This window comes from Hyperolius riggenbachi, chromosome 4 (assembly GCF_040937935.1).
Source record: "Hyperolius riggenbachi isolate aHypRig1 chromosome 4, aHypRig1.pri, whole genome shotgun sequence".
In the NCBI taxonomy this organism is placed as follows: domain Eukaryota; kingdom Metazoa; phylum Chordata; class Amphibia; order Anura; family Hyperoliidae; genus Hyperolius; species Hyperolius riggenbachi.
The window spans coordinates 282,648,981-282,706,193 of record NC_090649.1 but is presented as its reverse complement, the minus strand read 5'-3'; the positions used below and the strand labels follow the sequence as shown (position 1 = coordinate 282,706,193).

Sequence of the window (57,213 nt, the reverse complement as noted above, 5' to 3'; positions counted from 1 at the left end):
TCTTCTATATCGTCTTCTTCTTCTTCACTTATTTCTCTTTTATATATTTTTTTTTAAAGAAATGCAGCTATTTTTGAGCGTAATAAATAGCTGGTGGCGCACGCATGTTGGAAGCGCCATTGTATGTGCTCCCTGGCAGTGGAAACACACAGACAGCATGAGGTAAATTCAGCAGCAGCAGCAGGAGGAGGAGGATGATTGTGTGGCAGCAGGCAGTCAATGAGGCAGGCAGCGAGACATAATAGGCTGTGTGGTACCTAGCGGTGGTACCAGGCCGTAAATACACAGCATGAGGTTCCAGACAGCGGTCGTGAAGCCCACATCATGTCCAATACACAACTGGGACAACACAGTTTTCAACCCGGACACCTCTAAAAATAATATCACAAAGTATTAATAAAAGAATTGTCACGGACGGTTGCAGGACCGCAGGCGCGTCCTGTAACCGCCCGTGAAGAAAAAGCGATCGCACTCGATTCCTGCGTCGATTGCGCTTCAAATCGATACAATCTGGGTTGAGTGTGTAGGGGGAGCTGAAGTCCTTTTCTTAGCAGAGAGAGCACCATCCTAAAGGCTGGATGGCTCTTTTGATATGCTAATGAGCCTGGGCCCAGAGAGTCCCTGGCTTCAAGCTGTGCGGATGGCCCATCCATCAGGTATAAGGTGACACCTAGCTGATCTCATGTAGATGTTAATTAACCAAGGGGTGATCAGGATGCCTAGGTGCAGCCAGGCAGGCTACAAATCTCCGGGAGGTCTTGACACCTTGCTCACTGGTAAAGATCAAAGGGAAGTCAGCTGTTAGCAGCTAGAACACATCCTGAATAAACCTGAGTCTCATAGCATAATCCATAACTTCCCAGATCTGTCATATTTCTAGGGTTCCTGAGATGGCAGCTTTGCCAACGTGGGGGAAGTGTAGCATGAGCCCCGGTGCTGGTTCTGAGGAAGTTTCAGAACATTCTGAGGTAAGGACTGCCAGTTAGGCAGTTTGAAAATGCCCTGATGATACCACAGGGGTCCCACCCCTCATGTCTGGTATCAGGGCGCTGGTTAAATCGAGACAGACCTGAAAATGTTAATAAATCTGCCCTGACCTGTACGGTTCTGTGAGATAGAGCCCATATATGGGTAGATATGATTTCTAGCCCCAGGACAAGGGGGAGGGCTCATCTCATCTTCTAAGGGGGTGTATGGCTCCCCGCCCTCACTCCCTCCTACTGAAGCAGGGGCATAAGAATGGCAGAGGACCCAAACTCAGGGTCCTCCACACTGAAACATCTTGAACTCATCAGATGCCAGCTTGAGGATATGCTGGCATCCACCTGGTCTGAACTCTGAACTCAAATTGAAACCCAGAACTCTGTTTTCCCACAAAAAGGACATCTTTCCAGGAACTAAGTATTTTTCTCCCTTCTTTTATTTTTTATACTGGCTATTACTGTCTTAATAATTGTGATTTTAATAATTGTCTGTATATATTAATTATTTATATTGCGTGAATAAACGACTTTCTCCAAGTCATTCACTGTCCGCTACCCTGCTTATCAGCACACGCAGAACTGATCCCGGGTCTCTGAAGATACGCTACTGTTTGTTTGTTGTTGGCTAGACAGAATACCGTGTGTTTAACCGTTTTATTCGCAGGACTAGTCAGTCAGTTAGTGGTCTCCACGGTCCCATGGTAACCGCGGTGGTGGCAGTTTACTCTGAACCAGTAGGTGACGTTGTAATTACCCGTGTCTCACAGGCTCCCTTCTGAGTTGTCTGCGGCTAATTCTTAACGGTTCCTGCGCATTGACTGCGACCAGAGTTTGCACGATCTGTGCGCTGGCACCGTTTAGAAGGCTAAGTGCGGTCAGCCACTAGGGCTCCTGTGACAGTGTTAGGCAGCGGTTGGGACCTGTGTTGTGCTGAAAGTATCTACGATAGCGCTAGCGCTATCGAGAAACGAACTAATTCGTTGGTGTAGCTGGAAGGCAATATATTTTTTATATATACAGAGAGACTGTGTAGCCAGTACCCCTCCCCAAAAGTTTTATTTTATTTGGCATGGAAATGTCCGGGAACTACAAGAAAATGTGCCTGGCGGACCTGCAAAATCTTTGCCAAGAGAGAGGCATTGATGTCGGCCGCAAGACACAACGGGACCTGGTAACGGAATTGTTTCAATGGGATACCCAGCAACTGCGGGAGCCGGGGGTGTCCGCTGAAGTGGATACCAACCCATCTGACCCAAGTCAAGGGGAACCAGAGACTGAAGATTCTGCGCATACGGAGGTTGAGCATCCTGCGGGCCCTGCTGCAACAGTTACGCAGGAGAATGTCAGTGTGAACCCCAATCCCAGAGTTTCTGAAAGTACTCGCCTGGAACTGGCCAGTACTGGACTGTCCGTTTGTACTGATCCGCTAATGCAGCAGGCATTACAAAAGCTGATGGACACTGACCTGGACAAGTACCTGCAGTACATGCGTGAGGAGCGCCAAGTGCGGGAGGAACGGGAGCGGCAAGCCGCTGCTGCTGCTGAACGCCACGCAGAGAGGGATGCCGCTGAGCGAGAACGGGAGCGCCAATCTGCAGAGGCGCGGGAGAGACGACAGCATGAGCTCAACATGGCAAAGGTTCAACAGGCCAGCCGGAGTTCACCGCCCAGCCTCCCTGCTGAAGGAGCTGCACCACCCGTAAGTGCAAAATTTAAATTTGCTAATATTGAAAAAGACACAGACATTGACTTGTTTTTGCGGTCTTTTGAAAAAGCATGCCGTCAGTATCGTCTGTCCCAAGACCAGTGGGCCAGACATCTGACATCTTTGCTGCGCTACAAAGCGCTTGATGCCTTCGCAGAATTGCCTGCAGAGAAGGATAATGATTATGCTGCTATAAAAGACGCTATCATTACTAAGTACCAGCTGACGCCAGAAGCCTATCGGAAAAAGTTCAGGGCCTGGCAGAAAAAGTCTTCTGATTCGTACCGAGATGTGGCCAGCAGCTTGCTCACCACACTCCGCCAGTGGACACTAGGCCTCACCAAAGGGTCTTATGGCGTCCTGGAGGACTTGATAGTCCTCGAACAATTTCTGAACATTTGCCCTGCTGATGTACGACAGTTTGTGTTAGAGCGCAGGCCGGCTTCAGCCACTGTCGCTGCAGACCTTGCTGAGACTTTTGCAACTACCCGGGTGGCTGATACCCGCAGAACTGTCCCATCCAGCTGGAGAGGAGGTCAGCCCAATACCTCGGCAGACCCTCCTGCCCCTGTGAGCCGTCCGCCACAGAGGCCACCCAGCGCAGCTACTGCACCCAGGCCTGCAGCGCCTGGAGAGGTCACCTGTCACTACTGCCGCCAGCCCGGACACATGAAATTCGACTGTCCGGAGTGGAGACAGACACCACCAGCACCTGGATCATCTGCATCACCTGCACCTCACCCACAGCAGAGGCAGCCCGCCAGCGAACCACAGCCTGGATCATCAGATTTTGTCCTGTTTGCCCGCGGAAAGGAAATCCGCGACCGAACCGACCAGCAGCAACTTGTTAGAGTGAACGGCAAAGTTGTCACCGGATTTCGAGACACCGGAGCTGACATCACGTTAGTTCACTCACACCTTGTGCCAAAGGAGAGCATCAGCTCCAGCCGATCCCTTGCCCTTACTGGAGTAGAGGGCACCCTTTTTCACATAGCCCACGCAAGAGTTAAGCTGGATTGGGGAGTAGGAGGAATCCAAGAAAGGGTTGTTGGGGTTATGAAGGATCTCCCAGTCCCTGTGTTGCTGGGGACTGATTTGGGCAAGCTTGTGTCCTACTATGAACCTGCCACGACCGCCTTGTCGCTCACGGAAGGAGACGGACTCTCCACCCACCACCAGGTACTTTATACACTTGGGGGAGCACCAGGGGGAGGCGGGTTGAATGTGCCCAGTTCAAGGGTACCAGGTTCAATAGTGCCTGCTTCAAAGGCACCTGAGTTTGATGTACAGACTGTCTGTTGTGATGATGCTGTAACTGTACCTGAGTTTACTGTACAACCTGTCTGTAATGAAAAAATGTCTATACCTGTCAATGTCATTACTGCATGCAATGATGACTTGAGTAATGTCCGTCTGTGCCATTCTGACAGTGTACCTGTGCTAGCAGTACCGCGCCGCTGCACTGCTCAGAACCCGAGCTCAGAACAGGTGGAGGGGGTTCCGGCCTCCTCCCCCTCCTCTGACCGCAGGGATGAGACCTTTCAGCCGCTGGCCTCGTGTGACATGAGCCAATTGGCTGAAACTGACAGCGCCGTATTCTCAGCCGCACTACAAAGTGACCCAAGCCTGGAGGTGCTCAGGCAGCAAGCCGCTGAGCCCCTCGCAGACGGGGCCGCTTTCAAGGTGTACTGGGAAGGTGGGAGACTGTACAGTGAGTCTGTACAGCCCCCTACAGGTAGATCCCACGCGAATACCAAATGGCTTGTGGTCCCGAGTGCGTTCAGGGGACATGTGCTGAAATCCGCACATGGTAATCCTCTGACAGGGCACTCAGGGGTCCGCAAGACACTTGCCGGTATTCGGGAGCTGTCAGGAGCTGGGAAGGTCCAGGGATCCCCGCGGGGTTCCCTTAGGTCCACAGCCACTTAGCAGGGGAACCCTGCGTGGGCTGGCTGTTGACCTAACCAACCCACTGCCCGTTGTCAGCAGTCCCGGCAGACACCACGTCCGACTGCAGTGGCGCAAACGCCCTGTCCAGAATGGTCCATGTCGGGTCAACCCTGAGGGTAGCAGACCGCGACCGGTCCAGGGGAACCGAGCCACAGGCTCCAATAGGTTTTCCCGCCGCACCGGCAACCCGAGACCCGTCAGCCAGGTTGGCGGACACGCAGCGGGCAGCCGACCCCAGAACGCCAACGGGGAACTAGATCAGATCTCGCAGGTTAGCGGCAACGACACACATCTTGCTGATGAATGTCTATCTGCCTTCTCCCCAGGGAGGGCTGTCACGGACGGTTGCGGGACCGCAGGCGCTTCCTGTAACCGCACGTGAAGAAAAAGCGATCGCACTCGATTCCCTGCATCGATTGCGCTTCAAATCGATACAATCTGGGTTGAGTGTGTAGGGGGAGCTGAAGTCCTTTTCTTAGCAGAGAGAGCACCATCCTAAAGGCTGGATGGCTCTTTTGATATGCTAATGAGCCTGGGCCCAGAGAGTCCCTGGCTTCAAGCTGTGCGGATGGCCCATCCATCAGGTATAAGGTGACACCTAGCTGATCTCATGTAGATGTTAATTAACCAAGGGGTGATCAGGATGCCTAGGTGCAGCCAGGCAGGCTACAAATCTCCGGGAGGTCTTGACACATTGCTCACTGGTAAAGATCAAAGGGAAGTCAGCTGTTAGCAGCTAGAACACATCCTGAATAAACCTGAGTCTCATAGCATAATCCATAACTTCCCAGATCTGTCATATTTCTGGGGTTCCTGAGATGGCAGCTTTGCCAAACGTGGGGGAAGTGTAGCATGAGCCCCGGTGCTGGTTCTGAGGAAGTTTCAGAACATTCTGAGGTAAGGACTGCCAGTTAGGCAGTTTGAAAATGCCCTGATGATACCACAGGGGTCCCACCCCTCATGTCTGGTATCAGGGCGCTGGTTAAATCGAGACAGACCTGAAAATGTTAATAAATCTGCCCTGACCTGTACGGTTCTGTGAGATAGAGCCCATATATGGGTAGATATGATTTCTAGCCCCCAGGACAAGGGGAGGGCTCATCTCATCTTCTAAGGGGGTGTATGGCTCCCCGCCCTCACTCCCTCCTACTGAAGCAGGGGCATAAGAATGGCAGAGGACCCAAACTCAGGGTCCTCCACACTGAAACATCTTGAACTCATCAGATGCCAGCTTGAGGATATGCTGGCATCCACCTGGTCTGAACTCTGAACTCAAATTGAAACCCAGAACTCCGTTTTCCCACAAAAAGGACATCTTTCCAGGAACTAAGTATTTTTCTCCCTTCTTTTATTTTTTATACTGGCTATTACTGTCTTAATAATTGTGATTTTAATAATTGTCTGTATATATTAATTATTTATATTGCGTGAATAAACGACTTTCTCCAAGTCATTCACTGTCCGCTACCCTGCTTATCAGCACACGCAGAACTGATCCCGGGTCTCTGAAGATACGCTACTGTTTGTTTGTTGTTGGCTAGACAGAATACCGTGTGTTTAACCATTTTATTCGCAGGACTAGTCAGTCAGTTAGTGGTCTCCACGGTCCCATGGTAACCGCGGTGGTGGCAGTTTACTCTGAACCAGTAGGTGACATTGTAATTACCCATGTCTCACAGGCTCCCTTCTGAGTTGTCTGCGGCTAATTCTTAACGGTTCCTGCGCATTGACAGCGACCAGAGTTCGCACGATCTGTGCGCTGGCACCGTTTAGAAGGCTAAGTGCGGTCAGCCACTAGGGCTCCTGTGACAAGAATATATTTTTTTTTTGTTTTTTTAAAGAAATGCAGCTATTTTTGAGCGTAATAAATAGCTGGTGGCGCACGCATGTTGGAAGCGCCATTGTATGTGCTCCCTGGCAGTGGAAACACACAGACAGCAGGAGGTAAATTCAGCAGCAGGAGGAGGAGGATGAGTGTGTGGCAGCAGGCAGTCAGGTAGGTAGGCAGCGTGACATAATAGCCCTGGTACCTAGCGTTGATACCAGGGCTGTAAATAAACACAACAGGAGGTCCCAGACAGCGGTCGTGCAGCCCACATCGTGTCCAATACACAACTAGGACAACACAGTTTTCAACCCGGGCACCTCAGAAAAATTAAACCTTTTTTTTTTTTTTTTTTTTTTTTTTTTTAAACCACTTCCAGATTCTCGGAGCGTATATACACGCCCCTGAATCCTGAAGTGTATTCCATGGAAACGGCCGCTCGTATGAGCGGCCGTTCCATGTCAGCTCACGGAGGGTGTCTCCGTGAACACCCTGCGAGCCGATCGGCGGCTCGCTGGGTAAATGTAAACACACGGGGAAGACCTTCCCCGGTGTTTACATGTATACGGCGCTGCTGCGCAGCAGCGCCGTAGAGGAGATCGGTGATCCCCGGCCTCTGATTGGCCGGGGATCACCGGCATCTGATAGGCTAAAGCCTATCCCATCAGGCGCAGGACGGAAATCCGTCCTGCGCCACTCACAGGGGGAGGGAGAGGGAGGGAAGGGGAAGGAGGCCAGGAAGCGCTGCGGAGGGGGGCTTTGAAGAGCCCCCGCAAGCGCAAGCAGCCGGCGGCGATCAGCCCCCCCAGCAGGACATCCCCCTAGTGGGGAAAAAAGGGGGGAAGTCTGATCGGCCTGGCTGCTAGCTGATCGGTGCTGCGGGCTGGAGAGCCCACGCAGCACCGATCAGCACAAAATAGCGTGGTAGGGAAGTGGTTAATGGTTTACTTTTTTTTTTTTACAGCAAATTACACAGATATAGCTATTGTTGGACGTAATAGCTGGTGGCAGAGTGGCAGCAGAAGGTAATTCTGTGTACCCTGGCAGTGGGAAACACAGACAGACAGCAGCAGCAGCAGGAGGAATGGAGGAGTAATGAGAGTAGCTATTGTTGGACGTAATAGCTGGTGGCAGAGTGGCAGCAGAAGGTAAATCTGTGTACCCTGGCAGTGGGGAAACACAGACAGGCAGCAGCAGGAGGAATGGAGGAGTAGTGTGAGTGTGGCAGCAGGTAGGTAGGCAGCGTGACATAATAGCCCTGGTACCTAGCGTTGATACCAGGGCTGTAAATAAACACAACAGGAGGTCCCAGACAGCGGTCGTGCAGCCCACATCGTGTCCAATACACAACTGGGACAACACAGTTTTCAACCCGGGTACCTCAGAAAAATTAAACCTTTTTTTTTTTAATGGTTTACTGTTTTGTTTTTTTTACAGCAAATTACACAGATATAGCTATTGTTGGACGTAATAGCTGGTGGCAGAGTGGCAGCAGAAGGTAATTCTGTGTACCCTGGCAGTGGGAAACACAGACAGACAGCAGCAGCAGCAGGAGGAATGGAGGAGTAATGAGAGTAGCTATTGTTGGACGTAATAGCTGGTGGCAGAGTGGCAGCAGAAGGTAAATCTGTGTACCCTGGCAGTGGGGAAACACAGACAGACAGACAGCAGAAGGGCAGTACACAGCAGCCCACTGTAGATGTAAAATGTGTGGCTGCAGGCGACGTAATAGTCAAAGTGAACCAGGCTGGCTTAGTGAGCAGGAGCCAGGAGGTGGTAAAGGGTGGTAAGGCACATTAACGATGGTTCTTCCGGCAGCCAGTTCATGTCCCCCTCTCGCCGACAACAGGGGCCAGGAACTCGCCTTCCACCCACGCCTGGTTCATCTTGAGAAACGTCAGTCGGTCCACAGACTTGTGAGACAGACGTGAGCGTTTCTCGGTGACCACGCCACCAGCTGCACTGAAGCAGCGCTCGGACAGCACGCTGGAAGGGGGGTAGGACAGCACTTCCAGGGCGTACTGCGCCAGCTCGCTCCAGATCTCCAGGCGCTTGACCCAATACTCCATGGGATCAACAGGGGCATCGCTGTCAAGCCCGCTGTAGGACCCCATGTAGTCAGCCACCATTCAGGTCAGGCGCTGGCTGTGACCGGAGGAGGATGCTGCTGCATGCACCTCCTCTCTAGTCACTGCTGCCGGAGCCTCTACAGTCCTGTAGAGCTCGTTGCTGAGAGACAGCAGGTCTGTGGGGCGCTTGCTGCTGGATGCAGGCACCTGCTGCTGCCTCTGTGCTGGCTGGACAGTGGGGGTGGAAGGCTGGGGGAAGGCTTCCTCCAAGCGCTCAACAAGGGCCTGCTGCAAGCTCCTTATTTGTTGCGCTGGGTCTCCTCCTGCAGGTGGCAGGAACTGGCTCAACTTCCCCTTGAGGCGTGGGTCCAACATCATGCTGATCCAGATGTCCTCCCTCTGCTTCATCTGGATCACCCTGGGGTCCTTGCGCAGGCACGTCAGCATGTGCACTGCCATTGGGAAGAGGCGGGCCACGTGTGCTGGCACATCGACGGCAGTGCTGTCCTCATCCTCCTCCTCTGCCGCCTCATCCTCTCTCCACCCCCGCACCAACTCAGCTGCGCTGTGCTGATCCCCCTCATCAGCAGCAAGGTCAGGGACCTCCACCAAGTCCTCCTCCTCCTCCCCCTCAGAGGTGGACTGTGCAGCTGCTTGCCACTCCTGCTGGTCCAAGGCTGCCGCTCCCTGTTCCAGCAAAGCATCGAGGGCCCTGTTCAGCAGACAAACCAGGGGCACCCACTCGCAGACCATAGCATGGTCCCTGCTCACCATGTTAGTGGCCTGCAGAAAGGGAGCCAGCACTAAGCACACCTGCTGCATGTGCCTCCAGTCATCATCGGGGACGATGGACGGGATGTTGCTGGTCTTGTCCCTTCTCTGAGCGGCGGAAACAGTGGCCTGGGCAAGGTACTGGTTGACAGCGTGCTTCTGTTCAACCAGACGCTCCAACATCGCCAGGGTGGAGTTCCAGCGAGTTGGAACGTCAAGGATCAGCCGATGGCGTGGCAGCTCCAGCTCCTTTTGCACGTCTTCCAGGCTCGCACAGGCTGCAGCCGAGCGCCGGAAGTGACGCACAACGTTCCTTGCCGTTTCCAGCAGTTCGCCCAGACAGGGGATGTGGGTCAGGTTTCCCCTGTCTATTGCGGCAACCAGATTGGCCCCATTGTCGGCCACCACCTCTCCGACTCTGAGGCCTCTGGGGGTCAGCCAAATCCTCTCCTGCTCCTGGAGTTTGGCCAACACATGGGTTGCCGTCAGTTTGGTCTTCCCAAGGCTGACCAACTGCAGCAGCGCTTGGCAGTGGCGGGCCTTCACGCTGCTGCTGAGGCGGGGGGTTTGGCCAGGTGTGCCGGAGGATGGCAGAGGATCGGAGGAACCTGCTGCAGTTCCCCTGACCCTGCGGGGTGGCACCACCCACTGTGTTGCTGCTGCTGCTGTGCCCGCTGCTGCTCTCCCATCCTCACCCCCTTCCACCAAGCTGACCCAGTGGACAGTGAAGGACAGGTAGCGGCCTGTCCCGAAGCGGCTGCTCCAGGAGTCCATGGTGACGTGGACCCTTTCACCAACCGCGTGCTCCAGCCCTCGCTCCACATTGGCCATCACAAAGCGGTGCAGTGCAGGAATGGCCTTGCGGGCGAAAAAGTGTCTGCTGGGGAGCTGCCAGTCTGGGGCTGCACAAGCAAGCAGCGCACGCATGTCGCTCCCCTCCTGCACGAGCGTGTACGGCAGGAGTTGGGAGCACATGGCCCGTGCCAGCAAGCCATTCAGCTGACGCACGCGACGGCTGCTGGGAGGAAGAGCCCTAACCACCCCCTGGAAGGACTCACTCAAAAGACTCTGGCGTGGCCTTTTGCTGGCACGGGAATCAGCGGACACAGCAGAGGAGGCCACTGAGGACTGGCTGCCAGAACAGGCCTCAGTGTCGGCGGCAGGAGTTGCAGAGGGGGGAGGAGCAGTGCGTTTCCGCACTCCTGCTGGTGCTGCTGGAGGAGCAGGAGGGCGGGTGGCTGCTGTTGCTGCTGCTGCTGCTGCTGCTGAAGGCTGTGCAGTGATGGGTGTGGTGCCACTGCCAGCACCAGATGCCTTCAGCTTCTGGAACTCCTCATGCTAGTGGAAATGTTTCGCAGCAAGGTGGTTGATGAGCGAGCTGGTGCTGAACTTTAAGGGGTCTGCACCTCTGCTCAACTTCCGCTGACAGTGGTTGCAAGTGGCGTACTTGCTGTACACTGTGGGCATGGTGAAAAATCGCCAGATTGGTGACAAAGACAACCCCCTACGGCCTGGAGCCGCTGCTGCCTGTCTCCCTGTGGTGGTTGGGGCGGGGGCTTGGGTGCGGCTGGTGGTGGTACTGGCAGATGCTGCTGCTGCTGCTGAGCCTGAGACACCAGCAGGCTGTGGGACCTGCCTACTGCTGCCAATGCTTGCAATGATGCGCCTCCTTGCAAGGCCCACAAGTGCATCCTCCTCCTCCTCCTCAGAGCTGCTGATGATGACATCCCCAGGTGCTGGTGGTGGCGGCACCCAGTCTTTGTCTGTCACCACGTCATCATCATCATCATCATCCTCCCCCTCCTGAAACATGTCCTGCTGGGATGATGACCCCCCAAACTCCTCTCCTGATGCATGGATGGGCTGCTTGACTGTCGCCACAGTCTTGCTGTCCAATCCCTCATCCCCCAAAGTGCCCATCAGCATCTCCTCCTCCAAATCGCCAACAACAGCAGACAATACCCTGATGGTGCCTGGGGTAAAAATACTGCTGAGTGACAGGTCGCCAACTTGTGACGGTGAACTGGCCTCCTCCCCAGGCCCTGCTGGGCGGCTGCTGCGAACAGGGGTGGTGGTGGTGGTGAGGGTGGAGGCCTCGGATGCAGAGCTGATGGTGGGCTGCTCATCCTCCGTCATCAGTTGCACCACAGTGTCTGCATCCTTTTCCTCAATGGGACGTTTCCGACCCGGCTGGAGGAAAATAGGAGCAGGTACTACACGCTGCTGCTGCTGTGTCTCTGCAGCGTGAGTTGCTCCTGCTGGGCGGCGCCCAAGGCGTCCGCGGCCAGTGGCTATAGGAGGAATGTTAGCCACTGACGCAGCTGCTGCTGCTGCGGAACTGTGCATGGTGGCGCGGCCGCGGCTTGCCACAATGCTGCTTCCTCTCCTCTTGATTCCCTTGCTGCCCTTCCCCTTGCCCAAACCGCGCTGGCTGCCACTTCCAGACATCTTTGATGTTTTGGGCGTAAACAAAAAAGTTTTTTAAAAGGGCGGGTGAAAAAGTGGGGTACGTTAATGGAGTGGGTTGGTGGGTGAGGTGACACTAATCACTAAGTGATTAGATCGCTAAGTGATTACTAGTACAGTACTAATACAAAATACAATAATTCAGTAATCAGTATAAGTGTGAACAGTGAACAGTGAGTGTGTCCCCTAGTACACTAACTAGAAAATACAATAATCAGTAGTAATCAGATTAAGTAGAAGGAAATAGAGTGTGTGTGTGTACTGAGTGCACGCACACACACACGCAGGAGCTAGCCTATGAACAGTGACTGAGTGTCCCTAGTAGTAAGTAGTAAGTAAGTGTACAACTAGAAATTACAATAATCAATAGTAATCAGAAGGAAATAGAGTGTGTGTACTGAGTGCACGCAAACACACACGCAGGAGCTAGCCTATGAACAGTGACTGAGTGTCCCTAGTAGTAAGTAGTTAGTAAGTACAACTAGAAATTACAATAATCAATAGTAATCAGAAGGAAATAGAGTGTGTGTACTGTGCACGCACACACGCAGGAGCTATGAACAAACAGTGACAGTGAGTGTCCTAGTACAGTTACTACAAAATACAATCACTCAGTAGTAAAGGTAGGACAGCAGAAACACTGGTATAATAAACTAACAGAGGACAGTCACAGGAGGACAGCTGCCCACACAGGCAAGGCCCTGAGGCCTAAAGCAGTGTAAGCTTGCCTGCAGCAGCTGTGTCTGTCTCTATGTAACACACAAGCCACTAACTAAAATACAATCTCTATCTAACAACAATATAGGTGTGTATAGGAGGTGTATGTGAGCAAAAACGCTAGGTAGTTGACCACAATAAAGCTCTTGCTAAGCCAAAGCACAAAGGAGCAGATCTCTCTCTGTACAAAGTCAGGCAAGGATGGAAAAACGGGACATGGCGGCCGCTATTTATAGGGTAGGGGCTGGCCAGGGTCCCGCTCTGTGATTGGCTGCCGTCAGAGGGCCTGGGAGCCCTCTGATTGGCTCTAAGGACATCAATCTGGGCTATGACGCTATTCGAGCTCGGTATTCGAGCTCGAATAGCACTGTTAGCTCGAATAGCTCGAATAGTGAATGGGCTATTCGAGTTCACTCGAATAGCCCATTCGAGTAGCTGCAGCTATTCGAGCTCGGTATTCGAGCTCGAATAGCTAAAAAAAGAGCTCGAATATTCGAGCTACTCGAATATTCGAGCTCTGCTGAACACCACTGATCTGCAGTATCTGACTTTGAATTAAAAGATGAACAGGTTTCATGGTTAAGCAGAAAACGATCCTATTACTATTCCATGTAGGTGACACATTTGACAAACTGTAAAGCATAAAAAACAACAGAAGACTATGAGGCTTCACTTTGGAGTCAGTAGTGAATTGAGAGAGATCTTCCTGGTTTAAAATGAAGGCAGTCATTTTTATGTGTCCTCTCAAGTAAAAATAAGAGGCTTAGTTTATAGTCAAACAGGTTTAACAATTTACCGCCATCCTAACGTATTAAAACGTCATGCTTACCTCTATTAACGGCAACATGACGTTTTAATACGTCGCGCATTCCCGCTGCTGCTATCGCCGTGTCCGCGCCGCTACCGCCGCTGTTTCCATCAGGATCCCGTGCTGGGTGATTGGGGAAGAAGACCGAACGGTCCTTCACCCAATCGCAGTGCCTGGAGTGAATGGACGTGACTGCGAACAGCGGCTACGTCCATTCACATAAACAGGAAATGTAACAATTAAATAAAGTGTGTAAAAAAAAAAAAAAGTGAACACTTCCTATAACGAGTGTTCACTAGCGCCATCTTGTGGCCAAAAAGTATATTACATCTACAAAATACATACATTTTCAAGTACATACACTTCCTTAATAAAATTACACTTCCATGGAAAAGTGACAGTGCTACATTGCGGTCCAATATTATTGTGTACAATCAAATTGCCATACAAAACAACGTCGTGTCCAGATCTTACGTGTCCAGTAGACTTGTGGTCATAGGTTCAGAAGGTGGGTGGTGGACAGTAGGATGGCGAGCTACAGATGTTGCACGTCCAAATGACACATGGTCACGCTGCGTACCATTCGCATAATGTTGGACTGTTTTTTCTTTATAACAGCGGAGCACACGTCCTGTGACAGTGCTTGACGGTGTCTGCCATTACACAGGTCATTTGGTATCACTGCCAGTGTGAACCTAGCCTTAGCTCACAGAGACTATGCTATGGGATGTGCCAGTGCCACACAGTGAATTGTTTTCTTGTTAACACACATGTTAAGAAACCACAAAGGCATAGCCTGTGCATAATGACATGCCTCTGGGTCTCGCTATTGCTGCCTCTAGTCCCCCCCCCTCCCCAGGGTCTTCTGCGCCCCCCCCCCTGTAAAATACGCCCCGCTAGCGACAGTCTCTTTGTCGCTAGCCGTCTATTTACCTTCTGTATGTCATTCAATGCATGCTCCCCCACCTCTGTCCCCGCTGCTGCCCGCCTCCTGTGAGCTTCTTCCAATTGGAAGCTAAGCCGTGACCCAGGAAGTACCTCCCAGGTCGCATCTTAGCTTCAGGGCAACAAGAGGCAGCTTCCCTGTTTATATGTCCCTCTCCTCACACTCCCTGTCTCCCCCTCCTGCTTCACTGCTCTCAGTGTTGAAGCGATGGGATCTCCATCTGCCCATCCAGTGTCTTTTATCCATGACTACAGCAGAGTCTCATGTGACCTGTTACATACTGCTGGGTCAGAGAAGAAGCAGGACTTCATGCGTGGCTAGTGATCCTATCGCTAATCTGCTGAAAGTGGGTGAGTGATGCGGAGCCTGTGCAGCACATACCCAGCATCCTGGGGATCAGATGCTGTGGCTGTGGGCCAGCAGGGATGAGCTGCTGTCTTGGAGGAAGCAGAGGGAGGTAAGCTTAGTGCCAGTGCCTGCAATGCACAGACTGATGTGTCTCTCCTCTCCAGTCTGGCTTTGCACACACACATTGGGGGAGGGGGCTTTGCTTAAAGCGGGATTGTCACCATAAAAATCAAATTTCAACAGCAACTGGTCTGAGTGTATTAAGTGATAAAGATGCTAATCCTGCATTCAAAATTTTCAAAACTTTTTCTGCTGTTATGATTTGGAGTTATCACATACTTAACCTTCCTGGCGGTAACCCTGAACATAGTTCGGGGTGAGCCGCGCAGAAGGTTTTCTCAGGCCCTGCTTGGCCGATTTGCATACATTTTTTTTGCTGCACGCAGCTAGCCCTTTGCTAGCTGCGTGAGCAGACCGATCGCCGCTGCCCCGCGCTCGATCGCCGCTATCCGCCGCGCTGCCCCCCCCCCCCCTCAGACCCCATGCGCTGCCTGGCCAATCAGTGCCAGGCAGCGCTGAGGGGTGGATCGGAACTCCCAATGATGTCATCCCGCCCCGTCACCATGGCGACGGGGGAAGCCCTCCGGGAAAATCTCGTTCTTTGAATGGGATTTCCTGATCGAAGCGGGCGGGGGGATGCCGCCAGGCACGTGCAGAGGGGGGGTGCTCTGGGTGCCCAGGCACCCCCCCTTTTTAAAAACAGCAAAAAAGGCCCCTCTGATCGCGCAAAATAAGCCCCGCCCCCTATCGCGGTAAGCCCCGCCCACCCGCGAGAAGCTCCGCCTCCGTCTGGGACACTTTCAGGTGAAGAGGCCTGGATAGGAATCCTAGTGTGGCATACTGACCTCACCCTCCACCTAGGACCCATACTGACCTCTCCCTCCCACAGTGACCTCTCTCCACCTAGCACCCACAGTGACCTCTCCCTCCACCTAGCACCCACAGTGACCTCTCCCTCCACCAGCACCCACAGTGACCTCTCCCTCCCACAGTGACCTCTCCCTCCACCTAGCACCCACAGTGACCTCTCCCTCCACCTAGCACCCACAGTGACCTCTCCCTCCACCTAGCACCCACAGTGACCTCTCCCTCCCCCAGCACCCACAATGACCTCTCCCTCCCCCAGCACCCACAGTGACCTCTCCCTCCACCCAGCACCCACAGTGACCTCTCCCTCCACCTAGCACCCACAGTGACCTTTCCCTCCCCCAGCACCCACAGTGACCTCTCCCTCCACCTAGCACCCACAGTGACCTCTCCCTCCACCTAGCACCCACAGTGACCTCTCCCTCCACCTAGCACCCACAGTGACCTCTCCCTCCACCTAGCACCCACAGTGATCTCTCCCTCTCCCAGCACCCACAGTGACCTCTCCCTCCCACAGTGACCTCTCCCTCCACCTAGCACCCACAGTGACCTCTCCCTTCCCTAGCACCCACAGTGACCTCTCCCTCCACCTAGCACCCACAGTGACCTCTCCCTCCCCCAGCACCCACAGTGACCTCTCCCTCCCACAGTGACCTCTCCCTCCACCAGCACCCAGGGTGACCTCTCCCTCCACCTAGCACCCACAGTGACATCTCCTTCCCCAGCACCCACAGTGACCTCTCCCTCCACCTAGCACCCACAGTGACATCTCCTTCCCCAGCACCCACAGTGACCTCTCCCTCCCCCAGCACCCACAGTGACTTCTCCCTCCACCCAGCACCCACAGTGACCTCTCCCTCCACCTAGCACCCACAATGACCTCTCCCTCCACCTAGCACCCACAGTGACCTCTCCCTCCACCTTGCACCCACAGTGACCTCTCCCTTACCCAGCACCCACAGTGACCTCTCCCTCCACCTAGCACCCACAGTGACCTCTCCCTCCACCTAGCACCCACAGTGACCTCTCCCTCCCCTAGCACCCACAGTGACCTCTCCCTCCACCTAGCACCCACAGTGACCTCTCCCTCCCCCAGCACCCACAGTGACCTCTCCCTCCCACAGTGACCTCTCCCTCCACCTACCACCCACAGTGACCTCTCCCTCCACCAGCACCCAGGGTGACCTCTCCCTCCACCTAGCACCCACAGTGACCTCTCCTTCCCCAGCACCCACAGTGACCTCTCCCTCCACCAGCACCCACAGTGACATCTCCTTCCCCAGCACCCACAGTGACCTCTCCCTCCCACAGTGACCTCTCCCTTCACCTACCACCCACAATCACCTCTCCTTCCCCAAATCTAGCAGTGATCCTGCCTACCCCAGCACCCACACTGACCTATCCTTCCCCCAGCACCCACAGTGATCTTTCTCTCCCCCAGCGGCTACCCTCCTGTCCCCTGCAGCACTTACAGGGACCTCCCATCCCAAAAGCAGCGCCCACACTGATCTCTCCCAACACACAGCATCCACAACTACTCCCTCCTCCAATAACTACAATGTCCTCTCCCAGCACCCACAGTGACCTCCCCTTCCTCCAGCACTCATACTGACCTCTTCCTTCCACAGAACCCACAGTGACCTACCCTTCCACCAGCACCCACACTGACCTCTACCTCCCCTAGCAGCAATTATGCCATTCATAGCAGTACCCACAGTGACTTCCCACTCCCTGCACCCACCTCAATCCCACCAATATTCAGCACCCACATTACACTCAACCAGTAACCCCCACTATAGCAAGCACCCAGTACTTGCACCAAGCACCCTGCACCCAATACTTATATCCAACCTCCATATGGCACTTAGTACTTGCATCATTCACCCTATAGCTGGCACCCAGTACTCACACCCACTTGGCACAGTTCTTGCACATTATCTGAACTCACATAAACCAGTACTAGCACCAAAAGTACCTGCACTCAGAATCCACATGGCACACAATGCCCACCCACAGCTAGCACCTAGTGCAGGCAATGCACCAAGTATGCGCACCAATGTACCTGCACCCAACACCCACATGTTTCATCTGCAGTACTTCCAGTTGCACTAAGCCTCCACTTGGTGCCCAGCACAAACACCAAACACTCACATATGGCATCCAGTACTTGCACCCAGAACTCACAAGGGCTTGAGTACCTGCAATCAACACCTACATGATGCTTGACACCAACCCATACAGCCAGAATGCACATGACACCCTGTGCCAGCACCCAGAACCCACATGGCACCCAGCATCTGCCTTTAGCACTCACATGACAAATACCCCACTAGCCAGCACCCATCACCCATATGTTACCATGTACTCGCTCCCAGTACCCACTTGGCACTCAGTATTAGCACCTAAGACCCACATGACACCCTATAACCCCCATAATCAACACCCACATGGCATAGTACTCACACAGCACAAAGTTCCAAAGCCATTATATGCACCTAGTACCCATCCATGGCCAGCACCCATATAGCACCCAGTACCCATCCTTGGTCCGAACCCACATGAGACTCAGTACTCTCCCATGGCACACATCCAGACCACACATGGCACTCCCTACTCACTCATGTCCAACACTCACATGGCTCCCTGTACCAATTAGCACTCACATGGCACCCACTATTGTTTATCACCATCTGCTACTCATTTAGCACTCAATACTGCATAGCACCCACTGCAAATAAACACCCAAACACTGGACCTTGGTACCCACAGCAGCTTGACACGGACTGTACTTTGGCTCATCGGCACCCACTGCAACTTAGCACAAACTGGACCTTTGCGTCTTACCACCCAGTGCATCTGGGCACCCACTGCACCTTGGCACTTACTGCAGTTTTGCATCTACTAATGCTTAGCAACCACTGTATATTGGCAACCACTGCTTCTTTGCCTGAAAAGAAGCTTGGGTGCTGATCTAGAGGGACAGAGGTCCCAGTAATGAAAGGTGAGTCCATGCCTACATCAGGCTCCACTGTGCCCACTCTAATAGTGCGCACCTATGACTGCTGATTTGAGGGTGGTGGCACCAAAGAAGTTGGTTGGAAGAAGACACAAAGTCTGCCTGATACTTCTATAAAGGTGTGTGTGTGTGTGTGTGTGTGTATGTGTGGTGGTGGGGGGGGGGGTTAAGACTGCCTAGTGCTTTCTGGAGAAGGGGTATTACATACACAATTTAGCACGATTTATCGATTAGGGCCCCTTTTTCAAATTTGAGCACCCCCCCTTGAGAATCCTCTGCACGGCCCTGGATGCCGCTGCATAGCGGCTATCATGTAGCGAGCCCTGGGCTCGCTACATGATTTAAAAAATTTTTTTTAAAAAGACTGCTGCGCTGCCCCCTGGCAGATTTTAATAGACCGCCAGGAGGGTTAAGGAGCACTGGCCCTTTAGTAGTCAGTGCCAAACAGTTGCATGCTGTGGCTTTTTTAATCTATAATACATTCCTCCTCTTTCCTTTATTTCCCTTCCTAGCTGCTTATCTGAAACCTGATCCCCTGCTCACTTGTGTTTACAAGCAAGGCTGAGGTGACTCAGCGATTGGAGAAAAAAAAAAAAGTTAATGGAAGAATGACATCAGTATTTAGCCTCAGCTGTGGGCAAAATACATTGCCCCCACCAGGATCAAAATTCTCTTCATTTACTTTATAGAAGTCACTGAAATCAAAATGTGGACAGTACAATACATGTGTTATGTAAGTAGATCAAGTGGCTTTCAAAAGTATTCGGCCCCCTTGAAGTTTTCCACATTTTGTCACATTACTGCCACAAACATGAATCAATTTTATTGGAATTCCACGTGAAAGACCAGTACAAAGCGGTGTACACATGAGAAGTGGAATGAAAATCATACATGATTCCAAACATTTTTTTACAAATCAATAACTGCAAAGTGGGTTGTGCGTAATTATTCAGCCCCCTTTATTCTGAGTGCAGTCAGTTGCCCATAGACATTGCCTGATGAGTGCTAATGACTAAATAGAGTGCACCTGTGTGTAATCTAATGTCAGTACAAATACAGCTGCTCTGTGACAGCCTCAGAGGTTGTCTAAGAGAATCTTGGGAGCAACAACACCATAAAGTCCAAAGAACACACCAGACAGGTCAGGGATAAAGTTGTTGAGAAATTTAAAGCAAGCTTAGACTACAAAAAGATTTCCAAAGCCTTTGAACATCCCACGGAGCACTGTTCAATCATTCATTCAGAAATGGAAGGAGTATGGCACAACTGTAAACCAACCAAGACAAGGCTGTCCACCTAATCTCACAGGCCGAACAAGAAGAGCGCTGATCAGAAATGCTATCAAGAGGTCCATGGTGACTCTGGACGAGCTGCAGAAATCTACAGCTCAGGTGGGAGACTCTGTCCATAGGACAACTATTAGTCGTGCACTGCACAAAGTTGGCCTTTATGGAAGAGTGGCAAGAAGAAAGCAATTGTGAACAGAAAAGCATAGGAAATCCCGTTTGCAGTTTGCCACAAGCCATGTGGGGGACACAGCAAACATGTGGAAGAAGGTGCTCTGGTCAGATGAGACCAAAATGGAACTTTTTGGCCAAAATGAAAAACGCTATGTGTGGCGGTAAACTAACACTACACATCACACAAACACACCACGCCCACTGTCAAATATAGTGGTGGCAGCATCGTGCTCTGTGGGTGCTTTTCTTCAGCAGGGACAGGGAAGCTGGTCAGAGTTGATGGGAAGATGTATGGAGCCAAAGGCAGGGCAATCTTGGAAAAAAACCTCTTGGAGTCTGCAAAAGACTTGAGACTGGGGCGGAGGTTCACCTTCCAGCAGGCCAACGACCCTAAACATAAAGCCAGGGCAGCAATGGAATGGTTTAAAACAAAACTTATCCATGTGTTAGAATGGCCCAGTCAAAGTCCAGATCTAAATCCAATCGAGAATCTGTGGCAAGATCTGAAAACTGCTGTTCACAAACGCTGACCATCTAATCTGACTGAGCTGGAGCTGTTTTGCAAAGAATGGGCAAGGATTTCAGTCTCTAGAGGTGCAAAGCTGGTAGAGACATTCCCTAAAAGACTGGCAGCTGTAATTGCAGCAAATGGTGGTTCTACAAAGTATTGACTTAGGGGGCTGAATAATTACGCACACCCCACTTTGCAGTTATTGATTTGTAAAAAATGTTTGGAATGTATTATTTTCGTTCCACTTCTTATGTGTACACCACTTTGTGTTGATCTTTCACGTCGAATTCCAATAAAATTGATTCATGTTTGTGGCAGTAATGTGACAAAATGTGGAAAACCTCAAGGGGGCCGAATACTTTTGCAAGCCACAGTATATATGTGGTTTTTTTCCCTGGCATTGTATGGCTAATCCTACTGCTTTAAGAGTGCCTACATCTGAGTAACCACGCGCCTTGATGAAGGGGGACCCTGTGTGGCCCCCGAAACAATTGTCGGCAACCTTGTGGATTATGGCTCAATAAAGAGCGTGATTGACTGAACTGCGGTGTGCTGATGTACTGGATTGTTTGACTTTGTTGGTGGCATAGCCTATGCCATAATATCAAGCACCCGACCATCGTAAAGAGGTGCGCCCACACACATCCTTCATACACTACATCTGAGGGGCCTCTGAAAGTTTTGCTATGGGGTCCCATGATCTTTAGCTACACCTCTGGGGAAGGGGGGGGGGGGTGAAGGGGGCATCTTCACAATGTATTGCTTCAGGTGGCAAAAAGTCTAGGATTGTATATATATATATATCCCATGTTTGATCAGTGCAATGTCTCTCATACTGTATGTACTACTGCCAATGTGAACCACAAATAATGCCAGACTTGGCGAATAAAGCTGATTCTGATTCTGGAAGTTCCTTGCTTCAGTAAAAACTGCATTTGCATGTCCCAAAGACAATTATGAATTTTGCCACTAGATGGGGCTAAAGTCTTTTACTTCAAATACAACATCACAGTATCTGCATATTCCATGTTATCTTATTCACTGTACAATATTGTATAATAGTGTTGCACATTGTAGTTGTTGTTAATAATAATCATCATATTATTATTGCTGTTGTTATTGTTTTTGTTGCTATTGCAATATACGTTTTAAAAATAACATTTATACATATAAGATACTGTAATATGTAAACATTAATGTAACAGTATTGTTCTTACTGTGTAATTGCATAATATTTTTTTGCAACTGAAACTATGCATTTTAATCAGTTCAGTTTATTGTAGTAATCACGCAAAAGACAAAACTGTACATGGTCCAATTTTAATACACTTCATTTGATAAAATTGCATTTAAATATGATTTTTTTTTATACTCAGAGTTTTTATTGAGGCTGGTTTCACACAGCAAACTGGTGGCAGTCAGGGCCGGGCCAAAGGCAGAGGCGAGAGAGGCTCCTGCCTTAGGGTACAGTGTAGGAGGGGGCGCACAACTCACTCAGCTATTATTCCCCTATTGTGTTTGAAGCAGAGAGAAATAAGCAAAGGAGATACATGGCTGTGACTGCAAGCCAGATAACTAGAGATTAAGGTGTTGGGGGCCCTGGAGTGCCTCTTAGTTTAATAGCAATCAGTGTGTGTCTGTGAGAAGTCCTGCGTCGCCATAGAGTAACATGACTTCCAGTCCGTCGCAGAGCAACACAACTACACGCGTTAACGTAGTTTTGTCCTAGCGTCGGGGATGCCGGGAAAACATTTCCGTCGTGCCATATCGTGGCAGTATGAAAGTCTCCACAGACTTTCATTACCCGGCAGTGGGGTGCGGTAAAAATACCGCACCACCCCGGTTTGTAAGGGCCCAAAAGGTTTTTAACATACAAATGAAAAAAAAAATATCAATACATGTACAATGTGGAACCTACATTTAGAACATCCTAAACTCCCACAATAGTATTATTATTATTGATTTACATAGCACCAGCCTCTTCCGTGGTGCTGTACAACAGCATACAGGGTATAACAATACAAAATAAACAATACAACAGTTAATACAAGACAATAATGGATTACCGCTGATGCAGTGAACAAATCAACTACATATTTTTACACAGGGGTGGAAGATATGCACACACATTACACCGCATTGTGACACAAAAGGGGAAGGGAGCCCTGGCTATAAGGCCTTACAGTCCAAAAGTATAAGGTATAGTACAGTAGATAAAGGGAAGCTGTGTATGAGATGGTAGAAATAGTGGTCAGTGGCTGAAGTGTCCTAGGTAGGAGAGTGTGCTTGCCTGAGGAGGTGAGTTTTCAGATTGCACCTAAAAAGAGCAAGGGCACATTTCCACTATCGCGAATCTGCATGCGTTTTCTGCACGCAGATTCGCACAACCAATACAACTTAATTAGCCTGTTTCCACTTGTCAGGAAAACAGAGCGTTTTTCTGTGCAGGAAAAATCTGCACAGTAGAGACATCAGAATTCGCACACCGTGGTGTGTGATTCGCATACAATGTAATTAATAGGAAATTCATATGCGTTTTCGCTATGTGAATTTTCCATGCAAATTTGCGTACGTTTTCACCTAAAATCAATGTAAAAGCACACAGACACTGACATGGTAAAATTCGCATACTTACAAAAAAACACGAAAACGTATGCGAATTTGCGGTAAAATTCGCATGTGAATTCGTTTTCACATTTTCCGCAACAAATTTGCACAAGTGGAAACTGGTCCTAAGTGTGAGTGAGTGGTGGATGTGTTGTGGTAGAGTGTTGCAGAGGAGGGGAGAGGATAGAGAAAAGTCTTGTAAGCAGGAGTGAAAAGAGGTGACCACCAGAGAAGAACACAGGAGAATATCGTTAGTAGAGTGGAGATTGCGTGTAGGATGGTATCTGGAAATAAGTTACTTTAGATAGGAAGGAGCTAGATTGTGGAGAGCTTTGTAGGTGAGAGTCAGGATTTTTGTATCTTTTGTGTAACTGACAGCCATTGAAGGGACTTTCAGAGGGAGACTGGGCTGGAGAAGTGGGAGGAGAGGTGGATGAGCAGCAGTTGGCAGGGAGACTGCAGAGCAGAGCTGCAATAGTCTAGTCGTGAAATTATCAGGCCATGCACCAGAAGTTCGGTAGTGTCCTGTGTAAGAAAAGATACGGGAGATGTTTTTTAGGTGGAGGAGACAAGAGGAGGATAGTTTGTCAATGTGTGGTTTAGTGTGGTAGTAGATGCAAGCGCTGCAGCCCAATTGCGAAAAAAACACCAATTATCTATAATAGCTACTGTATGTGTAGTAACTTTTGACCAAGCCAACACGTAGAATATGAAAAAAAAAGATAATGTTGAAACAGGACAATGCAGATAATCCAGGGGCGTAGCAATAGGGGGTGCAGAGGTAACAACCGCATCGGGGCCCTTGGGCCTGAGGGGCCCCGAAGGGCCCTCCCTCAACTGCAGTATTAGCTCTCTATTGGTTCTGTGCTCATAATAATCACTTATATAGATGCTTTGAATAGTGGTAATCATTAACAAACTGCTTCCCATCCCCTTCTTGCACCTCTGACACTGTGGTTGTCCTTGGCAGGTTTTGGTGCCCGTATCAATTGTTATGTATAGAGCGCTTGGGGGGCCCCATTGTAAAACTTGCATCGGGGCCCACAGCTCCATAGCTACGCCACTGAGATAATCATAGGATTTAAGATATAACAAAGCCTGCAAGGCTCGCTGAAATACAAGAGTCAGACAACGACAAACATATATGAAGGACAGTAAAACATAACAAATGGAAAACAAACCATGGTGACACCTCTATGAATTGTTAGAAATTCCCCTCCTGTTATTTCTCAAAGTAGGAAGTACTTTGTCTTGATCGATTTATGTCCTAGACGGCACTTATTTAAACTGGCCGGATTTAAAGAGACACTGAAGTGAAAAAAAAATATGATATAGTGAATTTGTTGTGTACTATGAATAATTACTAGAAGATTAGCAGCAAAGAAAATATTCTCATACTTTTATTTTCAGGTATATAGTGTTTTTTCTAACATTGCATCATTCTATAATATGTGCAGATTACACAACATTCAAAATGAGTCTTTCAGAGCAGTCTGTGAAGTAATGACCTCTCCTCTAGCAGAGGAAAAGTAAATAGTCCAGGAACAGTTGAGATAATAAAAGTCAGATAACAGCCCTCTCCACCACTAACTTAAGGCTAGTACACACTAGCAATTTTGATTGACCAATGATTGCTCAATTTTACCACCTCCATGTAGTATGACCATTTACCTATATAATCTGCATAGAATTGAAAATCTGTTTGGCCCTCATACTACATGGAGGTGGTAAAATTGAGCAATCATTGGTCAATCAAAATTGCTAGTGTGTACTAGCCTTTAGTCGGAGAGCTTAATGGCTTGTTTGCATAGAGATAACAACTGGAGTTTCTCAACTCTTCCTGTACTGGAAACACTTACACTGATGTATCTGATCTTAATGTTTTATTTCTTAGCTGTACTACACATACAAATCATAATATCATCATTTTTTTTTCGCTTCAGTTTCTCTTTAAAGAGAGCCTGAGGTAGGCTCAAAAAAATGAAAAAAAGAAAAGTAAGCTACCTGATCCAGGGCGCTGTGCGGATCAGGTAGCCACAAAAACCACTGCTCCCCAGTCCCCACCTGTCCTGTGGGCTGCAATGTCCCACTTTCACTTTTGTGACCTCTGGGTCATAACATTGCACTGAGAGACTGTGTGTTTCTCACAGCGTGCAGGGAGGCAGGAAGAGCAGCCAGGGAGAGAGAGCTGTCCAATGACAGCTCAGGAACCCTGCAGGGAAACCCCTGGTGGGCGGTTTGAACAGGGAATACCTCTCCCCTGTGTTTACCTGCAAGTTAGCGACAAATCTTGTCGCTAAACTTGGAGGGCTATAGCGGGGCGGTTGGGGGACACAGAGCCATGTCATAAGGCAGAGAACATGCCTTTGTGTCCCATCTGCCCCCAAAGATCCACCTCGGGTTCTCTTTAAGCAAGCGGATTGGTTATATACCCCTTTAATCAAGTTTGTTTATGGGGTCAGCCTGAGGAAATAAACACTATTTTCTATTTATGAAGTTAACGTACTCAAACTCCTTGTTTTCTCATTATGACCATAAACATGATTCCAAGGCTAAGTTGTGTTGCGCTAACTGGATTAATTGTGAAGTGTATTGCTGCAGCCAAGATGTGAAAGGTTACTAGTCTGTAGTTCAGTTCAATAGTTTCTAGGCCAATATTTTTTTTTATCAATCATTTTTTTATTGAAATAAGATAAGACAAATACAGTAGCGAATTATATAAAACATAGATTCTAGGTCTATATTAAGAATAGCTAGGGCTTAAATATGATTTTCGATAATACATTTAATGCATGTTAGAAAATGCTGAACCTATAAATAAAACATTTTCAGGGATATTCACTTACTTAGGCACAGTGGCTTGCACATACAGGTGCCCATGCACAAGTTAGTATGTGAGCTCATTGGTTTCAGTGTAGGAATACAATTAGGCATGTTTACATTTTCTTGAGGTCTGGTTTAAGATTTTGTTGCCTCTAACCTTGTTGATGGCAAAACATTTACATGATTTGTCTGTACTTCTGTCAACATAAATAAAAATGTGTACTTTATTCCTGTTAAAAAACGGGACTCAGAGTGATGCAGGATGACTTTAGCAACAGAAGACAATGGGTAGGACACAGAGGATAAAGTAAACACATGAGTGGAAACCAGCAGGAGGCTGTCAGATGTAACCCAAAGAGGTTCCTTCTACACTAATTCTGCAATACACTCTTCTGACAGTAATCTACAATGGGGGGTGGGGGGGGGGAGCCACTGGGGGGCTATTGGGACCGTTAGGGTAAGAAACGAAGTGGAGCCCAACTAGGCACTTTGCATTTGTCAGGCTACAATTAAGACACCAGAAACTGCAGGATTAGTTGCAGAATGAGGGCAACTACTAGCGGTAATCCAGCAGGGAAAAAGAGTGGAAAATGGACTAAAAGGTATCAGTGTGTTGGCGGCAACAATGGTGACTGATAAAGGTCCTCTTGGTTTACAGTGAAGTCAAACATTTTCACCTGTTCCCCCAATAAAAATTATGGGGCTCGGTTTATATCTCTGTAGGTTCATATTCAGATACACACAGAGGCTGATAAGAGAAACAGGTTACGTGCTACAAGAACAAGCTACGTGCTCAAGCTGCTGGTCAGACTCTATGTCCTTAGTAAGTGTAAATGGTTAAAAGTTTTGTCTTAAAGGTAAAAAAAAAATCCACTTTAAGGTACAATGATTTATGAATGGTGCATGAGTTCCTGAGATGTAGCATAAGGATACGCAACAGGGAGGAGTTGGGACAGTGCTGAAGTAGCCCCAGCTGCCTTGTGTGTTTGAGGTTGACTGTCCAGATGTCATGTGATGCAAAGTTCAAGATACCACAACAATATCTTGCAGTTCCAAAAAAATAGTTTAATTCTTTATTAGTACAAAATACAAATAGACACTCCCCTTAGAGATGCATGGCATAAAATTGCATCTGATTGGTACAGATTGCCCAACATTTTTATAATTGAACTTTTGTTCATTTGGTCTGAGAAAGGGTACATTTTGATCGGAAAAAAACTAGTATCATTGCCTAAAAGAATATGGTATATAAACCAAACAGATTAATGAATAAACTGAATACATTTCAGCAAAGACAATTGAATCATGATCCATTGTTAGTCGTGGAGCAGATATGCTAACATCAAACCAACAAATGTTGATTCAGCATTTGTGGTTTGATGTCAGCAAATCAGCTAAGACAATGTAAAGGTGGTCATACATAAGGCAATTCGGTTGCCAATCAACCATCCAATACAATTATTATAAATGGAATCCGATATCCCCCAAGTGCATGCTCAATCGACAATGCAACTAATTTCGGGCCGAAATTGGTCGCATTCATTGGTTGGACGTTGTAAGATGTAGGTTGCTCGATTAGGTGCGCAGCGGTAACAGCGAGCGATATCGGGACAAGCAACTAATGCAACAATACCCCCCGACACTCTCCCCCCTAATGTGTAACGTGCCCCCCTCGGAGCCCAGCGCACTATACATTACCTATCTGTGGCCGCTGCTTATCCTCTGCTGTCTCCGACGCCCTCCTTGCTCCATACATGCGCCCCACATGGTTGCACGAGTATCGGGGGCACTTGTGACATCACACACACACGCGCGTAGGCCGGCAACCATGTGAAGGGAGTGTATGGAGCAAGGAGTGTGCTCGGAAACAGCGGTGGACAAGCAGCGGACAAGGACAGGTAATGTATCGTGCTCCTGGGGATCTAATTACCTGAAGATCTTAATAATGTTTGGTGGAACCATGCTAATCATGCTGTTTTTATTTTACTTGATTTTCCATAACATTGCAGGTTTTTTTTTTATTCTTTTCTGACTAAAATGTCACGACAATATTTCAAAACAGCTCTATGTGTTTTAAATATATCCCTGCAACAACATTCTCTGTGTAAGGGACTTGCCCGTGATAGCTCTAGCTTGCTGGTTGCTGGTTGCTCTGCATACAGTACCTGCTCTTGTTATATTGGATGTTTACTGGACCTCTGCTTGTTTACTGGACCTCCCTTGTCTGCTGCCTGAACCAACCTATTGCCTGGATTATTGTTACAACTGTTTGCTGCCTGGTTGACCTCTTTTTTGCCTAGCCCTTCTGTACTGCGATATCTCTGTTTACCCATGTATGACCCTGTACTGTTGCTGGACTTTGCTACTCTGTGTTCTTGTTTAGGCCTGGAAGTTTATTTGCTCACCCTGCATTCAGCTCCAATACCTTGCACACTAAAGGCCTGGGTGTAATCGAAGTCGGGTAGATTTATTCTCACCTCTCGTTCAAGCGGGGACGCGCCACATAAGGTGAAGCGTGTGGAGGTAGATTGGGGCAATGGAGCCGATTCGTGAGTGGATATTCCTACAGGCCTGACACTCTGCTATTTAGTAGCTGAGAACTGCAACCATTTACAGCAGTATAGTGACATCTAAGAATTGCCGTGTGAATTCAGACATTACCTCCACGGGCCATGCCCGTGCACAGCACATAGCTAGATTTTGTGTAGTAAATGTGCCATTAGCAGTTTTTGGTGTTTTTAGGTTTACTTTCCATTCATGATTCCTAGATTTTACCTATTTGTAACATTTCTGAATGAAAGAGCTTTTTAATATTGGATAGTGCTGACCTTTCATTACACATAGGACTTTCTACTCCCTGATAAGGATACAGCGCAAAACAGTGCAGTAAAAAATGGGCGCTCCATAGGCCGTAATGTGCATTACTGATATAGTGGTGTTCAGACAGTAATTTGGACGCAGTCAAAAGACGGAGCCCAAATTACTATTAAAAAAAGCGTAAAAGCTGGCAGCCGAATTACGTCTTTGGCAGCCTGGAGGGGGAATGATAATTAGCGCCACCAGGACTTTTGCAGGAGCAAGGCGAGCCATTTTTCGGCTTTGCCCTGTGCCCAAATTTCTTTCCATGCATGTATGCCCCTGATAATACCTCAGGGACATCAGGTATTGGCACATCCTTGAATTTGGATTTCCAAGCCTTCTAAATATATATAGGTGCTAGCCAAAATTAATGGAAATTATACAAACAATGTTATACAATTTTCACACAGGGCACCTGAGGTAGAGGATCACCCCAAAATGTTGGTCTTTAGTTTGCACTGAATGCTTGGCATTTTGGAATTGCTATGAGCATCATTTATTAAAAGAGAAGGTTCTCGGATAGTTGTGAACATCTTGGATCAAGTGGCAATTCAACATTCAAGATCAATGGAAAACTCAGATGGAACACTTTTCAAAAGCCCTCAGTTTCTAAATATTTTAAGGGCTGCCATAAGGGGAATACAACCTCTTTCAGCTTATAGGGGATTGAGAGGGTACATTATTCGGTGATAAGGGGAGATTTACAACTTCTCCTCCTTCGTCATGAGGCCTTCTGGATCTACATGTTGGGTTCTCGAGTTCCAGGGGGCCTCAGTTAATCCTGGGACTTGAGTCTTTTGTATAATTTCACATCCCCCTCCACCTTTTTTGCTTTTTCTCGTCCCTTCTTTTTATCTTTTCCTTTTTTCTCCAGCAACCATGGTAATTTATATATGCCCTTCTTTTTCAGTGGGTGTACATATATTTTTTAAAAGGTTAACGATGTATTTAAATGTGTGTTTTGTATACTGTTCATACTACACTCGCATGTTTTTGCATTCATGTATTTTTACCTTTAAATGTGGTAGACAGCCTTTTTGAGAGAAAATGGTTTTCTCCTCCTAACCTAATTAAGACTCCACCTGTGCACAGTGTTATTGCAACTATGACTAAGGGCAGATTGTAAGCATGACACATGTCAGTTGATTCTGTGGACGTTTTTAAGTGTCATATTTTTGTCCAATTTAAATAAAAGATGCCAGTTTTTGCACTAATCTGAGTTTGCAGATCCTTCCTTTCTATGTTGACTGATCCGATCCAGCACCTGTGAGCAGGCCCGGCCTGCTCATGAGGCGGGGTGAAACTTTTGCCTCAGGCGGCATCTTTCTAGGGGCGGCAGCACCCGCCCGTCCTTGGGTGCGGGGAGCCGGCCGCCGAGCTGGAGGGGTAGCGGGCAGGACGGGGGTATTGGGCCTAGCGGCGGGGAGGGGGGTCGGACCCCCCCTCCCTCGCCTGGGTCCCCCGATCTGCGCTCCCCTCCAGCCTTACATAGTGAAGCAGCCAGCCGCTACTCGTACGATGCACGGGCGGGAAGGACTCACCTCTTCCTCGTTCCAGCGTGCGCTCCACTGACGTCACTTCCTGCAACGCTGCAGGAAGTGACGTCAGTGGAGCGCACGCTGGGAAGAGGTGAGTCCTCCCCGCCCGTGCCTCGTACGAGTAGCGGCTGGCTGCATCACTATGTAAGGCTGGAGGGGAGCGCAGATCGGGGTAACCCAGGCGAGGGAGGGGGGGTCCGACCCCCCTCCCCGCCGCTAGGCCCAATACCCCCGTCCTGCCTGCTACCCCTCCAGCTCGGCGGCCCCCCTCCCCACGGGGGGGGAGGGGGGGCGGCAGCAGCAGCAATTTTTTAGAAATTTGCCTCAGGCGGCAAAAAGTGTAGGGCCGGCCCTGCCTGTGAGTACTTTAGGGGTTGAGCATTTTGGACTTCTCCTTTACAACATTCTTGCATGTGCTCCTGTCCTATGACATCCTGTACCTGCATTACTGGGCCTACCTAACCAGCTCATATCGCATGATCATGTATTTTGTACAATTTGCCTTGTATAACTTTGTTCTATGTTGTATAACCTTGTTATGTCTGTCATCGTTGTATCATTATATATATTTATTGTCCAGCGCTGCGTAATATGTTGGCGCTTTATAAATACAATAAATAATAATAATGATAATAAAAACATTTGTTTGTCTCACTGCACAGCTAACTGAGTGAGCTGTATATGATGTCAATATGCAAAATGGTTGCTATACTTTGACCTGGGAAAGTTGTAATTTTTACAATGAGGAATTTAGACCTTTTGTCAGTTTGTATAAACAACATGCTGTAGTAAGGTGAGGTAAACTTTCCTTCACCTCCCCTGCCGTAAATAAAAATAAATAAAGGCAGGTGAACTGACACAGCACCTATGATAAGTAGTGATGGTCATGTCTAGGAGAACTCATACAGAAGTATGTGATCAGTCTGGTCAGGTGATAGCAATGTCAGTCTCTGATTTGCTAATCATGACACCATGAGGAATTTAGACCTTTTGTCAGTATGTATAAACAAAATGCTGTAGTGAGGTGAGGTAAACTTTCCTTCCCCTCCCCTGACTAAATAAAGGCAGGCGAACTGACACAGCACCTATGATAAGTAGTGATGGTCATGTCTATGAGAACTCATAGAGAAGTATGTGATCAGTCTGGTCAGGTGATAGATATGTAATCAGAGCTTTGCAAATCAATCAGCTGAGCAAACAAATCTCATGCTTCTCCATAAGTTCTCCATGAGACTAGTTGTAGACATGACCATCGGTCCATCACTAAAAATAAGTAATTCTGATACCATTCATGAGAAGTCAGTTTCAAGTTGTCAGTGACAGCAGAAAGACATGTATCCACCAGACTGCGTGTGAACTACTACACTGGCTGCAGTTCAGAAGGATATGAGTCACATAACCACTAACTCAGAAAGGAAAAAAAAAACATTTCCACTTACCATATGAGCTTTAAAACATGTTTTCAACAGTCACTTTCAACATAAGAACTTAAAAATTTTTTTAAAAAAACTGAGGTTCAGTGGATCCAGTACTCATTATTTTATTATTATTATTATTATTATTATTCAGTATTTATATAGCGCCAACATCTTGCACAGCGCAGAACAAAGTATATTGTCTTGTCCCTTAACTGTCCCTTAGAGGGGCTCACAATCTAATCCCTACCATATCTGAATGTGGAACAGAGGCGCCAGCAGGATAAAAATTCATAAAACCTTTAAAAATGCTTGGAGGAAGTGGTGGGCTTGCCTCCCAAAAGCAGACAAGATATCCTGTTCTCATATAAATCATCACATTTATTAATATACAGTACCCCAAACAAAAATGCAACGCGTTTCGCAGGTCAAGCCCGTTTCATCAGGCAAAAATGGGGACAACAGGAGATCTGTAGTAACGGACTTAGCACCTCAACTAGTGGTTGCCTGAATGGTAACCCATGTTTGTGAGTATAATTTCTCTCACTTAACCATTTGATCAATCATCTTAACGTACTGCACCATATTGGGCTCTCGGTTTTTCTCTTATAATCCCTACCATAGTCATACAGTATGTCTTGTATGCATATCGTAATATAGGGCCAATTTAGGGGGAAGCCAATTAACTTACCGGTACCTGTATTTTTTTGGCTTGTGGGAGGAAACCGGACTGCCCGAAGGAAACCCACACAGATGCAGGTGGAACATACAAACTCTGTGCAGTCTCCTGGCTGGGATTCAAACCAGGGGCCCAGCAATGCGAGGTGAGATTGCTAATCACTATGCTGCCCCAGTACCTGGCTCTTCACTTTCAAAACATACTCAGATAATTCAGAGAGATACAGAGACATAGATGATAGGTAGCCAGATAGTGCTTATGTCCCCATGTTAGATAACAAACACAAGCTACTAACATACACTAATAGTGTATGTTTAACAGATACTAACAGCTATTTAACAGTTATAACAGATATTTAACAGCTACTCTCGAGGACTACATACAGTACAATTCAATGAAATTATTCTAGACAGTTTTAGTGACAGGTACAGTCTGGTACATAGTACACTCCATACATATACTGATAGAGAATATATTAGTTTCTGCTTTGTTACTGATATCCTGATGGTAGCTTATTGACATTCTGCTAGCTTCATGGGATTTAAACAGAAGATTTTTATGCTGTAGGTTTACATAACACATTTATGACATGCATCAAAACCCCTTAAAATGATCAATATGGAAAGATAACAGGGCAAATTAACCTTTTCATTCATCATCTTGAATAATAAGTAGAGTTGGTAGAGTTAAGTGATAGATGTCAAAATCTTTACTAGACATTATGACATTTTTGTAGTAGTGTTGTTTGTAAATATGGCCATTTATGTGAGTGCATGAGTGTTATCGTAATCTCCAAATGTTATCTGAACACGTAGATCCCATAAGAAACCAAGGCAGCTGTCCCCATAACAAAGAGAATTACCCTAGGCAAGGTGCATCCGGCTCACTCTGCTTAATAGCAGCCTACATAGCAACTGTGCAGAAGTGGACTAATTGCTAGGCTGACTCCAGCAGCAGGAGCATGATTCAGAGACATGGCACTGCATGGAATAACTATCATCATCACTGGGATACTGATCCAAGGAGCATACTGCTGCTTGAATCCTGATGATTTTGTGGGAGCCAGATCACATGGAGACATTATTATTGGAGGCCTGTTTTCTGTGCATGGCAGAATGATTCAGTCAGCTAGGGGTTATCCACAGCAACCAGCTATCCAAAACTGTGTAGGGTGAGTAGTATCATCTATCATACATTTTGTGATATATTTTATATTTTATTATCTCATTACCCGTGTGAACATCAAAGGAGTATTGGAAATGTTATCAATGTACAATGAATATCAGAGCCAGAGGCATTACAATCATGTTTAATGTCTAGTCAATCAGATGTCAAATACTTACTTAAAGGATTACTGTAGGGGGAAAAATAATTGAACTTACCCTGGGCTTCTAATGGTCCCCCGCAGATGTTCTGCGCCCGCACAGCCACTCACCGATGCTCCGGTCCCCGCCTCCAGTTCACTTCTGAAATTTTCGAGTTTAAAGTCGGAAAACCACTGCACCTGCGTGACCGTGTCCTCACTCCTGCTGACGTCACAAGGAGCGTACTGCGCAGGCGCATACTGTAGTGGGCCTGAGCAAAACACTCCTGGTGATGTCAGCGGCAGCGAGGACACGGTCACGCAGGCGCAGTGGTTTTCTGACTTTAAAGTGGTAAATTCCAGAAGTGAACCGGAGGCGGGGACTGGAGCATCGGTGAGTGGCTGCGCAAGCACAGGACATCTGTGGGGGACCATTAGAAGCCCTGGGTAAGTTCAACTCTTTTTCCCCCTACCCCCTTACAGTAGTCCTTTAACAGGCCAAAGAATTATCAGAAGTGTTATTAGTGGAAAAGGAATTCCTATAATTAGACTATTAATTTTAATGAAAAATTGCTGTTTTAGCAATGGTTGATTCCAGGGGCGCAGCAAAAGCCATAGCAGCCATAGCAGCTGCTATGGGGCCCTGGAGAAGAGGGAGCCCAGGTGGTGCTTGATGTATTCACTATTAACTTTCTTGTGTTCACCTACCCTCATTCTGACTATCAGTGCCCATGTACTACATGCAGTGTAGATTGCACGAGAATGTAAATTGCAATTTAAATCGTAACTATCGGTTAGGAGCCGGTGGCATAGCTAAAGAGTGCCTACATCTGAGGGGCCCCTGAAAGTTTTGCTATGAGGCCCCATAATCTCTAGCTACGCCACTGGTTGATTCTCAACCTAACCAGCTCTGCAAGGTACAACATTCATAATTACAGTAGGCATAACCAATACCATATAACAGAGTAAATTTATTATGCAAATAGAATTACTCGACTTTTATGCTAAGAGCACTACCTCATGAAAATGTATAAGAAAAAGATTGTGCAATTTGTCTTCTCTTCACCGCAGTTAATTTCATAAGGAAAGTCAGCAATCTGGAAAATTCAAATGCACAAAAAATGTGTTATAATGATTATTACGTTTAGCCAGCTGAAGATATAACATTAATAGAGATTCCAAGAATACTCTTTACCATATAATTTCTAGTGCATGGGGCATCACAATGGGCCCTGTAATACCAGCAACTGAGTGGGGTCAAGAGGCCAGGGGGACCCGCTTCTTTCACCTCCCACACATCCTCCCATTGCCAGAGTAGCGAAGCAGAACTTTACCTATTCCAGTGTGTGTCCACTCAGCTGTTTACTGGCTCCGTTCTCTATGGCTCCCAATACATGTGCTGTATGGAGTTGAGGTGTGCTTTACAGAATGGCAGTGGCGAACAACAGAGTGGACTAACCCAGCGCTGTAGCAGATTAAGGTCTGCTGTGCTACTCTGTCAATTGAGGGGTGAAACTGTCTACATGTACTATACTCATAAGCATTGAAGAGTGGTCTACCAGTCAGGAAATTCTGTTGACTGCTGAAAAAAATGAAGATTCAGCTCATCCATTCAGGTTTATGCCTACACAACGGAGAGAAGAAAAGAACGAGGAAGATCATGCTTATGAGGCCATCTACGGGGTAAACAACAGAGATCAAAACAATTTTTTTAATCTATTAGATTGATGGTTGTCTCTCAAGATAAGAATGGACAACTGTCACCTCTTGCCTATGGGCAGCCTAAATTGCCAATTAGAAATGGTAAACCTGCATCATACAAAAAAGGAGGCTATATATGGAATGTGCTATTGGATGGTGACATTTTGGCACTCCGGTTTCCTTCCACATCCCAAAAACATACAAATAAGTTAATTGGCTTCCCTCAGATTGGCCCTAGACTATGATACATACACTACACAATACATACTTAGACAAGGACTGTGATAGGGATTAGATTGTGAGCCCCACCGAGGGACAGTTAAGTGACAAGACAATATACTCTGTACAGCACAGCGGAAGATGTGGGTGTTATATAAATACTAAATAATAATAATACATAATGGTACAGACTGAGTTTTAGTTTGTCTTTTGAGCTTTTACATGCCATGTACAGTAAGTACAATTTATTAGTAGTCTCTAGCAGAAGATGAGCCCAATCACCCCAACACATGAATGTTATTCTTACACATTAATAAGTCATAAACTTATATCATTCTACAACAGTCAATATCTGTTTTGGTTGTGTATTGGCAGGTTTGAGATGCAGGGATTTCTGCAGATACTAGCCATGACTCATGCTATAGATATGATAAATAATTCCTCACTCATACCAGGCATTAAACTGGGATATGAAATTTATGACACTTGTTCAGAAGCCACACTGGCTATCTCAGCTGCACTACGATTTCTGTCTTCATACAACACAACACAAGATGCTGTGGAATTCCGATGCAATTATTCTGACTATACACCAAAAATAAAAGCTGTGATCGGGGACTGTTATTCAGAGGTGTCCATCAGTGTGGCAAGATTACTGAACACCCAGCTCATCCCACAGGTAAGTCTCCTGGTCAGTGTTATCCAGCCGTCAAAAATATATATTGACATTAACTATATAATGCCAAATATTTTCCATCACTGTTTGGTACTATTAAATAGCAATTTAATTTAATCCAGAGCCACTGAACATGCCTTGTTGCAAACGAGGTTAGGGAAGGGGGACACCTTGTTAACTCCTGGTAACACCACAGTAAATTAAAGTGTCAGGATACGTCTCAAATGCTGAGTTGTATAGTGCAAAAGTGTCTTCTATGGGAACTGCAAGGTAGGGTGACCAAACACCCTAAAAAAGATGAACACAGAGACAACGGGAGGCCAAATGGTGCGGTATGTCACAAGAAGAGTGATGGAAAACAAAAAGGATTAGGGTACTCACAAAGGAAGGTTGTACAAAGGGCAACCAACCACTGGAAGCAGGTGGAGTTCTATGAACCTGACTCAGGTTTCTGGCTGGAGCTGGCTGTAGTTGCACTATCAATGGCAAAGGCACTAGATACCAACGTACACCCCTCCCAAAGTAGGGTGAAAAGCACAAAGGGGGTAAGAGGCACCCAGAAATAGATAAAACTGACTTAAAAACAGCTAAAAATAGAGAAATAGAGGTGGCTTACCTCAATAACAACAAGTTCATATAAATATGAATTTTTATTAAGCACAGGCAACGCATTTCATGGGTCCGTGCCCACTTCCTCAGGTCGAATAAAGTGCCAGAGTTGTATCAGAGCCATGTACGGAGCACTTCTGTGGGAAGCAGAGCCAACTGCATATTTTGCAAGCAACCTCTTCAGCAGCCATCTGATAGTTCCATACTTGGGAAACACAATTCTTATTCTGGTATCCACAGAAGACACTTTTGAGCTACATTGCTTTGCATGTGGTAGACTAGACTGCGGCCACTTTCTTTTTTTCAATACAGTGTTATTAGCTCATCTACCCTGGACAATCCAAGCAGTACTTTGTGAGTGTTGCACTAATCTCTGATTCAGTGGAAAGATTTTTTTAGTTGATCACCATGCTGACTATGGGCCTTCTAATTTGGCAGGCTATTCCTTGGCCACAACTGCAAATTGGATTTCTAATTTGAGGGCATTATAGTGATCATCACTATAGTAAAGTTTTTGTTAGGACATGCACCCCCACTAACCTCCAATGCAGTAGGGAGTTTTAATTGGGGGTGTTCATGAGTGGACAATTATAACAACTACCTATTTAATGCATTTATTAGATAACCACACTGACCACCAATACTGTTGGGTGTTTTCATAAGTAGAGCATTCTGAATACCAATGTAGATTGAGATGAATACTCACAAACCATGGTCACTAAATTTGCAACTTATTTATCAATAGCTCAATTAAGTTCAGTTATTGATAAACTCCATCTTAGATTTTGTGACACTCTTCTGAGTTGGATAATTCCAGTGGACTGGAGCACAGCCCAAGTTTTCCCATTATTATGATTATTATTATTTAGTATTTATATAGCGCCGACATCCTACGCAGCGCTGTACAGTATATATATATATATTGTCCCTAACTGTACCTCAAAGGAGCTCACAATCTAATCCCTACCGTGGTCATATGTCTATGTCTGTATTGTGTAGTGTATGTATTGTAGTCTAGGGCCAATTTAGGGGGGAGCCAATTCACTTATCTGTATGTTTTTGGAGTGTGGGAGGAGACCGGAGTGCCCGGAGGAAACCCACGCAGACACGGGGAGAACATGGTGAATACTTCATCCTACTACCAATTACTGAATCTGAGAGAGCCTAAGTGCTTTGAGTCCTATGGGAGAAAAGCGCTATAGAAATGTTATTGTATTGTATTGTATTGTATTGTATATAAACTTTAAGAAGGGCAAAACAAATCAGATCAGGGAAATTATAGACCTGTACATTTAACATCAGTGGTGAGCAAGTAATGCTTAAAAATACTTCATAGCACAGAATAATGTAATTTCTCAGTATCAGCATGGGTTTATTAAGGACAGATATTGTTTGACCAACCTGCTTAGCTTTTTATGAGGTGGCTAATGCTAATGTGGAGATAAGCAATGTTGTAGATGTGATTTACTTGGAATGTACAAAGGCCTTCAGTATTGTTTCTCACAACAGTCTAGTGCAGACATTGAGGATGTGAGGGGTGGGGAAGAATCAGTATGCATGAAGAAGGAACTGGCTAATGGACAGAAAGCAAAGAGTTGTGGTCACTGGATCATGGCTCATCGTCAAGATGGATGTCTTTTGGCAATGTGGTCCCACAGGGGTTGATATTGAGTTCAGTACTCTTCAATTTATTAATTAAATGGGCGAAAATTATGCTGTTCTATTATCCCCACATCATTCATTTAATATGGACAGCATAACTTTCACCGTAGAGTTTGTGTTAAAAAAAAAAGCTTTAAAACACATCTCTATTTCTCTAAACATCTAAACTGTCATCATTAGTGATAAGAATCTGATGTACTGGTTCTCTGCTTAACTGCTGCTGACACTCTAGCTGATTTACAACACGGCCAGCTCAGACACTACAGACAGAACGTGCTATGTAACTAGCTAAGTAAATAAACCGGCTGCTAATTAGTTATTTTACTTAGCAGCCTATTTATTTATTTACTTTGCTAGTTACATAGCACAGCTCTGTCTGTAGCATCTGAGATGGCCATGTTGTAAATCAGCTAGAGTGTCAGTAGCAGTTAAGCAGAGAGCCAGTCCATCAGATTCTTATCACAAATGACTGCAGCTCAGATGTGTAGGGATGTAGAGAAGTGTTTTTAAAGCTTTTTTTTTTTAACACAAACTCTATTGTGAAAGTTATGCTGTCCAAATTAAATAAATGATGTGGGGATAATGGAACAGCATAATTTTCGCCATAGTGCCCCTTTAATGACCTAGTAGATGAAGTATAAAGTAATGTTGCTATGTTTGCAGATGATAGAAAGTTCAGCAGAATTATAAACAAAAAGGAAGATAGAGACATATTGCAGAAGGATCTGGATAGAATAGCTGTATCGGCAAGTAAATGGCATGTGAAATTATGAAGTCATGCATTTTGGTCATACCAATAATCATAGAAATACTCTAACACCATACAAAATAAACGGTATACTGAAGGGGACATCAAACTTGGAGAGAGTTAGGAGTACTGGTTGCCAACAAGTTACATTTTTTATTTAAGTTATTCAATGTAAAGCAGCTTCAGTTAAAGTAAAAAAAAATCACATTTTGGGATGCCTTTAAAGGGAAATTAAAACTTGGGATGCTAGTATAATACCGCCAACTATTAATCTCCTTGGCGGTAACCCCGAGCTATGGTCAGGGCGGAAAAACGCAGCTCAGACAGGTAACCCAGACCTGCATTCGGGGTAGCCGCCGGAGGCTGTATGCAGAGCAATGCATGCAGCGGGCATTTCAACTCGCCTCCCGGGGATCCCAACGTCGGCCCCCATTCTTCTTCCGCTCCTCCGAGGCTCTGCTTCCCCTGGTGAGATCGTTGTCTGTCATCATGACGACAGCCGGCAATCTCACTTTAGGGTTGCAGCGCCACCCAGAAGACGGAGGGAAAACTGCAGCTCTGGAGCCCAGGGAGGTGAGCGATTGCTGGGGCTGCTGCAGACTCTCTGCTGGTATGATTTTTTCATGATTTTAGGGTCTAAAAGCACATGAAAAAACTGTATCACTTTTAGATCCTAAAATCAGAAGGAATCATACTGCCAGGGAGGTTAAGGCCCTTTAACAATGTGCAGGTTGATTTGCAATGCCATTGCAATGCAACAGTGCAAAAAGTTGCGCCACGCATTAGACATACAGTGTAACTATACAGTGTTAAGCATACAGTTCAATGAAAGTATGCTTCACTGCCACTGTAAAAGTGCACATTATTTAGTTAACCCACAGCATGCTATGCGTTGCTTAATCGGAAAACGTTGTGCCACATAGGAATATCATTGCATTGCATTGGGATGCGATAATATAGTCCGTTGCGATGTAACATTCACAGTGTTATAGGAACTTTAATCACCATGTGATCCACAAACAATCAGAATATGAGCATTTTTTAAAAGATGGAATCTAACTAATCAAAACTTAAGCATTCCTTTATGTGTGCATAAAGTAATTGCCAATGATGTATAGAATGTCACAATAAGTGTTAATACATTCTTATTTGCTTTAATACTGTCTTAAAATATAGATAGTATACTGAACATGACTAATAATTATTTTTTAATAGGTCAGTCATGCGTCATCTGCTGAAATACTGAGCGATAAACTTCGCTTTCCTGCTTTTTTAAGGACAATACCAAGTGACACTTTCCAAACTCGGGCAATGACAAAACTCATTCATTACTCTGGGTGGGACTGGATTGGACTCATAACCATGGATGATGATTACGGGCGATCAGCTCTGGAGAGCTTCGGAACACAGGCTGCTAAAATCAATGTCTGCATTGCATTTAAAGAAATGATACCTGCTCATTTGTCTGACAGCACCGTACAGTCCAGGATAGATGACACCATTGAAACCATACTGAAAGAAACTAGAGTGAATGTCATTGTTGTATTTTTAAAGCCTTCACTTGTAGTAAGACTTTTTGAAAAAGTTCTAGAGAAGAAGATAAAGAAAACATGGATTGCAAGTGACAGCTGGGCCGCAGCCACTGGAGTCAGCAGCATTCCAAATATTCAAAACATTGGCCCAGTAATTGGATTTACTTTCAAGAGTGGAGATACTACATTGTTCGAAGATTATTTAAAAAATCTAAATCCCAAGAATTTTGAGATGAACCGCTTCTTGGATCAGTATGCAGTTCTCGTGTCTGGCTGTCCAAAGGCTATTTACAGTGAACTATATGACTGTGTTTCTAATTATTCCAGGAAAGCTGTGTTCACACCAAGAAAGACAAAAGAAAGATCTCTGAGACCAGATTTCCTTTCATCCACAGTACAGCCAGGGCTTATCATAAGCACTCATTTGGCAGTGGCTGCTATAGCACATGCTATTCAAAATCTCTGTCGGATTCGAAATTGCAAGGATCCTAAGGCCTTTGCACCATGGCAGGTAAAGTGATTCATGGGTTACTGATGATGCTGCTGCTAAGAAGGGTTAAAATCTAACAATATATTTATTTAACAATATAAAAAAACAAGTCTACCTATAAGTCCAGATCATGTAATCAACACGAAACCAAGGGATTATCCTTAGTATGTTAATATTGTGTGGTTATAACCACAGGCTAGGAAATGTACAGTCATTTCAAAAAAGGTTCCCACATTCTCAAATTTCTTCTGAGAAAAAAGCCAATTATCTGTTTCTCTTATTGTGTACATTTGGAAAGTATGGAATTCATGAGCTACGTCATTCGTTTCAATTAAAAAAAATATTTTACTAACTTGAAATACATTAAATCACAAAGACAGGTAAAAGTTTGTAATAGCAAAACAATTGCACATTTTACCAGTACAAACAGATTTATAATATGCATATATTGTACTGTAAATCTCCATAATCCCAAACAATTTTAGGGAGAGGAACAAGGGTACCTTCTCCCGTTAGGGGGTGTTTGTAAGCATACATTTGGAGAATTTGTCTAAATTATTAACCACCCTGGCGTTCTATTAAGATCGCCAGGGCAGCTGCATGAGGGTTTTTTTTTAATAAAAAAAAAACTATTTCATGCAGCCAACTGAAAGTTGGCTGCATGAAAGCCCACTAGATGGCGCTCCGGAGGCGTTCTTCTGATCGTCTCCGGCGGCCAAAAGTAACACGGAAGGCCGCAATGAGCAGCCTTCCGTGTTTGGCTTCTCCTGTCGCCATGGCGACGAGCGGAGTGACGTCATGGACGTCAGCCGACGTCCTGACGTCAGCCGCCTCCGATCCAGCCCTTAGCGCTGGCCGGAACTATTTGTTCCGGCTGCGCAGGGCTCAGGCGGCTGGGGGGACCCTCTTTCGCCGCTGCTCGCGGTGGATCGCTGCAGAGCGGCGGCGATCGGGCAGCACACGCGGCTGGCAAAGTGCCAGCTGCGTGTGCTGCTCTTTATTTCATTAAAATCGGCCCAGCAGTGCCTGAGCGGCACCCTCTGGCGGTAATGGACGAGCTGAGCTCGTCCATACCGCTAAGGTGGTTAATTGTATATTAACAAGTAATTATACAAAGCTGAACTTCGGATACTCAACGTATTTCACGGACCTCAAGAAACAATAATATTGTTCAATTATTCAGGAGCAAATCCTGGCTTAGGGGTTTTTGAACTTTCATTGAAATCTAGAACATACTTAGCCATATGTTATTTGTTGAGGTTGAAAAGACATACCCCAAAAGAAGGGGAGCTGTTGCACGCGATATATTTTGGTATACATAGAGGATCACATGGAAATTTAGAAAATCCATCCATAGATTCGAGGGGGAAAGGAGTCCAGGTGTTCTGGCTATGTGCAAGACCAACACATCTACCACATCACCAGAACACCCTAAATTTACCTATACATTTATAGCTGAGGCCATTTCGGGGTATGCATATTCCCCAGAAATACAGTCGAATTATTGAAAAAATTGTATTCATGCTGATTTGTACAGTGACTGATGTAGTATCTGTGGTGCACACCTCTTCCACCACCAGAACATGTAAATATAAAAAAGCTCCCCGTGCCGCTCTGCATAGCTGCATTAGGCAACATACGATACATATCCAATTAAAAGACGCCCTGGCACGCATTATCTAACTCGAAATAATGTGTGCAGGGCTGTTAACAGGTTAACCTATAGTATCCCCAGTGGACAGATTGTTGGAAACACCAATAGCTTCTTACAGCACTAAAGATGTTGTATTATGAAGTGTACTAGAAAACATCATTTAGAATGGCTGTGTTAATGATTCTAAACACTCATTATAATAACACTTCTGCATCACTGCATCACATACTTACCACCTGTGTTTTGTTACAGCTTCTCCAATCTCTGAAGAACGTCAATTTCACTTACCAGGGCAGGACTATTGTCTTTGATTCCAGAGGAGACGCCAGCACAGGATATGATGTTCTTATGTGGAAACAAGTCGCTGGTGTGGGGATAAATATTACACATTTTGCCGAGTATGACACACAGAAAGAAATCTTTGTCTTCAGTAATGAGGAGAATCAGCACGAGTTCCAACTGTTAAAGGTAAGAAAATGAGTGAACTCTTTACCTAGCTGCAAGTATCTGATTTAAATTAAAGCTGAACCTACATAAATCACTTCCCCGGTTACTTTCTGGCAGATTTGATCACTCTGATCTAATTTGTCAGGAATTTCTTGCACAGCATGTCACCTCAACCATAAGTTTGAGCGATGTTTACCAAAAATTTAAATTATTAATTGGACTGAAAATCTTGATTGATCTAGGGTGGAGGAGGCGCAGTGTAGATAGACAGCCTGCAGTGCTGTGCAGCAATGTGCAGTGCAATGCTGCAGTCCAATCAATTTTCAATAGATTTCATGCTGAAATCTATTGAAAATCAATGTGTTGTGGGTGGTAGGTATAGGTCCCTCTCTGATAAGATTTAGATCAGAGAGGGAGAGATTGTTCAGCCATACCAAGTGGCAGGGGAGGACTGGCCAGGGGGGAAGGGGGGCAATTTCCCCCCAGGCTGCCTCTCATTTAATGATTTAGGGCTGGTACAGTTCCTGGTACATGTTTTTGTATAAGGCAATGTGAACCACTAGGCTGGCCGAGGGAAATCAATGCCTAATTACAGAGTAATTAGAGGGTGGGCAAGTTGGTTAATATAAACAGCATGATGCAGAGCAGAGGCTTGCCTGCAGGGTCCGTGGTAAATTTCTGTCTGATTTCGGGTGGAAATTGGTTGAAAGTATCAATCTGAGATGCTGGGAAATCTTGGGTTGATGTGGTCAATCCAGTGCGATAATCACAAACAATAAATGCGACGGAAACCCTGGCCATTGTAACTCAAAATGTTTTATCTGTCCCCCCCCCCCCCCCCCCATTGCCAGTGCATTATACTTTATCTGTTACCCTGTCCCTCATGTGTCCTTGCTGTATTTCCCATGTGACTTTTGGCATATAGCACGTGGGGCACGTGTGTGATGTAATTCGGGCCCGGGCTGCTGTGAAAATGGGCCTCTAGTTTGTGTTTTCCCTCCAGGCCAAAAGGTCCCAGTCCTCCCCTGCCAAGTGGCAATCCATGTGTTTATGGCCCCAATGGGTGGCAATCTATGTGTTTATAGCCACACCAGGTGGCAATATATGTGTTTATGGCCCCAGTGGGTGGCAATCTATGTGCTTAAGGCCACAACAGATGACAATCTATATGTTTATGGCCACCTTAAAGGGAACCTGAAGTGAGTAAAATTATGTAAAATAAACACATGATGTAGCTACCAATGAATATTACATAGTTACCTTGCCATCCGTTCATCTCAGAGGCTCATCATTTTCTTCTTACAGTGATCCCTTCCAGATCTGACAATATTTTGTCAGAACTGAAATATACCAGTTGCTGTCAGTTATATATCAGCAGCTGTCAGTTACAACTGAATGTGCAAGGTAATGTCCATGTTTCTCAGCAGAATGGAGCTGGTGACTTTAGGAAAAAGTGGCCCTGTGTAATACAATGTAACTATGGGAAGATGGATTTCATTTTAAAGCTCTCTTTCTCCTCTTTCTGACGACACATAAATCGTCACCCTACGCCTTTTAGTTTTCTCTATTTTCGCGATCGAAATCGCGGCCGCTGCAATTTTGCAATTTTTTTATACGCATTGACCCAGTAACGCGTAAAAATGTATGTGTTAATGTTCCTGCACTAGCGGGAATGTGTAAAAATGTACGCAATGCATCCCGCCGACCTCCGAGGTCGGCAAGCTGCCAGCGGGGGACTGGAGCAGCAGTGAGTGACTACGAGGGCACAGGATGGCTGCATGGGGCTGGTAGAAGCCCCAGGTAAGTGAAACTCATTTTTTTATTTTGCTTGGACATTCCCTTTAAGTGTGATGGCATGATGCACAGTAAGGTACTTCAATTCAATTGAAGAAAATGCTGGTTTAAGAATTAATTTTGTTTATCTACTTTTGGTAAGTCATGGAATCTGTTTATGTTTCCAGCATAGAGCTCTTGCCCACAATATCACAAGAGAAGGTGTGCATTCACTCAGCATAGCTATACACAGATAATTCACACACTAGAACTGAAGTTTATCCTACTTAAAGAGAGTCTGAAGCGAGAATAAATCTCGCTCAGACCTCATGGATAGCAGGGGCATGTGTGCCCCTGCTAAACCGCCGCTATCCCGCGGCTTAACGGGGGTCCGTGATCCCCCAAATCCCCTCCGTAATGCGGGGGAGCGCTTCCTGGTCGGGGCAGGGCTAACCGCCGCAGCCCTGCCCCACGCGCATCTGTCAGTGCGTATCTCCGCCTCTCCCCCGCCCCTCTCAGTCTTCCTTCACTGAGAGGGGCGGGGGAGAGGCGGCGATGCGCCGCTGCCAGACGCGACTGGAGGCAGGGCTGCAGCCGTTAGCCCTGCCTCCAGGAGCGACCAAGTCTGCGACCAAGTGTCGCAGTGGGGGGTTTGGGGGTGAAGGGACCCCCGTTTAGCGGCGCTATAGCGGCGGTTTAGCAGGGGCACACGTGTCCCTGCTTACTATGAGCTCTGAAGCGAGATTTATTCTCGCTTCAGAGTCTCTTTTAGAAGAAGTAAGTTGATAACAGGAACATTTCTGCTATATTTTAAACTAGTCGAGTCTTCAAACCAAGAGCTAGAGACCACTCTCTTTTCATTTTCCAGGGCTCTGCCAATAACTGCAGTGAATCCTGGCTTTAAGGTACTTTACACATACATAGGCTTAGAGCAGGGGTCTCAAACTCGCGGCCCACGGGCCATTTGCGGCCCTCGATACAATATTTTGTGGCCCTTGCCGGCAAAAGCTTCCTTATAGTTCGCTTCAGTGCTCCCAAGTAATCTGCCGCATCCCCACCGCTAAATGAGGGCTGCAGAGCCCCCAAATCGCCCGGGGGGCAATCCGCCGGCATTTCCTGGAAGGGGTACAGCTTTCAGCTTCAGCTCTGCCCCTCCTGACGTCAATCGCCGCACGGATCGCCGCCTCTCCCCGCCCCTCTCTGTGAAGGAAGAGTGAGAGGGGCGGGCAGAGGCGGCGATGCGCCGCGATTCTGAAATTCCTAATGCGGCCCAGCCTCATCCTGACTTTGCCTCCTGCGGCCCCCCAGGTAAATTGAGATTGAGACTCCTGGCTTAGAGGGTTCCTCTCTGACATTACTGACCATTTATGGCCATGTCCTTTAATGATCAGTGACATTACTGAGGGAACCCTGGCAAAGGTACTCAGCAAAAGGGAGAACTACCGTATGTCTCCTATATGAACACTCTGGCCCATATGCAATTCACTTCTTCACCTGAGTTTTTTCCTAGGTGATAATTTTAAACTTATCAATAAAATGCTTTTTAAGCCACCAGAAAGCAAGAAAATACTCAAAATAAATTGATACTAACTTTTCACCTACTTTTTGGTATTACAGTATATTAGTTGAAAAGTGCTGGAAAGTTATTTTAAATCGAAGATGAAAAATTATTTCCTAGGAGAAAACTCAGGTGAAAAAGTGAATTGCATATGGCCCTTTGTCTTATGTCTATATGTCTATCATCTTGATAATACAATCCAGGTCCGTATAAATTCTTAAAATGAGTGCCCAATTCCAAGCTCTGTACTAACCTCCCCCAAAAAGTTAATTACAGTGGTAGTTTAATTATTGTGGTCTTTAATTATCCATTACAACTTATATATTTGTATATAACCATGTGTACAATGATTGCAGCATCAAAGGGGAGTGCAATATGAACTAATGCTCTATGAGCAAGAAGGGATCTCCGTCCCCTGGTGATATATGCTTAAATAGGAAAGTTCACTGAGCAAAGATACAGCCCCCCTTCCGATTTGAGAAAGCCTTGGTGGGCAGGGCAAAGCAAATCAGCAGGTCAGGTTAAGACTGTGTTCCCACTTGACTTCCGCATCATGCGCGGCCAGCGGTAGCGGACAGTATAATGTCCACTCTCAGCTGGAGCATGGGGCAGATGTGCTCTGCCATAGGCTTTATGGGGTAATGCATCCGCCTGGCCAGGGATTATCGCAGACTGCACAGAAGTGCAAACTGCTTACTGCCACAGATCCTGCGGATCCACTGCAGCGTGACAAGTGTGGACGGCTCCTATGTTTAACATAGGAGCCGTTCACTCTCCGCTTACCAATGAGCGGGGAATGGACAAGAAAATTCTGTTCTCCACTCTAGTGGGAACAGAACCTAAAGTGAGGGTGAGCGCACACAGAGACCTGGGATGCCGGGAACTGAGGCCAAAATGTCGTCCCAATTGCCGGCAATGGTAAGCCACATGGTGGAGGAGCAGCAAGGAAGTCATGCGACAAATTGTTATGCTGGTTTGAACAGTGGGGCATAGTCAACGCCGAGCACCCAACTTTTTCTAAGGACAGGTAGAGTTGCGGTGGAATACAATTATCACTAGCTGACTACAAATAACATGGCAACTACTCCTCTTTATTGAGTTGTGCTAGTAATTTGTGGTGACGGCTGCCCACATTTATTAATTTTAAAATGTATATTGTTGTTCCCTTACATATTGCTAACATTATTTTTTTCTCATGTTTTTCACATTGTAGAGAATCTATTCCAGATGCTCAGATGTGTGTAGTCCAGGACAAATGAAAAAAACATCAGTAAGCCAACACACATGTTGTTATGAATGTGTTGCATGCCCTGAAAATCACTACACAAATGGTGCAGGTATGTCAAATGATACAATTATGTTTCTCAGTCATTTAGAGGCATATTTATTATTAAAGGAGTCATCAATCGTTTTATACTACCTTTAGATATAGTTACCCGGGGCTTCCTCCAGCCACTTGCAGCCGACATGTCCCTCTCAGCATCTCCGCTCTCAGTTGCCGAAACGGGGTCCCCGCCAATGCAGAGGCCGACCCTGAGGTCACCTTCTACTGCGCGTGCAGTAGTTCTGTGCCTGCGCAGGACACTCGAGCCCACGTGTGAGTGATTGACAGCGGTGCTCATGCAGGCGCAGCAGAGGAGGTCGGCCTCTGCACTGGCGGGGACCCCGGGACGGTGTATTGACAGATCTTGCTGCCCGGAAGCTGCCTTCCTCACTGAGTATCACGCAGGCTAAGTGGGGACATACGGTAAATATTATTTCCCTCAAATATCTACAATCTATCTCTCAAGATAGATTACAGAAACCAATCTCGAGAACCAGTGTGGCCCAGGGGTTGTAATTCGGCACAGAGGTAGTTCAGAAGTTCCTCTTCCTACCCTGAAAATTTGGGGAGTGTAGGAAGTGTGGAAGCTGAGATATTTGGCTGCAATAAGTTGATGGGGATGACGCAGCACGAATGCTGTAAGGGCGTATGCACAGTAACTACAGAGCAGCACAACGTGCTAGGCAGCGCAAGCTGTCATTACACCGGCAGCTGCAAGCGGAGATGCTGTGAGGGACATGTTGGCTGCAAGGGGCTGGAGGAAGCCCTGGGTAAGTATATCTAAAGGTAGCATAAAACAATTGATGATTCGTGTAATGTTCAATAATTTGGACACATTTTTGCATAATTAGATTTATAAATGTGCTTAGAGGTACTTTGCAGTTATCTATTCAAACAAGTACCCAGCAAAGTTCATTAACATTTTGTAGCTGTGGAATGCTGGCCATACGCTATAATATGTTTAGTATATCAGGACGGCTAGATAATGATTCTTTATAGAATCAGATAAACAGCTGACTTGAAAAATATAGTACAGAGGCAGAATAATAGTAATAAAAACATAATATATACACCTATTAGCCACTTTATTAGGTACACCTTGCTAATATGGAGTTGAACACTCTTTTGCCTTCAGAACTACTTAATGTTCATGGCATAGATTCAACAAGGTGGCAGAAATATTCCTCAGTAATTTTGGTCCATATAGCATGAAACAGTTGCAGCAGATTTGTTTGCTGCACATTCATGATGGGTATCACCTGATCAAGGTGTTCTATTGAATTGAGATCTGGTGACTGTGGAGGTCGGTGGAGTACAGTGAACTCATAGTCATGTTTAATAAACCAACTTGCGAAGATGTCAGATTTTTTACATTGTGCATTATTCTACTGGAAGAAGGCATCAGAAGACAGGGTATATTTTGGTCATAAAGGGATGGGCATGCTCAGAAACAATACTCACATAGGCGGGGGCATTTAAATGATCAGCCTGAACTGTTGACGCAGGTCAGGATGAATCCATACTTTCCTGTTGTTTATGCCAAATTATGACTCTACCCACTAAATGTGGCAGTTGAAATTGAGACTCATCAGACCAAGCAACGTTATTCCAATAATGTACTGTCCAATTTTGGTGAGCCTCAATTTCCTGTTTTTAGCTGAAAGGAGTGGCATTTGGTGTGTTCTTCTGCTCAGGGCCGGTTTAAGGGGCCCTGTGGAAAACTGTAGCATTGACCCCCCCCCCCCCCCCCCCCCGTAATTACCCCTCTGCTCCCCGGAGCCCTGCAAGTATAATAGCATGCATAATTACCTATTAGTCCCGGCGGGTGAGCGGGTGGGCAGCGGCTGCACTCTGAGACATGCTGTCTCCCTCCCACTCTATGACCCGGCATGTCATGTGTAAACACACGCCGGGTCATAGAGTGGGAGGGAGATAGCATGTCTCAGAGTGCAGCCGCTGCCCGTCCGCTCACCTGCTGAGACCAATAGGTAATTATGGCTGCTATACTTGCAGGGCCTCGGGGAGCAGTGCGAGCGGGGGGAGCAGGCAGAATGTAGCAGGGTCCGCGCTGCGGGGGCCTCAGCAGAGGTCGGGGCCCCGGGGCAATTGCCCCCTTTGCCTCTATGGTAGCGCCGGCCCTGCTTTGACTCCTGTAGCCCATCATGTGCTTCAAGGTTAAGTTTTCTAGGTTTTCAGAGATGGCATTCTGCATACCCTAGTTGTAACAAGTGGTTCTTTGAGCTATTGTTGCTTTTTGGTCTTCTCAAACAAGCTTGCTCATTCTCCTGTGACACCAACAAGTTATGTTTGTCCACACAACTGTCACTCACTGAATATCTTCTCTTTTTCGGATCATTCTCTGTAAACCCCAGAGATGGTTGTATGTAAAAATCCAGTAAGCCAACAATTTCTGAAATACTTAGACCAGCCCTTCTGCTACCAACAACCATGCCAACTTCAAAGTCACTTAAACTCCCTTTGTTTTTACATTTTGATGCTCTGTTTTAGCTTCAGCAACTTGTCTTTAGATTTAGATGCCTAAAGGCATTGATTTGCTGTCATGTGATTGGCTAATTAAGTTAAAGGGAACCTAAAGTGAAATAAATAAGCCCAGTTTAAGTTTCCTGGGGCTTCTCCCAGCCCCCTGTAGTCCTCCTGATCTGTCATTCTGCTCTGTTCCATTCAGCAGCTGTCCCCTCTAAAAGCTCCATTTGCAACACTGGGCTGTGCGCCTCCTCGATCATGTTTCCATGGCCAGGAGCATTCTTCACTCGTGCAGTTCATGAAAATTGCGACAGTACACGTGCAAACACTCCTGGCTGTGAGGGACCAAGGAGATTACAAGGGGCTGGAAGAAGCCCAAATTAAGTCAAACTGTCCAAGTTTATTTAACTTTAGGTTTCTTTTAAGGAGCAATTGAACAAGTTTGTTAAAAAAGGTGCCCAGTGAGTGTTTATATATATATATATATATATATATATATATATATATACACACAATATCTAAATACAATTAATTTGAAAATCATCTGCAGCAGGGATGCCCAACTCCAGTCCTTGAGTACCGAGGTCCTTGCATATATTTTACACAGTTCAAATTAATTGATGGGACTGAATATGGAAAGGTGTGGTTCATCATCAGGTAGAACACATTTCTCAGTCCGTCCTAAACACTGGCCTGGATATGGCCCTCAAGAACTGGAGTTGGATATTCCTGATCTACAGACAAGTTAATTTAATTTTTAGGGGGAAGAACATAAAGAACATGTGAATTATCATTGAATTTTTGTTCTGCCTAATACAGTAGGTTTCATTTAGCAAAACAAAGAGATTATTTTAGTGCAAGATTTTGTGTAACCTATTACATTTTCCTACCCCTCTAGATATGGTTACCTGTCTTCAGTGCAACAACAAGACCCACTGGTCCCCAGGGAACAGCTCCTTCTGCTATCTGAAAAAGATTGAATACCTGCGCTGGGATGACGGTTTTGCTATTCTTCTCCTCATCATTTGTTTCTTTGGGATTTCTCTTAATCTTGCAGTAGCACTGCTGTTCACAAGAAAATTTGAAACTCCAGTTGTAAAGGCATCGGGAGGCTTCCTTTGCTACATCATATTCGTCTCCATTCTCTTCAGTTTTACCAGTGCAGTGTTTTTCATTGGAAAGCCGGCAGACTTTAAGTGCAAAGTTAGGCAGACCATGTTTGGCATTAGTTTTACTGTGACAGTAGCATGCATCTTGTTGAAGTTAATCAAAATATTGTTAGCTTTTACTTTTGAACCGAAGTTTCAACGTATCTTAAAGTGCCTCTACAAACCATTTACTTTGGTTTTTGCATGCACCATGATTCAGATCACTATTTGCACTGCTTGGTTAGTATTTTGGTCTCCATACACCAAGGAGAATTTCTCTCTGCAAAAGACCATCATCTTGGAATGCGATGAAGGATCTACAGTAGCGTTCAGCATTATGTTAGGGTATATCGCCGTCCTGGCATTCATATGTTTCATCTTTGCATTTCGGGGCAGGAAACTCCCAGAAAACTATAATGAAGCCAAATTTATCACATTTGGCATGTTAATTTACTTCATCGCTTGGATAACATTTATCCCAATATACTCCACAACGTTTGGTATATACTTGCCAGCTGTTGAAATGACAGTTATACTGATCTCTAACTATGGTATTTTGTGTTGTACCTTTTTGCCAAAATGCTATATTATCTTATACAAGCAAGACACAAACACAAAATCAGCATTCCTTAAAATGATCTATAAATATTCATCTAAGAGTGCCAGCACCTTGAATATTAGTCAAGTGTCGTCCAGTTCAATACCATCATCTGAGACAGAGAGCAGTACCACCGTTTCTGATTTAGGAAATAGGCCTTCTGTGAGTTATATAAGTAACAGTTTTTCATTCCATGAGAAGCTTGTAACGGTAGCTGTAGCTCCAACAAAAGCACAGTGCATTAGGAGGAAAAGATTATCAAGTATTTGATTACAGCATTTATTACGGCCATTAGACTGTGTATACTTTATGCTGGACCATAGAGCATTCATTCTGACAGATGCGCTGTCATTGCAGTCAGGGTTCATTGCAGATCCCTGCTGCCACTCCAGACCAGAGGGATGCCATTCACCAAATAACCGTCAATGCAATCCCCTGTGTGGAATAATGCATGCAGTCTGATTCTTCTGCAGCAGACTCAAACAGAACAGGTTAGTGTGAACTGGCCCATGGAAAGTCACTGCAGTCCTTTTTGAGTCCACTGAACAGACCATCAAAATTCAGGGCAGAGGACATAGGGTGAACAAGCCTTTACTATAGGGAAAATACACATCTGCACTTAAATATTATTTATGTATTAAACATTGTAAATACTGGTATATTATACAGGTGTACAAGTGTCTCAATTATCCCTAATGATTAAAGCAATTACTAGACAAAATAACTTACGCGAAAAAAGTAAAAAACTGAATACAATTCTACTTCATGTCACTTTCACACCATTGTACTCTAGCAAGATGAAATTCTATTTTCCAAAGTTTCCAGAAATTATTATTTAGAATAGTGGTTCTCAGTCTGTGTACTGGAGGTCACTGGTATGCCATGAGAATGTGTCAGGGGTCTCCAGCCATGAGCTCTTGTAGGCACCTCAAATTATGTTTTGTTTACTTTTTAATCCTTTAGCAGCAAAATAAAGTAATACTTTATTTGGCTGCAAGGCTGATTTTTTCCTGCTGCTGGGGGAGTATGTCTGGGTTATCTACTGTAATTTTTAACTAAAATAGGACTCTCACTATCCAATTAGCAGAACGCAACTCTGGTCTGGGCCCATTACTCACCAGACTTTCCCCCCACATGTTACCATAATTCCATATCTTCAAGGGTATATTTCTTTTGATCTGATTCCATCATCATTGTTTCTGGCCATTTTGAGAATTCCCTGGTTACAAGCATATAACCCCCATATTGATTGGTCTTCTATAATGTCAACACAGTGAGAGGTAAGATCCCTCCCCATGACAATAGCCAATATGCAGCGGGAATGCAGTGAATTATCTTAGCTGATATTGCAGAAGAGAAGAGGTAAATAAAAAGACCTATTTTTCTTGACTGCAGACTCTCTTTAAGGTAAAAACTCAAATGATTTAAAATGTATGTTACTAGCAAGCACATAAGGTAGGTATCAAAAATGCCTCTAAAAACATCTTGGGATGTATGATAATACAAGGGTACTGGGTCATGGATCAAGTAACCATGAAAGGTCTGTGCAGTCATTCATGCCCAGCAGTCTCATGGCATCACTCCCCAAGATAAGGAATGCCTCATCTCTTAGAAATCTCTGTCCCCTGTTTCCACCCCTAGAAGAAGGAGGGACATGCAGAACCTCAGAAAAAACGAAGACCTGTGGGGTCACTAGAATTGGCCTCCCGTATATGGCCAATAAGGCATGGGGACCCGTTACTGGACTCCAGGGAATGCATATGCTCCTGAAACCTCACTTTAATTGGCCTGGTGGTTTAGATAGAACCTACCGCCAGGGCACCACACAACGTAAGTCATGTAACATGATTGGCGCATGTCAAAAGTGCAAACGATCTGTCGCAAAGGACCACTCTGTTCCATCCTAACCATCTTCATTTGTCTGCATGATATACAATAAACAAACTATTCACAGTGATGGTCCTTCTCTCTCAATTTGTTGATAGTATAATAATGGCAGTTATGCTAATTACCTATTTATGCAGGTCAAAGTATATTCAAAGGAAAAATAAGACACTTTCAGCTGGCTATTTTCTTTTGGTATGTTAGAAGATGCCTGTGTAGCTCATTTATCTAACGTTAATCCTTGTATATTATGGAACTGTGCCAGTAGCATGAGGAAATTGACAGGGACTGTCTCACGTCACGTGTCAACATTTGTAGAACAGGAGCAGGTGAGATACTCCTCCTTGCTTTGCTCCTAATTTCACCAACGTCAAAATAAAATATCCAGATTTAACTGTGTTAGAAAACCTTTTTCTCTGAAAAAACAATTATATTTCTTAGAGGGTGCACAGTATAACACTTATGATTTTAAGGAGGAATAAATAAGGGTCTTGTTTTCATTCTCCCGAGCAGGTTATTCAGTTATGGGAGTGAACTTTTTGATTGAGGATTCATTTAAGGCTCCATCATGACTAGATCTCTCAGGTGCATGACATAATATACAGGGTCTTCTCAAAAAATTAGCATATTGTGATAAAGTTCATTATTTTCTGTAATGTACTCATAAACATTAGACTTTCATATATTTTAGATTCAAATACACACAACTGAAGTAGTTCAAGCCTTTTATTGTTTTAATATTGATGATTTTGGCATACAGCTCATGAAAACCCAAATTTCCTATCTCAAAAAAATAGCATATTTGATCCAACCAATAAAAAAAAAGTGTTTTTAAAACAAAAAAAGTCAACCTTCAAATAATTATGTTCAGTTATGCACTCAATACTTGGTCGGGAATCCTTTTGCAGAAATGAATCCTTCAATGCAGCGTGGCATGGAGGCAATCAGCCTGTGGCACTGCTCAGGTGTTATGGAGGCCCAGGATGCTTCGATAGCAGCCTTAAGCTCATCCAGAGTGTTGGGTCTTGCATCTCTCAACTTTCTCTTCACAATATCCCCCCGATTCTCTATGGGGTTCAGGTCAGGAGAGTTGGCAGGCCAATTGAGTACAGTAATACCATGGTCAGTAAACCATTTACCAGTGGTTTTGGCACTGTGAGCAGGTGCCAGGTCGTGCTGAAAAATGAAATCTTCATCTCCATAAAGCTTTTCAGCAGATGGAAGCATGAAGTGCTCCAAAATCTCCTGATAGCTAGCTGCATTGACCCTGCCCTTGATAAAACACAGTGGATCAACACCAGCAGCTGACATGGCACCCCAGACCATCACTGACTGTGGGTACTTGACACTGGACTTCAGGAATTTTGGCATTTCCCTCTCCCCAGTCTTCCTCCAGACTCTGGCACCTTGATTTCTGAATTACATGTAAAATTTGCTTTCATCTGAAAAAAAGTACTTTGGACCACTGAGCAACAGTCCAGTGCTGCTTCTCTGTAGCCCAGGTCACTTGCTTCTGCCGCTGTTTCTGGTTCAAAAGTGGGTTCATGCTTCCATCTGCTGAAAAGCTTTATGGAGATGAAGATTTCATTTTTCAGCACGACCGGGCACCTGCTCACAGTGCCAAAACCACTGGTAAATGGTTTACTGACCATGGTATTACTGTGCTCAATTGGCCTGCCAACTCTCCTGACCTGAACCCCATAGAAAATCTGTGGGATATTGTGAAGAGAAAGTTGAGAGACGCAAGACCCAACACTCTGGATGAGCTTAAGGCTGCTATCGAAGCATCCTGGGCCTCCATAACACCTGAGCAGTGCCACAGGCTGATTGCCTCCATGCCACGCTGCATTGAAGGATTCATTTCTGCAAAAGGATTCCCGACCAAGTATTGAGTGCATAACTGAACATAATTATTTGAAGGTTGACTTTTTTTGTTTTAAAAACACTTTTCTTTTATTGGTTGGATCAAATATGCTAATTTTTTGAGATAGGAAATTTGGGTTTTCATGAGCTGTATGCCAAAATCATCAATATTAAAACAATAAAAGGCTTGAACTACTTCAGTTGTGTGTATTTGAATCTAAAATATATGAAAGTCTAATGTTTATGAGTACATTACAGAAAATAATGAACTTTATCACAATATGCTAATTTTTTGAGAAGACCCTGTATGTGATGTACACGATATTACTCAGTATTGAGACGCCCCTCCAAATCATTGCATTCAGGTGTTCCAATCACTTCCATGGCAACATGTGCAAGCACCTAGTCATGCAGACTACTTCAGAAAACATGTGTGAAACAACTTGATTAGTCTGCAGAGAAAGCTAAGCTCAACACCTTTAGGATGAAACAGAGCGGAGACTGTGAGCCTGGCCTTCTCGTCCAACATCAATGCCTGACCTCACAAGTGCCCTCCTAGAAGAATGGCCAAAAAGCCCCGGAAGCACACTTGTGTACGTTGCAAGAAGCCTTCCCAGAAGGGCTGAAACTGTTCTAACTGCAAAGAGGGGGCTAACTCCGTATTAACTGAAAGATTAAGAATGGCATGTCATTAAAGTTCAAGTGTGTGTAAAGGTAAGTGTCTAAATACGTTTGGCAAAATAGTGTGTATCAAATGCAGTGTTTTTACTTGCAGTCGTCAATTAAAGTGAAAGAAACATACTGCTATAGAAAAGATAAAGAAAATATCATAGCTAGTCTTGTCTTTGTTGTCCGGCTTGAGTTGTTTACAAATGATCATTTCCTTGACTTTGAAGTGTTCTGAAAAGTACAAGGATATGATGTTTGTGTTAAGTGTTATTAACAAACAACATATGGTAAGTTTTGGTAATACTTAAGAGTATGTGAACGGTCTGCCCACTTCAGAAACCACGTTTTTATGCGGAGCGAAAAATGCTGCTGAGTGTTTGTAAAATGTTATTGCAGGAAACTTAAATGAACTTGTACTGAGGCAACCTACAAGGACAATTTAAGCATA

At 45.8% G+C, this 57,213-nt stretch overlaps 1 protein-coding gene across 1 annotated transcript; it reads left to right on the top strand.

Annotated features, from left to right (window-relative positions):
- The first annotated feature begins 23,596 nt into the window (after positions 1-23,596).
- GPRC6A (G protein-coupled receptor class C group 6 member A) lies at positions 23,597-53,121 on the top strand. Its single transcript, XM_068279465.1, has 7 exons — positions 23,597-23,638; positions 33,239-33,594; positions 36,022-36,325; positions 40,557-41,384; positions 43,270-43,485; positions 48,009-48,132; positions 51,502-53,121. Exons 2-7 carry the CDS (start codon positions 33,398-33,400, stop codon positions 52,617-52,619), a joined length of 2,787 nt encoding a protein of 928 aa, XP_068135566.1. The 5' UTR covers positions 23,597-23,638; positions 33,239-33,397; the 3' UTR covers positions 52,620-53,121.
- The last annotated feature ends 4,092 nt before the right edge of the window (positions 53,122-57,213 follow it).

Excerpts from the sequence above, each read along its gene's own strand:
- GPRC6A (XM_068279465.1), top strand. The coding sequence starts at position 33,398 with ATGGCACTGCATGGAATAACTATCATCATCACTGGGATACTGATCCAA. Across the intron at positions 33,595-36,021 it reads GCTATCCAAAACTGTGTAGG|GTTTGAGATGCAGGGATTTC; the intron begins GTGAGTAGTATC and ends GTGTATTGGCAG. Across the intron at positions 36,326-40,556 it reads ACACCCAGCTCATCCCACAG|GTCAGTCATGCGTCATCTGC; the intron begins GTAAGTCTCCTG and ends ATTTTTTAATAG.